The sequence below is a fragment of the Humulus lupulus genome, chromosome X, assembly GCF_963169125.1.
Source record: "Humulus lupulus chromosome X, drHumLupu1.1, whole genome shotgun sequence".
NCBI classification, from domain to species: Eukaryota; Viridiplantae; Streptophyta; class Magnoliopsida; order Rosales; family Cannabaceae; genus Humulus; species Humulus lupulus.
This window is the reverse complement of record NC_084802.1, coordinates 147,487,907-147,559,995: the sequence shown is the minus strand read 5'-3', so window position 1 is coordinate 147,559,995 and position 72,089 is coordinate 147,487,907. Positions and strand designations below refer to the sequence as shown.

Sequence of the window (72,089 nt, the reverse complement as noted above, 5' to 3'; positions counted from 1 at the left end):
CCTTTGTAAAAGTAACCAATGCAGAAACTTGGGAGCTTGGCAATGCCACGTGGAGTACTAAAACCACTCACGAGACTCTTGTTGGAATTTTAATAATTTGATGCTTCACTCAACGAAATCCCCCCAAGTACATACCCTTTAAATTTTTCCAGAAAAAAAAAACATTATAAATACAAAAAAAAAAATATAGAAAAATTATACGTTCTCATCATTTTGATCCAAAAAAATGGACCTATAACCAATTTTCATTCCATGTCAACGTTAAAAAACATATCAAAAGCTTTATTCTATAAATTTAAATAAGAAAAAGAAAGAACTAGTGTAACGACCCAAATTCGCTAATAAGGCTTAAGGGCCTTGATTAGTGTGCCAGGAGGGCAGGTTGGGATTTATGTGTGATTTTATGAATTAAATGCATGATTATGATTTAAAGCATGTTATTTGGCTATTTGTTTAACTGAGATGCATGGCTATGTTTACTAGTATGCATGTAGGCCCGGATCGTGTTCAAAGGGCATAATTGTAATTTTGGCCATGTTGGGCATAACTGTATTGATATGTGATAATTGTATTCTGTGAATTGTACCACGTGGGTGTGGTTGTTTTATTGTGATGCACGTGCCGAGACGGTCCTAGAGAGCTAGTTAACTCAAGAGTCACAACGGGATTTCTATACCCGGCTCGGGAGGAGCCTAGGGGTACCTCGGGATTTTATGGTTAAGTTGAGGTTTAGCGGGTAATGGTTATTGGAGATTTAGTAACCTGGGTAACCATTAGTTACTGCTGAGAGTAACAAGTTTTAGAAAGAAAATGGTAGAAATGAAATAGAAATGAAAGGACTTATGTGCCCTTGAGGTTTAAGTAGGAAAGGATAGGCAAGGAGGGGCAAAATGGTCATTTGGTTGGGAAATAGATAAATGGCAGCTGGGATTTGGGGGTATACGGTTTGGGGCATTTATGCCACTTGAGGCTTGATAGAAATTGAAGAGAAGAAAGAGAAGGAGAAAGAAGGTTAAGGCAAGAAGAAGAAGAGAAGGAGAAGTGGGAGTCTAGGAGGAGATCAAGGACTTTGTGTGGGTTCTTCATTTGAGGTAAGGTTTTTAGACTCATCTAAGTTTTGATTTCTGTTTTGATTGGTAAAATCTAGAGCTTAAGTTGTTTTTGTTGAGTTTTGAGTTAGTTGTTTGAGTTTTGGTTTGGGTGGCTGAAAATAGGAATCAAGGGGTGGATTCTTGGGTGTGTTGATGTTTTGATCTTGTATCTAGTGCCTATAGGTTGTTAAGTTGTTCATATGAAGCTTGGAATTGAGTTTTGGGGTTTAGATATTGGTCTAGGGTGATTTGGAGAGGTTGAAGCTCGGGAAAACGCGAAGGAAAAACCCAGAATTCTGGGTCTGCGAGGGCGTGCCGCGGCACGGGTTTTGCTTGCCGCGGCGGGGAGCCTCTGGTTTCTGGGTGCCGCGGCACAAGAAAGTTGTGCCGCGGCACAAGGCAAATTTCAGGATGGCATTTTTAGGCAATTTTAGGCCTTTGCTCCGGGGGTTCGGGGGATGTCTCCGGGGTGTTGTTTTAAGGTTTTGGAGGTCCCGAGAGTGCGGGATTGGTCCCGGGAAGTGGTTTTGGGTTGATTAGTATTGAGGGATGTTTCTTGTGTATTGTGACTAGGTTGTTGGTGAGGCTCGTGCTTGAGGACCGTGCTCGCGGCTTTAGTGCATCAGGAGGCTCGGAATTCAGGTAAGAAAACTATAACACCCGAGGTTAGGGCATGGCCCCAGATTGTATTATGTGCAAATGTTTAACCTTAAATGAATCATGATGTGTGTGAATGATTATTTCGAATGTACTATATGTGCGATTATGATGAAATGAACGGCAAGGGCCGAGTACGGCGTAGGCCGGGGCGGCCGTGGGCCGAGTACGGCGTAAGCCGGGGCGGCCGTGGGCCGAAAGTAACACCTAGCACATGGGATGCTATAGTCAGGGCGGGGCCCGGTGGAAACATGTGTTATGCTATATTCAGGGTGGGACCCAAGGGATACGTGAGTTATCCTCGCGGTGAGAACCGATACCCCAGGCTTCGGTAAGGCTCTGGGGCAGCTTGGCCGTGATTGCTTAGTCTAATGGTTGACTTGTTTATCTGTGGATTATCTGTTATGATAAACTGTATAAACTGCATATGTTATGTTCTGCATGAGTTTTCTTGCTGGGCTTCGGCTCACGGGTGCTCTGTGTTGCAGGTAGGGCAATGTCTGAGTCAACCAACCATGAGTACGGAGAGCGTGAAGCGACGCGTACATGTTTGGCCTGCCCGACTGCTTTGGTTGGGGGTTTATTTGAAAATGGCTGTAATAATCTATGATTTTTATGATTTATCAACTGTGAACTCATTTTTTTGATGTAAATAGTTTTCAAACCTTATTTTGGGATCCCAATGTTTAATATTAGGAGTTTTATTGAAACAACGCATTTTTCTAAGATTACAGCCTTAACTTTTAATTAGTCACACTTTCGTTTCAAAACCTCGGTTAGCGAGATCTTTGCACACTGTTTTGTCTTAAAACTCACTAAGTAACGGCTCTAAGGAAGTAGGGCGTTACAACTAGCTTAGAACTAGAAACTATAATTTCTTTATTTTTCAAGGCTTCTAATTGCCAAACTAATTGAAAAGGGAAGAAATATGGTCTAGGAAAACTGTCAGAGAATGAGAACGGACTTTGGTTTGGGGAGTTTTTTAGTGTTTGTGCTTTGAGATGAGGAAGATGGAAATCAAAAGTTAAATGGAGTATTCTTGTAGGGGTATTTATAAGGTAAATCTTTGGAAGTGCTTGACTTACTAGATTGGAAATTTTCTGATTGGAGGTCTAGGGTTTAACATGGTTTTAGTAGCAAAAAGTTGAAGGGGCATCCCCTGTCAGCTGTTCTAAAATATAGAATAACCTTCTATTAAATGATGACACATCGATAAGTACTCGACTGGATAGGTGGGCCCATTTTACAAGATGGAATTAGAAAAGCCTACACTGTGTTTGTCCTCAGAAACTCTAGATTTCCTGATACAAATAGAGGCTTAGGGGTGGGGGAATGTTGTACCTTGAAATTTGAGCTAAATATACATTTGCTCGGGGTACCTAATTTTAGCTCATAGATTCAAATAAAAGCAAAGATAGTGAATTATTGGCTTCTCAACAGTTAGTAATTTAAGAAGTATGTTTTGAGAAGCTACGACCTAAATTACAAACCAGACCCAGTACAACTCGAAAAAATGCAACACAACCCAACTCGATGATGTTACCTAGAAGATTATATTGAAGCTCTATAATACATGATTACGTAAATCCCATAAATTAAGGGATGCTTTTCATTTCGGTTATTCTAATCAAAACACAGAGATTGTAACACCCTGGATAGCCAATAACGTTACATTGTGTGTTTATAAAGGTGCAAGACTTGTTAATCAAGTCATTTAGTTAGAAACGTGTTACTTAAACTATAGTTGGACTAGGGTTAAAATATTTCGGTCACAAAAGTTTCACTTCTTATAATCAAACATCTTTACATGGGATCCCAAAAGTAACAACGTTGAAGGACAGTTTACAAAATTCCAAAAGCTATAAATAGCCATGGCCACTCTAATTGCAAAATATACATTTTAGGCTCTTCTCGTCCTGTACCATTCCTTGGCCGTGGCGGCCGATCATCTGACTATGTACATTCAGTCCCAAAGCTCTCCAACTAAGGACTGGTCCACTTTCTCCTTGCCTTTAACTGCACCACGTAGCACCTGTGAGCCAAGGCCCAGCAAGAAAACACAATAACAGAGCATAATCATCAATCAAACAATCAAATAACTCATACAGTATAATCATATACTAAACAATCCAAAACATTCACATATTCAGGTATTCAGCATACCAAGCTACTCAATTAACACTAATAACCAATTCACATATGATAGACAGGGTCCATGCCCTTAGGTCGCAACCCCAAATCATCCCACTGACTCCGGCCTGCTTAAATCGAGCTCAGTGATTATTAAGCTGTCCTCAGCTACCAGTGGCCGAGCCGTGCCATGTGCGCAAATATTGATTCCAGCACTCTTAGGTCGTCTATCATATGTCCCATGGCATAATACCATCTATGACATCGTACAGATAAAGGGAAACTCTTAGTCCCAACATAATCACATATTCAAGTGCAGTTTTCTTACCTTTGGATTTAGGTAGCTTTGATCAATGATGACAACCCTCAAGCATGATCCCTTCCGAGCCCTAGCGTACACCTAGTCATGGTCACAATTTAGAACCATTACCAAACTTCAATCCCAAAACCTATCATCGGGACCAATCCTGAGCCCTTGGGAGGCCCTAATTCCACCAAAGGGGGTGGTGGAATCAAACCCCGAGTCCCCGGGCAAAAACCCTAAGAAATAACCCAAAAATCCCCTTCTGGAAATAGGGTAGCGCTATAGTACCATAATGAGGGTGCTATAGCGCTACAAGTAGAGCCAAAAGCTCTGAAACAACAGGGCCTAGCTCTGTAGCACCCAATGACTAGCGCTACAGCGCTAGTCACAGCACAGCCAAACCCAGACTTTCTTCCTTCCATTTTCCCCGAGTGAAACCTCTCCAAAACTCATCTAAACCTCAACCATATGCAAAAACAAGCCTACCAACATCTATAACACATCCCATTTCTCCCATCCATATGAAAATCAACCACATGCACCCCAAGATAAAGAATTCACCGTGATTGAGCTTTAAGCTCAACACTCAGAAGAACAACATAAATTCAGGACTTTGAAGCTAGAACTTCTTACCTTTGATGGACGATTTTGACCTAAGTTATCTTCCACACCTTCTTAGCTTTCACTCCTCAAAACCACATGCTTAATTCCCTAGAATTCCCATCAAAACTCAGCTTAGAACAACCATTTCAATACCAAAAACAAGAACTAAAAAACACTTTGAAACTTACCTCAAATGGACTGAATTACTCTTGCTAACTCCTCAAGCCAAATCAAGGGGCCAAGTGTGATGTCTTAGCCTCAAGTTCCTCAGAATTTCCGCCTTAAATTCCAGCAAAAAGGGTGAGAGAAACCTAAACCGTGAGAGAGAAAGCAAGACTTTTGTTTTTCCTTCTTTCCTTTTCTTTTCCTTTTGTCTCTTTCCTTCCATCAGACTTCTAAAGTTTTCTAGACAATCTACTAAAGCAATAAAGCAAAAGTAATACTTATCTCTGACTTTTAAAAAAAATGACCAATTTTCCCTCCCATAATTCCTAAACCTTTAAATCAATCTAGGGGCATTTTGGTCATTTGCTCCCAATTCCCCCTACTTCCTCGAATGTCTCTAATAGTTACCGCTTACTTTCCGACACCTAAGTAATCAGAAATTATATTTCTCAATATCAAATAGACTCCAATATATTTCCTAAATTCTCAGAAACACCCCCAGGCTCGCCTTGAGCCGGGTATAAATTCCCACCGTGACTTTTTTGCTAGACCGCTCACTAGGATCGCCTTGAGTCACAAGCTGCAAAGATATCCACATAATAATGTGGTCTGAACAATTAACACAAATATTTACATTTATGCCCTCAACAGGCCAAAATTACGAATATGCCCTTATAACCTAATCAGGGCCTACATGCATACTAGTACACATAGTCATTCTTCACATATATCCAAATAATCATATAAACAAGCTTTTAATCATTTAAATCACATATAATCCAGTTATGCCCTCCCGACACACTAATCAAGGCCCTTAAGCCTTATTATTAAATTTGGGTCGTTATAGAGATACTGGGAGATATCATACATTAAATGAAGAATTTTACCAATATTTGCATTTATTATGTAATAATATGTAATATGTAATTTTATTTTTTAATTTTGGAAAACCATACATGCAATCATCTGTATAAAAACAGAGCGGGATTGTCTTATTGTAAAGGATTAGGGAAAATATAGACTGAGTCTCTGGTGAGATTGTTTTCTGGCTTTAAACTAAGAGAATATCATAGACTCGTGGACTAGGTGGATTTTAACGACTAAATTACCTAAAAATATAGTGTAATCATCCATTTTTTTTTACATATATTCTTAATTGTAGAGAAAAAGTACCTAATCCTCTTCTTAAATTAAGTCGACGAAATTTTGTGTCAACATAGTGGTCCTGGGGGACCAGATAGTACATTGCTACACCGTAAGTGCGGTGGCACAGGTAGTAGTGGTGCAGAAGGTCGTGGTGTCAGCTCAGGTACATGGTCAAAGGATGGAAGGTGGTAATGGTGTTGTCCTTAGTCTTTGTACTAATTTATATCATCACTACTTGTCTAATACGGATGTCAGGGATGTGGTAATGGAGGTTCCACGAGGTACAATTCTAGTACTGCAACTACTTGTTTGGCGTGGATGTATTGTTCATACTCTGTGAACCTCAAGCCCTCATTTGTCTTCCTTTGGGCTGGTTTTCCCTTTTTACTCGTACCTCTCCACACTTATCAAACCTAATGCATGGCTTTCTTTTGGGGAGCCTATTATGAACAAGAAATTGTGTTTTAGCGAGACTCTTAAAAGAGCCATCACAAGATGTTAAGAGAGGTGTGCCTCACAAGTGGCATATGGGTTTTGTAACACGCCATGGCCTCATCAGCGAGGTAGACATCACAAAGGGGTTATTTCTGAGGTATTGGGTGAAGTTTCTTGGCCTTGTGTAAGAGAAATGTAGAACAAGCATCTTACGAGAAGGGCAATAGAAGCAGGCACCTATCGAGATGGGCGCATGGGATAGGTGTCGTCCGAGAAGGGCACGAGGAGTAAGTGCCTCGAGAGATGGGCGCTTTGAGTAGGCACTTCAGGAGATGGTCGCACGGAGCAAGTGCCTCGCAAGATGGGCAAGCAAGACAGGCACCTCGTGAGATGGGCACATGGGACATGCGCCTCATGAGATGGGCGTGTGGGATAGGCACCTCACAAGAGATGCACGCGAGGCAGGTTATTCACGAGATGGATGCACGAGGGAGGTGCCTCGTGACAGGGATCGACAAGGCAGGCGCCTCGCGTGAGGGATGCGGGAGGCATGCATCTCGTGAGAGGGATGCTTGAGGCAGGTGCCTCTTGAGAAGGGATTGCAGAACATGCACTTGAGGGCCTCACGACACGACTTCACACCTCGGCCTCGCGACGTGACTAGGATATCACAACATCACCCTTTAGGGCCTCACAAAATGGGAGAGTTTCTTAGACTATAGTCTTATGAGACCCATAGGCGCGAACCTGATGGAATTACTAAGTGACCTTTACCCACTTATTTCAACAAAGGATAATGATAATTTTCCTTGGTGGATTTTCGGCATCCACAAAGGCCTTGGGGTCGAGATACGCTAGAGGCTCACTTGGCATAGACAAAAAGACACGCACGAAACATGGTGTCGCATGATTATCTACGAGCTTTGGACACGATTTGTACTCTTTAATTGGTGTTGAATTTTGGCATCCACACTTGCCCCAAGCCTAGGAGAAGGCCTTTAGGCATTCTTGCAAACTCTTTGTGTGCCATCTTTATGACATGCAAGGTACAAGTTGGTTTTCAGTTTGTGAGATATGGAAAAGCATACTTCACAAGTGGCAATCCTCAAAATAGCTTTCAAGTTTAATTAATGAGAATAACTCCTTGGTATAGATCATACGGGTATCATTGGTGTATAAAACATTGGGTCGCATGAAGGAGCTTGATGTACACTTCCTGGAGGGGCCCAAGAAGTATCTTCTAGCCAACGTGAAACCTTGTGTGGTTTGTGTGCATAGTGAAGGGTGCTTTACCAATTCATTCTTGTGGTGCTTTAGTCTTGTTGGCTTCTTCTTCATTATTAGAGCAGCAGGTCAAATCAATCTTGAGGTGTACCAATACTTTCTTTTTGATTGATACCCTTGAAGTATAAATGATGTTGAATCTTTACAGATTCATCGACCATTCTAACAATCTCCCTATTGTTTAGGGCCCGCAGAGGGCTTTCCATAGGGGTATTCGGTGAGTTCTTGACAGAGTGGCATGAAATAATGGCCTCAATTTTTGAGAGGTTGTTCTAGGTTCAATGGCTAACTTCTCCATTTTGTGGTAGCAGCTTCCAACGTCTATAAGGAGCTTGCTAATATAATATCCTAGTTATCGGTGCTTCTTTTACCCATTCACCAGGGCTGCCAATTAGGTGTGTTCGAATATGACCAACTAGATTTACAACTCTTCCCAATTCTTTGTCTTGGCTGGAAGCTGTGCTTGTTTGAGGTTTTCCCTCCGCACTGTGAAGGCTTTTTGGCATTGTCCATTCCTAACAAACCATTTTTCCCTTTTAGGAAGTTGAATAAATGGAGGAACTTATCTCTGAACCACATGATGAACTAATACGGGGCTGCTACCCTTCCGTTTATGTGAGAAACATGTCAATGTACCTCATACTTGGAGGCTGCTCTTTATGTCCAAGATTCATATTTGACAGCAATCTTTCCAACATGGGACATGAAGTGTGTGGAAGTGTGCTGAACAACTATGTGTATATGTGTACGAACGATATGCATGGGTTCTTGGCGTAAGGGTCTCATGTGTTGGGGTGATGAGAAGTCCTTAAGACAATACCCGTATGAGAAGCATTTTACTATGGAGTCTCTTATCATTCTATTCCTAGGTAGGTTCTTGATGTTTATCTCCCCTAACTATCTCGCGAGGTGTGCTCTCAAGGTGTGGCCACGCACAATGACCTTTTGAGGTGAGGTCTTGCAACATGACCTTTAGGGGATTACCAAGGTAAAATCGAGCTTCGACCTATAGGAAAGAGGCCTTGTATGTTCTCATGTAGAACCTTAGCATAAGCCCCTTGCATAGAGGTTCCACGTAATGTATCTCTCATGTAGATGTCTCTTGCAATGTTCCTCTTGCACGGGGTATCTCCCGCGACATAGGTCTCAAAGCATGTGAGTCTTGTGATGTGATCACCACACCAATCAAAATAGGGTCTCGCGTAGGAGCCTCACATGGCCGAACTCAAGAAGCGTTGCGAGACACGACCTTGTATACGGGTGCTTCAAAAAAAATTCTTACATAGAAGGAGGTTTTTCTCGAAGTGCGTGGTTTCATAGGGGGTGACCCTCGTGCGAGGAGATAGTTTTGAGATAGTTTTTTTTTTTTTTTTGTATTACCACTTGCTTCCCCCCCCCCCCCCCCCCCCCCCTCACCCCAGTCTAGAAGGAGACTTTTAAGTGTTCTGACTATGGTGTTGTGGGCTATTTTTTAAACCATGTATAAGGGAAGTGTTAAACCTTTTCCCTTTCTCTCATTGGTATTAGACCCTGAGAAGCCCACTTTTTTCTTCAATTTGGGCCTTTGAGAAGTCAAATTTTTTTTTTAGTATGCGACTTTGAGAAGCCATTTTTTTTTATGAGGAATTTGGGCAAGTCCTCTTGGACATAGTGCCTATAGTCTTATTGGTGCACCCTAACTATTTTTGTAAAGTCATGTTAACCCTTTGTGTCTTTGCCATCCTTTTATAATTTTTGCGCGCTCGTTTCATTTTATTTTGAGAATCATTCTTCTCGTTGTTTGGCAAGTAATATTTTTGCAAGCATCTTCTTTGAGACCTCTTTGGGCTACTAGACTCAAGTCCATCTTGACTTATATTAACTACCGTTCTTGGAATTCCCATTTTATTTTTTTATGAGACAAGGGCTATGAGTGTAATGTCCTGCGTTTTCGAGTACCTTTAAATGACTCGGGTCGGGATTGTTTTTTCCGAGTTAAGAATATTATTTTAAATAATACTATATTTGTTTGGAATTTATTTCCATGAGTTATTGCTGGCCAAATTATGAATTTTGTGATTAAAACTCAAGATAAGACTTTTGGTCTTAGACCGACACAAAAACCCTAATCGGGTAAAAATCTTGGAAAATAAAATGAAAAACTATGGAAAATATATTTTGGGCATAAAATACATTCATAAAAATGAAGTTTGGTCAAAAATAATAAACTTAAGAGAAAATGGAAATTTTAGGGCATTTGTGTTAAATGCTAAATTTTACAGAATTGGGGAATTTTATTCCATGAATGGACCTTAGGTTAAATTTTATTGTGTGATTAATTAAATTAAATGTGAGAGACATTTAATTTAATTATTATGTTTTTAGTTTATTTATTTTTAAATATAAAAACTTTATTATGAGTGAAAAAGGTTATAGAAAGTCAATTTGGATTTTTCTTCTTAGGAAATATTTATTAACCATTATAAAATATATATATATATAACATAAATAAAATAAAGGATGGCCGACCATCTGAGGGAAAATATTGAGTAGACCAAATTATTTTAGTTTTAATCCCCATTTTAAATTTAGGGTTAATAGGCAACAAATGGATGGTAAAAAAAAACACTTAAGTGTTTTAAGATACTTAAGAGTTGTCTAAACTCTTCTAACCCTTCCCAAAACCGAGCCCCTCTCTCTCACAATCACTCTCATCTTGTTTGAAAATTCTCTCTCAATTTTTCTCTCCATTTTCAACCTCAAGATCACTAAGAAGGCTTGGAAGTTTAAGCTCTTGTCTAGGAAGGGTTTCCCTAAGGGAAATATTCAAAAAACTAGACTTTTGTAAAGTTTTAACCATAGATGTTGTTGGGGGAGTTGGTTAAGGTTTTGAAAAAGTTTTGAAGGATCCAAAGCTAGTAGAAACATCCAAACCTAAAGCAAGAACGACAATAGGTAAAAAGTTTAGTTTTTATGGTTGTTATTGTATGGTTTTTATTTTTAAGCATTATTTTGTATAGTTAATGCTTAAAGTTTCTTATTGGTGATGTAATAAGGCTATGGGAGTTGCTTTATAATTTTTATGATGCTTGTGTGTTGATTTTTGAAAATAGGGACCAAAATCCCTAAGGGTTTTGTTGAAAACCCTAAAACAAAAATACAAGTTTTGAGCTGTGAATTCCAAGGAGTCAAGCATCTACTGTATATGGATTTTGTAAAACTAAATTGTACTATGATCTTGTTGAGATTGAGTACATAAAATTTAGCTTTTGAAACACTGAAAAGTGTTTAGAAATGAGTGCGTTATGCTATTTCAATGTTTAGGTAAAAAACTGTTTTTTCGTATTCTTAATTTTGGGACAAAGTTTGGAGAGCCACTGTATAGGTCAAATGAACCCTGTTTTTTCTAAACATTGGTGGAAATATTATTGGAATAACCTAGTATTCCACTGTAAAGTTGGTAACAAAATACTGAAAGGTTTGAAATTTATTAAGTGCCAAAGTTTAGAAAAAAATAAGGACTTGAAAATAAGGTAATTTTGACCTCATTGTTTGGAAAATATTTTCACCAATAAAAAATGCTCTTTTTTACCGAAGATTTTACAAAGACCTAAATGGCATACCAAAAATAGAATTGGGAAATTTTGGTAACAATTGGGTAAGTAAATTTCATGTTATGACCTAACAAATTATGTAGTTAAAATGTGAAAAATGAGGTTTTTACACTTGGTGTAAAAATGGGATTTCGGAACTTAAGGTAAAAATTAAAATTTTTCTTCTTGCAAGAAAAAAACTTGGTAAGTCTTGAAAACATTTTTTTAACCTAAAATACCACTTTGAGATTAGTCAAAATTATTTTTATTAAAGAATTTTTATTCTTTCTAAAACTAAAAGATTTAATTTATTAATAAGTTAATAAATTAAAATAGGGTTTAAAACCTATATTTTCGTAAAATAATTAAGTAAATTATTTTTCTAGTAAGTGAACTTGATTAATTTACTTCAGAAAATTAACTAGTCAAGAGAAGAAATTTTTTTACGGTTTTCCTAATTAAGTTAAAATTAGGTTATTTCCTTAAACCGATTTCTAAGATAAAGCCTTATGAAAAATAAAAAGAAAATTAAGAGATTACTTTTCTGAAAAATAATTAAGGAATTTAATTAGTATTTTATGGATATAATACCGGCTAAAGTCTTCTATATACTTAGCTGACTTATTGAAAGTACGTGTTAATAGCGATACTTTTAAAGAATAAGATTTTTAGTGGATTGTGGGAAAATACTATTGCGATACCCGAGCCTAGGTATCAAGAACATAGGATAGGTCTTCTCGAGACTTAGGGTTTAGTCTCAAATTTTTTAGTATGAATTTCTTTAATGGGTTTAAAACCAAATAAGGATCATTAATCCTTACTAATGATTTTTAAAAAGACCAAACTGCTCAAAATAATAATAATGAATTATGAAGTGCTGTAATTAATCTGAGTATACTATATGGGTAATTACACTATTGGCTAAGCATAACTAGATTATACACTGGAGGGTGAAATCTTGCTGAGCGCTAGAGTCTACCTTGTGAATGTACATGTGGACCGACCTTTTAGGAAGCCGTTTTATTTTTGGAAAATTTTGTGTTATTTTCACAAACTAGGCTCACTATACTCTTCATAAAGTATGGCCATACGAGTATTAAAAAGTTTCTTTTTATAAGGACTTTTGAGACATTTTGTTAAATGAAAACATTTATATTTTCCACATTATTGAGTCTTGAAAATCCAGGACGTTACAGTTGGTATCAGAGCTCGAGTTAAGACGGTTCTATAGACAACCAACATGTACATTTCACAAAGATAGACGTTACTGTCTCTTTCTTTAGTGTGTTGTTTCCTTTTTCTTACCTAAATTTTATAAATTGTAGGTTAGTAAAAAAATTGCTGGCGAACCAGAGGCGATGGATCACATCATAGTCGACCCCCCTATGGTGTATGACCACTAGCAGAGAGTCTAGATCTACCGTGCCTTCACCAGCATAGCGCCTGTCGTACTCAATGGAGAGGATCATTCTGACAAAGTCTGGGCATGGACTTACTCGCTACACACCATTTTCGAGGACATCGGTACACCACGTAGGTTTAGGGTAGGATTGGTAAGTTCATACCTAAGAGGCACAACTTTTCTTTGGTACTAGGAGATGCACTCAAGGCCATCCACTCCATACTGGACTACCTTCGTAATATTAATTGAGATGACCATTAGACCTCTGGGTAGGAGGTCAAGGTGGCATATAGACTTCCGCGAGCTCTTTGCTACGCAGTAAGCCCAGGCTTATGCGGTAGAGGAAGCACAATGACGAGTAGCAACCCACCCAGTTGTAATAGAGGCCCCAGTTGTAGCTGAGAACCTGCCAATGGATGAAGTGGCTGATGACAAACTCGGCGACAGGGAAATTTCTTATGAAGAGCCGATGGACCAGACTGAGGAAGATCCTGAAGAGGATCCTGAGGGAGATCCTCAGGAGGATCCTGAGGAGGGCTCGGATATGGCCACCGACAACGACACAGAGTAGGTGCTAGGGGCTACATAAGTGTTAGAAACCCACCTACCTTGTATATAATTATGAAAATAATTAACTGGTCTAGCAGGGATATACGACCGTTTTTTTAGGGATAATTTTGTAAATACCTTGGACTGGCTGACCCAAACTTAAAACGTTGTTGTATATGGTATAAGTTATGAAATAAACTTGCTAACTTTTGTTAAAAATTATTGTGTAACGCCCTGGTTACTCCAAGACCGTTACTGTGAACTTTGAACCGTGCTTAACTTGCTAATTGAGTTACTTGGTTATAAACGTGGATGTAGTTGTTATTAATATGTTAAGGTGAAAACCAATCAAAAAGGAAAGGATATATTTTATTTAAAACATAAAACTGTTCATGGGCCCATAAAACGTTTACAAGTTATTTACAATCCAAAATGGTCATTGCAGTATAAAATTTACAACCCGCCGACCTAAGCGGCAAAAATAGGGTTAACCCCCTAATTCCTCTGAGAAACTCCTTGGCTGTTGTGGTCAAGCAGCCGCATATGTATACATCACCACCTAAGCTCTCCACTCAAGGCTGGGTGAGCTTTTCTTTCCCTTTACCTACACCACATAGCACCCATGAGGCAAAGCCCAATAAGAAAAATCATTATTGCATGTAAATAATATCAAATGATGATCATGATAATCATACAGGGCTTATAGCCTTGAATAGATGAGTGAATATCACTTTGAGGTTCTATTTAACCATGATGGGGATTTTTGCCCTAATCAGATGAGTGACTGACGAGCAAATCACTAACGTAAACCAGATGAGTGACTGATGAGTGAGTCACTAAAGGCTCAGCACCCATAGCAATATGACGAAGCAGTCACTTGGGGCTTCTGGCCCTAGCTCTAAGTGACTAGCCATAGGCTAGACAAGCGCTTTTTTTTTTCATTGAACTTGAGGTCGGTCTGGCATTAATGCTCAAAATGAGTCATTCAATGCAAATGTTGATTTGATCTAATCTTTTTCGGCTTGCATTAAACATGCTAAGACCGTTCGTGACTTATTAGTCAATACCATGTGACAGTGCTTAGTACTACTGCCGAGCTTGACTAGTGAGTCCCAGCTTCACAGTTAATACCGACACCATTGCAAATTCTGACTAATTAGTCAGTGCCACAAGGGAGTAAGATTTGCTAAGCATTTGATATGCAATCAATGTCTACATTTAAACACTCAACATTCCTCATGAATAACCATGCATGTCACATATGGGGTGATGTTTTCTTACCTCTGGTTGGAGCGAGAAATAGTAAAAGAATGACCCTGGAGAATGATCGACCTTTTGATTCCTTCGAGGTTACCTAGTCATAACCAATTATAACCTCCATTAATGCAAATCAACAATAAAAAGGGTCTTCACCTAAACCTCACTCCCGGGACCCCGAATTGTGCCCAAACGGTGAGTAGATTTGATCCCGAGCCTTAGGAATTGTAACCCTGAGCCAAAGACCCTTAAAAATGCCCAAAACAGGAATTTGGAAAAGCTGGGTAGCCCTATAGCGCTACCCCCCCCCCCCCCCCTTAGCGCCCCAGTCCTCTAAGCATAATAGAATCACACTGGCTAGTGCAGTAGCGCCCCCTTGTGGGCGCTGTAGCGCTACAACCAGGGAGAAATGCCCTGGTTCTTCCCCCCTTCGACACCACCATTTCCAACCTGAAACAAAAGCTTCCAAACCTCATTTGAAGTCCCAAATGAACCCAAGAACCATCTACACATGTCATAGGCATCATAAACCAAGTAACCATAGCCAAAAACTCCCATCAATTCCCTTTAACCAACCTAGAAATCCAAGCTGAAATCCAAAACAAAAACAAAGCAAAGCTAGAGTTTTAATGGCTAGAAACTTACCTTAAGCTCAATTTAAGATCTTCTTCAATGGTGGAACACAATCCTAAGCCCTCAAGATCCACTTCCCTAGCTTGAATCCTCAAAAGAAGCTCAAAAATCCAAAGGAAAAAATGAAGAGAAAATGAGGAGGAAAGATGTACGGGAGAGAAACTTTGATACTCTATTTTTATCAAGCTTCTACAGCCTTCAATGGCTTAAATATAACTTAAGTTGAAAAGACCTTTTTGCCCCTAGGTCATTTAAAGTCTTCTGAAGACTCCCAAGAGTAAAACCGTCCTTTCTCGCCTATTTCGTTAATCATAATTAACACCCGCCAATTCTCGTTATTCTCAAAATTCTCAAATACCAATAAGTCATATCACGTTATCCTTTAATTACCGACAATGCTCTAATCATCAAATTACCCCGAGACTCACCCCGGCCCCGAACTTAATCCCATTATGACCAAACCGCTAACCTGCACTCAAAGATCGTCTCATGCCGAATGGCTCGAACAAATCCACATTATTATGTGGCCTCCACAATAGTTCACCAACATGCATACAAATAAACAATTATGCCCTCAACGGGCCAAATTTCCAAAACGCCCATATGATGAAATTTGGACCAATACAAAGACATTTAACATCATATAATAATATAATTCACATAAACATATGCATAATCATTTAATGGCATAATAAAGCAATTATGGCCCTCCCGGCCTACTTATCCAACCATTAAAGCGCATTCGAGATTTTGGGGCATTACATGTTGATTGCTTGTTGCGCTTGATATGTTTGGCATGCTTAATAAGGCTAATTAACTATCTATGTGGATATTAACTTCTCATCCTTATCCACTTAGGAGCTTTTTGATTTGAAATCAAACAAAATGGCAAGGACAAGAGCTCAAAGAGGAAGGGGTGTTGCTGGCCGAGGCAAGGCCGCGCCTGCTGATAGAGCTCAGAACGCGCCTGCCGCTAGAGCTCCAAACTAAGCAGCTAGAGTTCGCGAGATAGCCGAGCAGATAAATAATCTACAAAGGCTAGTGGAGACGCAAGGAGCCCAAATTGAAAGAGGGCAAAAGAGATAGGAGGACATTGATGCCCTCCAAACTAAAAGTTTTAACACCCTTTGGGGATGGATCCCCTTGCCACCCAATAATGCTCAGAACAATGAAATACCACCTGAAAACAATGAAGAACAGAACCCTGGCCCGTAGGTTGTCATTGAACAACCGGTCCTACCAGTAGAAGAACCAAGAGCTGCCCGAGTGAAACCTATATCAGAAAGGTTCTGCAACCAATATCCACCTATATTCAAGTGGATCAGTGACCCATCAATTGTAGAGGAATGGATTAGTATTTTGGAAAGGGCCTTCGACTTCATTGGAACTACCGAGAGAGAGAAGGTAGTTTGTGCGACCTATATGCTGAGAAAAGATGCTCGCATATGGTGGGATGCAGCCAAGAAAGGGCATAATGTTGCCGAGATGGAATGTCTAGAGTTCTTGACTTTGTTCAATGGCAAGTACTTTAGTAAGGCAGTGATCAAGCACAAAGTGAATGAGTTCACTAATCTGAAGCAGGGAACGTCGAGCGTGTAGGACTACGTTCGAATGTTTGATAAGCTATCTAGGTTAGTGAAGAACCAGGTGAAAGCTGAAGAGAATAAGACCTAGAGTTTTATGAAGGGCCTGCGCAGAGACATTGCCAGGTGTTTAGACACTGGTAGAACTAGCCCGGAGACGTATGCCAAAGCTTTGGAACAGGCTCTTCACCAAGAGTCTTTGGCCGTGTCAGATAGGCTAAAACCACAGAAGAACGAAGACAGGAGGTACAATCCCAACAACCCAAGACAGTGTCAGGCCAATCAGAAAGGTCCAAGGGGAAAGTTCAACCCGAGGTTCGGCCTGAACTCGGGGTAAACAAACAATCAACGAGGCACAAGGCCGATTTTTGGGGCAAAGAACAAAAGAAAAGGGGGACCTCCCAATCAGGCAATGGCTAGTACCAACAAATAGCCGAGACATGAGTTGCGTCACACCGCGGGCTGAGATTACTTCAGCTCACGTGTTAGGACCCCTGGCCTTTGTTGTTTATCATGTTCAAAGAATTTTATGTCATCCACTAAAAACTCCGTTGTTCTTATTCGATAGGCGAGCTGATGGCACCCAAGAAAGGCGCATCCAAGAAGAACGTAGCTGGCTCGTCATCCCAGCAATCTCGCAAGGGAAAAGAGGTCGTGGTCGCTCCTGATGCCTTTTTCGAGGCCGAAAGGATTGTCTCCAACATAATGACCTAAGGAAGGGCCAACAAGATCTTGCTGTCCCATAACATCGAGGTTGGGACGGGGGCTCTCATCCCCCGACCTCCCTACGAGGGGGAGCGGAGCTTTGCACCACTCCAGGACGATTTCGCAGCCTGGAGTGATGAACACTTAAATGTTGGGGCCTTTCTCCCCCTCAACTTGTACTTCGCAGACTTCCTCAATTATGTGAGGTTGGTACCATTTCAACTTCCCCCGAACTCCTATCGTCTACTGGTCGGGTTGAGGTATCTCTTCCTGAAGCAGATGTGGGAGGTCTCCACCCCTGCGGATATCCTTTATTTCTTTTGCCTCAAGGATAGCTTGGATCAATGGGGACGAGGCAACGGGTTCTACTATCTGACCCGCTTCCTAAATTCACCTTAAGTCATCGAACTGGCCAGCCAGCCATCCTAACGACTTCAAAGATCAGTTCTTTATGTCGAATGGGTTTCGCAATTGCTAATACCATTACTTCAACCGTCCTCGTAAGTTTCCTTTATATTCTCAGCTCGCAAAATTATTATTATATTTTATTCTTAGATTTTTTGCGTGTATATTGATTGGAGCATCATCGTGCAGCCATTTTTGCGAGGATGGCCAAATCAGAGACCGTTGGTGGTCAATATGATACCCTGGTGGGGCTTCATCCCAGTGAGAAGGACTACCGCCAAATCATGTAAGTTAATCTCTGCAGGCCAGACTCTGGCCTTGAGGAGGACGCGGGCTACTTACACAGTAGTTTGCGAGCTGGCGCCCATCCCCGATGGAGGTACCGCAGTCGACGACGGCGGTGAGCAGGAAGAAGAGCCCGAGGTGCCACGTGTGCGAACGAGGCGAGCTCCAGAGATCGCTCGGGAACCTGATGTAGAACGAGCTCCATTGGGGGCAACAGCCGATCCCTCAGACCAAGGTAACCCATACCTTTTTCAGAACCTAGGCAGGGCTGGCACAGACCTTAGGCAGGTTAGGTTTAACCCTAACCAGCTCATACATCGTCACCAAAACAACCCTGACCGTAATATAGCCTTGCTCCAGTGCGTAGATCAATTAGTACTATGTCATGACATGGGCCGTCCTAGGGGCGTGGTAGTAGTAGACAACACCTTGCCTTTTATGTTGGCCTTCTTCGAGGAGTATGGGACAATCCTTAGGTCGTGGCCCTCTTTTCTTGAGGGTATAGTTGCTCAAGGACTTAGATAATACGTAGAGGAGTTCAGTCCTGAGGTAGAGCCTGACCTGGAACCTCCCCTAATCAAAGAAGTGGTTGACTTATACTCTCCTTCCCCTATAGCAGTTCCGAGGCCAGAGGTCATGGAAATAGACTCCTCCTCTAGTTCGGAGTGTAGGAGTTTTTGTTACTTTGTACGTATTTTCTTCGTAAACTAATGAACGTATATGCATACTTAGCGCATTTCCCATTCTTTTTCAGGTGAGGAGATGGCACAGCGAGGGGAACCTGACATCCGCTTGATGTTTCAAGAAAGGAGATCCAGTGAGGGTCCCCTTATTCAGAAACTTCGGCCCGCTTCAAAGGAAACGCCCCCCTCGGCCGTGACTGCTTCCAAATCCCCGAATAAAGGGAAAGGCTCGGGCTCGGGAGCTCTGCCTGCTGCAGCCCCGGAGAAGAGGGGTTCAACTGCACCTTCTCCTCGCTATCCCCTGACTCCTACTCGGGACTAGGTAGCACCGGTTGGTCCCCCAGCTCCAGTAATCCCTACCGCCATTGTTCGCATCCCCGTCAACGCCCAGGATCTGGAGAAAATTCCAGACACTTTTCGGGGGACCGTCTACGAGACGGCGAACTATGCGGTGGAGCATTTCTATATGGCAAAGCCCAACGACTTGAGGGCGATCGAGAAGAGGACCCCAGAGAACGTCATGGAATCTGCCCTGGGGATGAACCTCACAGTAAGCATTTTTCCTGACCTCACTTTTACTATTTTTCCCTTGTATTTGCCTAACTGTTTCTTTGCCTTTTCCAGGCGGTCTTGGCTCAACATCGCAGCATATCTCGAGCAAGGGCTAGGAATGATGAACTCAAGGCCAAGCTCCAGACTGCTCAGGCCTCCCTGACTACGGCCCAAGCTGCTCTCGCCGCCTCTCAATAAAGCAAAGAAAGTGCCAAGGCTGCTTTGGTGGCGGCCCAAGTGGGTGAACAGGCGGCAAAGGCTTCCTTAACCACGGCTCAAGAAGGTGAGCAGGCAGCAAAGGCTGCCTCGGCAACCCTTCAGGTCGAGCTCGAGGGGGCCAAGGCCAAATAGCTGGAGGTCGAGGTGGCTATTCAGGAGGAGAAGAAGGCATCGACATCCTCCATGGAGAGCATGCTGTACCACTGCTAGGCCTTCAATTAGGACGACAACTTCTCCTTCATGGCCTCCGAAGTGTGGGGGCACTACCTCGAGAAGTTCAAGGCTCGGCTACAACAAGAGCTGCAGTATGAGACCGGGGAGGCCTCTATCGTTGGCGAGTAGGAGATCGAGGAGGTGACGTCCTCAGAGTAGCCTAGAGGGTCTTAGATTTTTTTTGCCACTTTTTTATGTTGTATATTTTTCTTTTGTGAACGTTAAGCATGAGGTTTTTCTCCTCGAGACAATTTATATATATTATTTTTAGTTATCTAAGTTTTATTTATTCCTTGATCTCTTTCTTATGCCTTATGATGTGCACATTTAATGCCTTAGGAAATGACCCTTAGGTCGAGATCGATATTCTTGGTCGTAACCAAAAAAGACGATTTATATCTGACCTGTTAAGTATCAGGCCCTGGACCCGATTGTATCCGGGGTTATTTAAATAAAAACCTAGTTCGCATTTGTTTTAATGATACTTCGCTTTTTCTTTAGAGAAAAACTTTGTTAATCAATTTAACCAACTTCAAAGTTTCGGAACCTGGTCGTGTCCAGGATATTTAATTAAAAACTTAGTTCGCGTTAGTTTTTTTGACACCACGTGCTTTTTAGAAAAACACTGGTTAATCAATTTAACCAACTTCTATGTTTCGGAACCTGGTCGTGTCCAGGATATTTAATTAAAAACTTAGTTCACGTTAGTTTTATTAACACCTCGCGTTTTTTAGAAAAACATTGTTAATCAATTTAACCAACTTCTAAGTTTCAGAACCTAGTTGTGTCAAGGATATTTAATTAAAAACTTAGTTCGCGTTAGTTTTTTTGACACTGGTTAATCAATTTAACCAACTTCTAAGTTTTGGAACCTGGTCCTTGGGTTGTCTGTCCCCCAAGTAATCAGGAAGTGGACTTTCTGGGTTACTTTGAAGTAACATGCAGATGAAACCGTACAAAGATACAAATATACCATAAACATTTTTTTTTATATATTTCTAAAATTAAATGGCTTTTATATTCGAGCCTTATATAGACAGGTGGTTTGATCACTCATAATACTTTTTCAAAGGCATAGCATTCTAGGTCCGTTGTACCGTTTCTCCACTAAGTCGGGCCAATTTAAAAGTACCTTCCTGTATGATTTCCACTATCTGATAGGGCCCTTCCCAGCTCGGTCCTAAGGCGCCATCTTTGGGGTCCTTGCCTGCTAAAAATACCCTTCGGAGTACCAGGTCTCCTAAACCAAAGACACACTTTTTGACCTTTGTATTATAATAACGAGTGATATTTTGTTGATAATGCGTGAGCCGTAGCTGTGAATCTTCTCGTTTCTCATCAATTAGGACGAGGGACGGCCTATGTGTGGCTACCTTTGTTTCAACAGGGAGGACGACCTCACTTCCAAAAGTTAAGGAGAAAGGGGTATGCCCCATCGAAGTTCGGTGGGAGGTCCGGTAAGCCCACAGTACCTGCGGGAGCAGCTCGGGCCATACTCCCTTGGCCTTGTCCAACCTCTTCTTAAGGTTTTCTTTGAGGGTTTCATTTACAGCCTCGACCTGTCCGTTGGCCTGCAGGTAGGCCACCGAGGATAACATTTTGATTACGCCGTGTCTTTCACAAAATTAAGTGAAGAGATTGCTACTGAACTGCGTCCAATTGTCTGACACAATCTTTCTTGGCATTCTGAATCGGAAAACAATGTTCTTGACCATGAAGTCGAGGACTCTTTTTGCGGTGATTATAGCCAGGGGCTCTGCCTCCACCCATTTTGTAAAATAATCGATGGCCACAACTGCATAGCGTACTCCTCCCTTCCCCGTGGGCAGGTGTAACGACCCAAATTTACTAATAAGACTTAAGGGTCTTGTTTAGCATGCCGGGAGGGCATAACTAGATTATATGTGATTTAAATGATTAAAAGCATGTTTATATGACTATTTGGATATCTGTGATGCACGACTATGTGTATTAGAATGCATGTAGCCTCTGATTAGGTTAGAAGGGCATATTCGTAATTTTGGTCAGTTGAGGGCATAAATGTATATGTCTGTGATAAATTATTGAGACCACATTATTATGTGGATATATTTGTAGCTTGTGACTCGAGGCGATCCTAGTGAGCGGTTTAGCAAAAAAGTCACGGCGGGGATTTATACCCGACTCGAGGTGAGCTTTGGGATATTTATGAGAATTTAGGAAGTATATGGGAGATTATTTGATATTGAGGAATATAATTGGTGATTATTTAGGTGTTGGGAGGTAAGCGGTAAATATTAGAGACACTCGAGGAATTAGCGGGAATTAGGAGTAGTGACTAAAATGCCCTTAGGATGTTTAAAAGCTTAGTTTTAATTGGGAGGGAAGTTTGGTCTTTTGGTATTTAGAGTTAGAGATAAGTGTTGTTTTTGGCTTTATTGCCTTAGTGGAATATGTAGAAAGCTTTAGATGTCTGAAGAAAATAAAGGAAAGAAGGAAAAAGAAATAGAAGTCTCTTATCTCTCACGGTTTGGGATTCCTTCTTCAATTCATGGGGCCTTTTGGAGCTAAAATTCAGAGGAGCTTTAGGCTAAGGCCTTGCACTTGGGACTTTGATCAAGTTTGAGAGTTCAGTAGGGATTCGGCATCCAAATGAGGTAAGTTTCTAGGTTCTTCTCTTGTGTTTCTGGTTTTGGCTGAGATGGTTTTCAAAACTTGAGTTTTGGATGGAATCAAGGGGGATAAGCTTGTAGAAGTGAAGGGCTTGAGGCTAAAAGGACACTAGGGATAATCTAGATTACGAGTCTCCATTGAAGGTATGAAATTCTAGCTCTGAAGTCTTGAAGTTTCTGGTTTTTTCTGTTGTGTTTTTGAGCTATAAGCTCAACTATGGTGATTTCTTTATTTTTGGGTGCATGTGATTGAGTTTTTTATGGTTGGGTCATATGGGGTGAGATATAGATGTTGGTAGGCTTGTTTTGGAGTTTGGTTGAGGTTTGGAAGGATTTTGGAGGGGTTTGGCTCAAGGAAGTTCGAAGAGGTGAAACCAGGGTGTTGTCTGGCTGTGACTAGCACTGTAGCGCTAGCCTTAGGGCGCTACAATGCTAGGCTTGGATGCTTGGGAATTTTTGGCTCTATTTGTAGCACTGTAGTGCCCACTTTAGGGCGCTGTAGTGCTACCCTGTTCCCAGAAGGGGATTTTTGGGTTATTTCCTACGGTTTTTGCCCGGGGGCTCGGGGTTTGATTCCACCAACCTGTTTGGTGGAATTAGGGATTCCCGAGGTCTCGGGATTAGTCTTGAGGTTAGGTTTTTGGGATTGAAGTTTGGTGATGATTCTGATCTATGGCTGTGACTAGGTGTACGCTAGGGCTCAGAAGGGATCGTGCTTGAGGGGTGTCATCATTGATCAAAGCTACCGGAAACCAAAGCTAAGAAAACTGCACCCGGTTATGTGATTGTGTTGGGACTAAGAGCTCCCTATATATGTACGATGTCATAGATGTTATTATGCCATGGGACATGTGATAAATGGCCTAAGAGTGCCGAAATCAATATTTGCGCACAGGCTCGACCACTGGTAGCTGAGGACAGCTTAATATTCTCTGAGCTCAGTTTAAACGGGCCAGAGTCAGTGGGGTAAATAGAGGGTGCGGCCTAAGGGTGTCGACCCTGTTTATTATGTGAATAGGTTATAAATGTTTAATGATGAGTTTGGTATGCTGAATATCTAATTATATGAACATTATGGATTGTTGAGTATATGGCTATGCATTATGAGTTGCTTGATTGCTGATTTGCAAATTGATTGCTTAATGATTATGCTCTGTTATCTGGTTTCTTGTTGGGCCTTGGCTCATGGGTGCTACGTGGTGCAGGTAAAGGCAAGGGCAAAGTGGACTAGTCCTGAGATGGAAAGCTTTGAGCTGAATGCACATAGCCAGCTGATCGGCCGCCACAGCTGAGGTGTAGTACAGGACGGGAAAAGCCTAAATGTCTGTTTGCCCTTAGAGTGGCTAGTAGCTGTACTTTTATCCTAAAATTTTGTAAACTTTCTTTTAATGTTATTACTTTTTGGATCCCATGTAAAAATGTTTGATTATAAGAAATGTAGCTTTTGTGGCCAAAATCTTTTAACCCTAGTTCAACTACAGTTTTGGTAACACATTTCTAACTAAATGACTTGATTAGCAAGTCTTGCACCTTTACAAACACACAGTGTAATGGTCTTGGCTATCCAGGGCGTTACAGTTGGGCTCCAATTAAATCGATTCCCCATACCGCGAATGGCCAGGGGGATGATATCATTTTTAACTCGATTGGAGGAGCTCAAGCGATGGTGGCAAACCGCTGGCACGTATCACAATTTTAGACATAGTAGATGGAGTCCTTTGATAACATGGGCCAAAAATACCCCTGCTGTAATATTTTCAAGGCCAGGTTTTGCCCTCGAGCGTGATCCCCACTGAAGCCTTCATGCACCTCCTGCAAAATAGTTTTGGCTTCCTCTGGTAGAACACACTGTAGTTGAGGAAAGGAGTGGCCACATCAATACAGTGTCCCCTCTATGATTGTGTACCTAGGAGCTCAATAGAGTACTCTCCTCGCATTTTTCTGCTCACCAGGAAATTTTCCTGTCGTAAGATACTCTATTATGGGAGTCATCAGGTCGGTATGATATCAACTATCTCGACCTACATCGCACTTTCTGCCACGCTCAGACTTTCTACGAATTCAACTGGTACTATGCTCAGAGTCTCGGCTTCTTTGGAGGTAGCGAGTCTAGCCAGAGCGTTGGCATTGGTGTTCTGCTCGCGAGGGATCTGCTCGACTAGGCTATACTCAAACTCTGATAGCTCATTCTTGACCTTGGCCAGGTAAGCTGCCATGTAGGCCCTTCGTGCTTGATATTCCCCAAAAGAATTGGTTTACCACAAGCTGGTAATCGCTGTAGTAGTGGACGACCCTGGCCTGCAACTCCTTTGCCACTCTAAGCCCGGCCAATAGGGATTCGTATTTGGCTTAATTGTTGGATGCCACGAACCCGAACCGCAGCGTGAACTGGAAATGATGCCCTTCCGGGGATATTAGGATGATCCCAGCTCCGGACCTGTTCTCATTAGACGACCCGTCTACGAAGATTCTCCATAATTCCTGCACTAGTTCTCTCAAGGGCTATTCCTGGAATCCAGTGCATTCAGCCATGAAATTAGCCAAGGCTTGGCTCTTTATCGTAGTTCGGGGTATATACAGTATCTCGAACTTGCTAAGCTCGACCGACCATTTCAACAAACGTCCCGATGTCTCAGGTTTCTGCAGCACCTACCATAAAGGATGATCGGTCATGACGTGGATTGAATGGGATTAGAAATATGGCCTAAGCTTCTTGGAAGCCATAATAAAGCAGAACGCCATCTTTTCCATTAGAGGATACTGAGATTCTGCTCTAAGAAGTCTTTTGCTCATATAATATACTGGCTTTTGAACTCGGTCCTCCTCCCAGACCAACACGGTGCTGGTCGCATTTTCGGCATGGCTAAATAGAGAAAAATTGGCTCTCCTGCCGTTGGTTTAGATAACACTCAGGACTCGGCCAAATGTGTCTTCAGGTCGATGAAAGCCTGCTCGCACTCCTCAATCCACTCAAACTTTTTGTTCCCCCAAAGCAGGTTGTAGAATGGCAAACACTTATCGATGGATTTAGAAATAAACCGATTGAGGGCCGCCACCCTTCCTATCAGACTCTGGACATCTTTATGCGACCTGGGCGAAGGTATCTCTAGCAGCGATCTGATTTTGTCTAAGTTCGCCTCTATCCCCCAGGTGTTGACTATGAATCCAACGAATTTTCCCGACGCCACTCCGAAAGTACATTTCTGGGGGTTTAGCCTCAAATTATACTTCCTTAGAATTCCAAAACATTCCTTCAGATTGGAGACATGGTTATCGGCAGTCTTTGACTTGACTAGCATATCATCAACATACACTTCCATGTTTTTTCTGATCTGATCAGAGAACATTCTGTTGACCAACCTCTGGTAGGTCGCCCTAGCATTTTTTAGCTCGAAGGGCATGCCTTTATAGTAGTACACGTTGGTTTGAGTCATGAAGCTATTATGTTCCTGGTCCGTGAGGTTCATGGCAATCTAGTTATATCCCTGCGGTGGTATCCACAAACTAGTCAATCCTTGGCAAAGGGAAGCAATTCTTGGGGCAGGCTTTATTTAGATCGGAGAAATCGTTGAAGGTCTGCCATTTTCCATTTGGCTTTAGGACCACGACAGGATTGGCGACCCAGATCGGATACTTAACCTCACGGATAAAGTCGCACTTCAAAATCCTAGCTACTTCTTCCTCCAGTGCCTCAGCTCGGGTCGTACCCATACGCCTTTGTTTCTGGGATTTCGCAGGCATGCTTTTGTCCAAATTTAGCGTATGCATGATGACACTCGGGATGATTCCTATCATGTCTTCATGGGACCATGCGAAAACGTCTAGATTCTCTTGTAAAAAAGTTACCATCTCTGCCTTTCTTTCAGTGTCAGCATTTTTCCCGAGCTTAACGACCCTCGAAGCATCTTTGGGATCAATGTTTACTTCTTCGAGGTCTTCAATAGCCTGGAGCTCGGATCTATCTTCACCCATTTGAGGATCAATATCCTCACTTGGGGTGGCTCCCCTACAACTGATTGGCTGAGGTTCTTCCATCCCAGGATTATATCTGACTTCCTGGGGTTCCTTTCCTCGATCCTGTACGACCATCGTCTGCTACCCGGGTTGTGATTTTCCCTTCATGGAAATACTATAGCATTCCCTAGCAGCGAGTTGATCGGCTCGGACAGTACATATTCCCGTGGATGAAGGGAACTTTATCACGAGGTGGCGGATGGAAGTTATAGCTTCGAATGCCATCAGCATGGGCCTACCCAAGATTGTGTTGTATGCAGTCGAACAATCCACGACCACAAATTTGAGCAGCTTAGAAACAGTTTGTGGTCCTTCACCTAGGGTTATCACCAACTCGATCATTCCGATAGCTGTCGAACCTTCTCCGAAAAACCCGTACAACATCATGGAGGTTGCCTTTAGTTCGGGCACAGACAATCCCATTTTCTCCAATGTGGACCTAAATTGCAGGTTCACAGAGCTCCTGTTGTCGACCAAGGTCCGCCTAACTCTCCTATTGGCAAGCTGGACGGTTATGACTAGAGGGCCATTATGTGGGAACTGGACATGACTAGCGTCTTCTTCAGTAAAACTAATCGGTTGTTTCTCCAATCGTTGCTGTTTAGACAAAAACTGCTGGGGGACAAACTCAACTCCATTGTGAGACCTCAGCTCATTGACATACCTCTTCTGAGCATTTTTGCTCGTGCCTGCCAGATGAGGGCCTCTAGAGATGGTGCTTATTTCCCCTCCTATTATCAGAGGAGGGGTGTCCTGATTCACCTTGGCTCCGGTCTGATTTGCGGGGGCTTCTAGAGCTGATTGAATGTTTTGCCCAGTGGCCTGATTACGAGTGACTCTATTCTAGGCATACTGAGCTAGGGGCCCGGCCCTGATGAGCATCTCGATCTCATCTTTCAAATGCCTGGAATCATCAGTGTTGTGACCGATGTCATTGTGGAATTGACAAAATTTTGAAGGGTCTCTCATCCCCTTTGATTTTTTAGAGGCTCCGGCTTCTTCCACGGAAGGCGGGCATAGTTCGCCAAGAAGATGCGCTCCTTGGTATCTGTAAGATCGGCGTAAGTCATGTAGATTGGTTTGAATTTCTCCATGGGCTTGTTTTCTTTGAACCATTCTGGCCGCCTTCGCCATTTCCCTTCCACTTCCTTCCTCCCCCGTCGTTATTCTGGGTAACGATTTGAGTCGTAGCTTCCATGTTCGTTACCTCTCCAATGGGCTGGGCAGGGACTTTGCTGGTTCCTGAGACCGAAGCCCGTGCCTCTTCTAGGTTGATCCATCTTTGAGCCTTGTTCAGGAACTCGTCCACTGTGTTGACGCCTTTTCTCTGGATCTCTTTCCACAGGTCGCCTCTAACAAGAATTCCTGTTCTCATCGCCATAAGCCTAGAGCTTTCATCTGCATCTCTAGCTCGCACATCGATGTTGGCAAACCTACTCAAGTAAGCTTTCAGAGGCTCTCTAGGTTGCTGCTTTACCTTTGCCAGGGAGTCTTCCTTTATCCGAGCTGCTTAAGAAGCCTGGAATGCCCTCTTGAATTCAAGGGAGAAGCTTTTCCACGAGCTGATAGAATGCTTCTTGTATTGTTTGAACCATTGCCTGGCCGGTCTGACTAGAGTGCAAGAGAATACTAAGAATCTTAACTCGGGGACGATGTTATGGGCCATCATTAGGGTATTGAACATCCCCAAGGGGTCGGACGGATCTCCATCTCCGTCGAATTTTGATAAATGGGGCATCCTGAAACCTTGTGGGTATGGTGTTGCTGCGATGTTGCGGGCAAAAAGCTAGAGCTCGTCCCCTGAGTCATACTCATCTTTTTCCTTTTCTGATAGAAGTCTTTTCACCAGTTCCTCCATCTAGGCCAGCCTCTTGAGGGTTGGGTCCTTGGTTCCCTAGGCTGTTCAACAGCTCCCATTCAATCGTACGCATTTGACGGGTTATTGTCCCTCCAAGTTCGAGCTTGGTTTGGTGGGGCATTCCCGTTGATGCATACTTCTAAAGGACTTCCCTCATGGTGAGTGCCGCTGACTCCATCGAGAGGCGGATTGGTCCTTTGTGAGTTTAGGCGATCTCGCAGATCGGTGAGTGGGTTAACCCGAGGGTTTTGAGCTGAACTCAGCTGATTCCTTCGATCTGTGCTGGTCCTACTGCTTCGACGATCCTCCATCCCATAACTTCCATTAGAGAAGCTCAGATCTTGCGGTCGAGGATGAGGATCTGGATCATTCCCACCTGCTCCTGGGACATGAGCAGGGGCAGCAGGAGGAGGATTCCTCCTGCTGTTTCCGTAGACAGGGATGTCTCGAGTAGAATGAGGTGGGGACAAATGCCTGATTGGCGATGGAGGGTGTCTGAGTGGTGAAGCAATTCTTGTTCCATTAGGTTAGATCAAACTAGCCCGCGGTTGCTCTGCTCCACCATTTCTGGTTCCCTGTGCATGGTGATTTGATCGCGGTATAAGGAAGTCAGTCAGGAGACACTGTCTTTGCGAGTTTGTCCTTGACCGTCTGCATGGGTTGCCATGGGCATTCGACGATGGCATTGAACTCGGAGTCGAGGTTCTGACCGATCGACTGACTCGTTGGTGATCCCTGGGAAAGCCACCAAATGGGGTTTCTCGTGATTGGGCGACACGGGAGTAGAACTTGGAGTTGAGGTTCTAACCGATCGACTTGGCCTGGGTCGACTATCCCGACGAGACTTATAAGTCACACCTTGCCTCTTTCCGACGTTAACGTCGGTTGCAACAGGGGGTAGCCGAGCCAAGACTTCCTCGATTTGCTTATTTTCCTTAGCTAGATGGATCCTCAATTGCATGTTCTCCATCTCTACCGCAATCAAGTAGTTCGGATTCGGTGGTAGAGGTGCTAAACTTCTGGTGTCTTCGTGGCCCATCAGTTGTTTTCCCGATCGCTGCTGGATCTCCGGGCCTTGTTCTTCAGAAACAGTGGTATGGTGAGCCTCCTGCCCACCATGCTGATCTGTTTCGTTACCGTGCCTTGAACGAGTGACCACCATGACGAACTTTTTCCGGAATCTTTTTCAATGGCACTAATTCGCAGCTCTCAATGAAAGCACCAAACTGTTGATGCAGTTTTTTGCCAACAGTGTAGTATGAAGATTAGCTGGAATAAATTAGTGTTTAAGGGTAAACCATAAGGAGAATAATCATTCTTCAAGCTACTTAGAATGATATAGTGAGAGCACTCATTCCTTTTTATGTGGTTCGGAGGTTAAAATCCCCCTAGTCTACGAGTCAATATTATTACTGTATGTCACTCTATTTTGACAGAATATTTGCATTACCCAGAGAAAACCCAACCCCTTTTCCATCCAAGGTCTTGGTATTTATAGGAGAATGATCCCTTGGTAAGTGTTGGGGTCATCCGTGATCCCTTGATTCGCCACATCATCTCTGTGAAAGTAATGATTAACATTTACAATTTATATTGAATTGTGGCCTAATCATTAGGTAAAATGGATCATGGATCGCATGGTCTAAATCAGGGGTGTGATGTCTAATCATGCACGTTTATCTTCCGTTTCTAGGAATTCGGGAGTAAATAGACACGTGATGTCTGTTTTTGCACGTCAACTTTATAAAGATCCTGGGGTACGTCAAACCTCTGGCGCACCACAAGCTAGCGTAACGTCAGCTCGTGCCTTTTGATGCTATACTCCACAAATGGTTCCAGGCAGTATGTTGCTTTGAACTCATCAGCTCGAGCTATTTTTCTAGGGAATTGTGCTAAATTACCCTGGATGAAAAGTGAACACGAGGAACATTGATTATAGCATTTTGCTAGCCAGTTGTACCCGAGCTGCTTAAAAAGATACGTGATGATTTTCAGGGCGTACAACTCTGGCACAAATTCGTCCCCATTGTACATCTTCAGCTCCTCGATATACCTTTTATGGTTTGCACTGCTCATTCATGTCAAATGGGGCCCATCAGCGATAGTGGCTATTTTTCTTCCTTCAATAAGAGGAGGGATAACCTGATTCCCTAGAGCTGGTTCAGGGTTGCCCTAGCTTGCCAGAGATGGTTGTGAGTTCTAGCCCACTAGTTGACTAGGAGGTACCTTGCTTTCGAGCGAATTGTGTTAACGGTACAGCTTGGATGAGTCTCTCGATCTCATCTTTCATTTGACATCAATCGTCGGTGTTGTGATCAATATCATTATGATATCGACAGAATTTAGCTCTTTGCCCTTTGATGCTTCATGGGCTCAGTCTTTTTCCATAGAATGTGAGTATCCGTTAAATCTATATAGGCATTGTACATGGAGGCATATTTATCCCCATTCATATTTTTCTTGGAACCGTTCTGGTTGCCCTCACCATTCCTTTTCAATTTATTACCCTAGGAATGGTTATTATGGTAGCGGGCTGAGCCATAACTACAGCATCTATTACCACTCCAATGGGTTGAACGGGGGTCTGGCTAGTTCCTGCAATAGTAGACTCTACCGCTTCCAAATTTATCCATTCTTGAGCTCAAGCCAAGAACTCATCTACACTCTTCACCCTTCTTTGGTGTTCTTTCCACAAATTTCCTCATGTGGTAATTCCCGTTCTCATAGCCATGAGCGTAGAGATAATATCAACGTCTCTAGCTCGGGCTGCTGCATTTTGAATCGGTTGAGATATCCCTTTAGGGATTCACTGAGCAACTGCTTGATGTTAACGAATGAATCAACCTCTACTCGGGTCTTTTTTGAAACATGAAACTATCTCTTTAACTTGGAAGACAATTTTATCCACGAGGTGATTGAATTCTTTTTATATTTATTGAAATTGAATAGGATACACCAAAGGTCAAAATTTAAATTGTAGGCCATCATCAATGTGTGAAGGTCCCAAGGTGATTCGACAGATCAGTGGCTCCATCATATGTTGGCATGGTCAACATCCTAAAGCCAATAGGATACAAAGCTGCCACGATATTGGGAGGAAACTACTGTGGTCGACTCTGCTCCTCCATTAAGGCTAGCCACTTGACGGTTTGATCCTTGGTCTCTAGCTTATTTAGGAGCTGATTATCACCTCCTATCCTGTTGTATGAATTAGATGGGTCATTATCCCTTTATGCTTGAGTTCGGTTTGGTGGGACATTCCCATTGTCATGTACTATAGATGGATCTCCCTTGGCTTTAGTGTAACTCAAATCATCGTGGCAAGTTGGGTGTAACGACCCAAAATCGCTAATAAGGCTTAAGGGCCTTGATTAGTGTGCCTGGAGGGCATAATGGAATTTATGTGTGATTTTATGAGTTTAATGCATGGTTATGATTTAAAGCATGTTATATGACTAATTGAACATTGAGATGCATGACTACGTGGTTAGTATGCATGTTAGGTGAAATAATTATGCATGTGGACCCCGTTTGCATGATAGGGGTAAATTGGTAATTTTAGCCCGCTGAGGGCATATATGTGATAATTGTAATCCGTGATTTGTACCACGCGAGTGTGGTGTTATTGTTGTGATGCACGTCCCGAGACGGTCCTAGAGAGCTAGTTAACTTAAGAGTCACAACGGGATTTCTATACCCGGCTCGGGAGGAGCCTAGGGGTACTTTGGGAATTTTATGGTTAAGATTGAGATTTAGCGGGTAATGGTTATTGGTGATTGTGTAACCTGGGTAACCATTAGTTACTTCTGTGAGTAACAAGTTCTAGATAGAAAATGGTAGAAATGAAATAGAAGTAAAAGGACTTAAGTGCCCTTGAGGTTTAGTTGGGAAAGGATAGGCAAGGAGGGGTAAAATGGTCATTTGGCTGGGAATTTGATATATCGCAGCTGGGTTATATGGGGTACACGGTTTGGGGCTTAGTCATTTTGGTGGTTTTGTTTAAAATTAAGAAAGGAAAAGCTAGAAGGAGACCTAGGGCAAGAAGAAGGAGAAGAAGAAGAAGAGGAGTGATGGAGCTGAAATTTGAAGACTTAGGAGATGGATCAAGGAAGCATAGGGTTGGATTCTTCATTCAAGGTATGGATTCTAAGTAATTTAAGGCTTGTTTTTGTTATGGGTTAAGGAATTTGAGCATGGTTTAAGTTTGAACTTTGAGTTTTATTTTTCTGAAATTGAAATCAAGGATGTGGATTTTGGGGATTTGATTGTGTGTTTGGATTTCTTTGATGATGTTTATGGGTGGATGACTGGTCTATTTGAAGTTTGGAATTGGTTTTGGGGTTTGGGTATTGGTTTGGTATGATTTGGGAAGGTTTTAGCTCGGAGAAAATGCAGAGGAAAAACCCAGAATTCTGGGTCTGCGAAGGCGTGCCGCGGCACTGTTTATGCGTGCCGCGGCACAGTTTTTGCGTGCCGCGGCGTGGAGCCCCTGTCTTGCTGGGTGCCGCGGCACAAGGCCAATTTCAGGATGTCATTTTTGGCAATTTTAGGCCTTTGCTCCAGGGGTTCGGGGATGTCTCCGGGGTATTGTTTTAGGGATTTGGGAGTCCCGAGAGTGTGGGATTGGTCCCAGGAAGCAGTTTTTGATTTGATTAGTATTGAGGGATGTTTATTGTGTGTTGTGACTAGGTTGTTGGTGAGGCTCGTGCTAGAGGACCGTGCTCGCGGCTTTAGTGCATCAGGAGGCTCGGAATACAGGTAAGAAAACTATAACACCCGTAGGATGGGGCGTGGGCCCATAGTATGATTGCGGGGCACGGCCCTATATTTCATGTTGCATGATGAGATGATTGCCGGGCATGGCCCTATATTGCATCACATGTTAGGGTGCAGATTTAAATAAATTGGCATATGTTTGAATGTTGCTTGATTTATGCTATATATGTTTGTAATGAAATGAACGGCAAGGGCCAAGTACGGCGTAGGCCGGGTACGACAGCGGAGCCGGAAGTAACACTTAGCACATGGGATGCTTATAGTCAGGGCAGGGCCCGGGGGATACATGTGGTATCCCTACGGTGAGGACCGAAACCCCAGGCTTTGGTAAGGCTTCTGGGGCGGCATGGCCGTGTTTGCTTAGTCTAATGGTTGACTTATATATATGTGGATTATCTGTTATGATAAATTGTATAAATGCATATGTTATGTTCTGCATGAGTTTTCTTGCTGGGCTTCGACTCACAGGTGCTCTATGTTGCAGGTAAGGGCAATGACTGAGTCAACCAACCATGATTACGGAGAGCGTGACGCGACGCGTACATGTTTGGCCTGCCCGACTGCTTTGGTTGGGGGTTTATTTTAGAACTGATCAACTGTAAACTTATCTCAAGATGTAAATAGCTTTCAAACTTTATTTTGGGATCCCAAATGTTTATTACTTGAAGTATTTATTGAAACAACGCATTTTTAAAGATTACAGCCTTAACTTTTAATTAGTCACACTTTCGTTTCAAAACCTCGGTTAGCGAGTTAATTGCACTATTTTGTCTTAAAACTCACTTAGTAACGGCTGTAAGGAAGTAGGGCGTTACATTGGGTGTCCTCCTTGTTAGTTTAGATGATCATGCAGGTCAGAATGTGGGTCGGACCGAAGGCTTTATGCAGAGTTGAAATGATTCCTCGAGTCGCTTTCATGCCTGCCTCCATGCTGACTCTCTATCCAGTAGCTTCCACTCGCGAAGCTTACGACTGGTGGTTGGGATCAAGGAACTGGATTATTAGCACATGACCATGGGATATAAACATCTTCTGAGGGGAGAGGATTTCTCTTGCTATTCACTCAAACTGAAGTATTCCCTTGAAGGCGAGATGGCGTTGGATGTCGAATCGGTGATGGATGATGCCTTATAGGGCTGTGCAGAAATTTTTACAACCCACCCAACCCGAATAATCCGCCCAAACCAACCCGAAAAAACCGCCAAAAAATGCAACCCTAATAAACCGACCAAAATTTAAATCGCCCAATTGTTTCATTGGGCGGGTTGAAAATATAACCCAACCCGCCCAATTAAGCATTATATATATATTTAATTAAATTTATATTTAAAAAAAATAAAACCCTACTGAACCATATTATTAACTTTGTCTCTGTCTACCTCTTTTCTTTTCTTTTTTTCCCGTTTCTTTTCTTTCCTCTGGTGCCGTCGCAGAGCTCCATCTCTTTCTCTCCTCTCTCTCTCGACTTTCTCTCAACATTGCAGAGCCTCCCTCCGGCGTTCCTTCTGTTCTTCAGTTCAAGCCTCCGGCGTGACGGCGTGACAGCATTCCTTCTCTTCAGTTCAAGCCTCGCTCCACGCAACAACATCAAATAGGTATTAAGAGTGAGGTTATCTTAAACTTCCGTTGTATTCCACCCTTGATCTCAATTTGGAAAATCAGTTTTGGTTTTGTTATATTATATTATTTTACCTGTTTAGAATTTCCATAACTTGCTTTGCGGTGTATATATATATACACACAAATTTCTTGAATCAACTTTTTCGGATTCACTCAAATATCACAATTAATCCTGCTGTGTTGTTTTTATTATATAACTACACTTCTTTCTAAGCCCAAACACGAAGGGGTGTTAATAGAAACAAATAGAAACCATATACTAAACACAATACCCTTATAAAAAATATTACTCACTTGCAAAGTGATGGTTTGGCCTCTGGTGATGAGATGATCGACAGTCCATTTCAGAGCATATTGGCTGCTTTTGTCCTTGTCAATTGCCACTGCCACAATCTCTTCTTTCTTCTCTGTAACACCTCTTGTCATATTATGTATTAATTTCCAAAAGAGAGAAAATTAGCTTATATATAATATATATATATATATTCTTTTGTTAGTGAACAAGATATTTAGAAACCCAAAATATAATGATCAGAAAGAAAAAAGTCAGTTATATTCTGGGTTTCTTCTTGTTCTGGTTTTTTAGTTTTCAAATTAATATATATTGGTCAAGAGCAGCAATTATAAATATGAATTATGGTGTGTTAAGAGATAAAAACAGTCTCATTTTTCTCTCTAAGAGAGTTTGTTAGTAGTTGTTGTTATTATTGTTTTGGTAAAAATTAACAAAAGAAGAATTAAGAGATAAACAACTGAAACTAATCTCTTCCTAATCATCTGCTCTGCCTCTGAGATTTAATCCCACATTAGTAGAAGCCAGTTAATATTTACCTAATTATAAATTATAATAATAATTATTATTATGTTTTTTTTAATTTAATTTTCTCTTCTTTTTGATCCATAATTAGATAATTATATGATTTCAAACTCAATATCTTTACTGTGTAGAACCACACTTCACACACACACGGATGAATGTTGTTCATTCTTTTTCCTTTGTTGTTTTTGTCTTTTTGGCAGTACTTATTTGAGCAGTACTCAATATCTGATTTTTTTTATTGTTTGCATTTTTATTTGGTTTTCTCTTTTCATCTCACCTTGTGTTGTGTTATGTTTATCATATACATTTAGATTAGAATGTGTATGATATTTTTTTTTGCAGAAAATTACATATGGAAATTGAAGATGAAAATGTTGATGATTTGGTGAAAGAATGGATTAAATATGTAGAGACTGAAGAGGGGGCTGCTGAAATCGAACGACCACAAAAAAGGAAGAGGAAAGGGAAAAAACATCAACTATTTGGGAACATTTTACTATGGTTAAGAAAAAAGTAAAAGGTAAAAATAATAAAGAGGAAAAAGAAGAGGATAGAGCAGAGTGCAACTATTGTGGAGCTGATTATGCAGCTGATAGTAAGTATTGTGGGACTAGTACATTGTGAAGTCATGTTGAGAAAAAGTGCAGGAAGTGTCCATTTATTGATTGGGTAGAGCAGAATAAGAAACAAACGATGATAAATCAATTTACAAAGAAGACTCCTGATTCTGAAGTTAACTCAAGTGAGACTACCACAATGAAGTTTAGTTAGAATAAAGTGAGAGAATTGATTAGCAAGTACTTCATTATTAATGAGCTTCCCTTTAGGCATAATGAAGGGAAAGGGTTTCGCTTGCTTGTTACTCATTTCTTTCCAAAATTTGACTTTCCTTCAAGATTTACAATTGCTCGTGATATCTACCAGTTGTTTTTGGAGGAAAAGAAAAAATTGAGAAATGAATTTGTCAATCATAGGTTGTCTTTAACTACTGATTGTTGGACTTCCATACAAAATATTAGTTACACGTGCCTAACTGCTGATTGGATTGATGACAATTGGAAGATGCAAAAAAGGATTATTAGTTTCATTCAGGTTCCTAGCCATAAAGGTGACATGGTTGCAAAAGAACTGATCAGTTGCCTCAATCATTGGGGGATTACTCAACTTTTCTCTATCACTGTTGACAATGCCTCTTCAAATGATGTAGCTTTGAGAAAAGTCAAGGAATATTTGTCTGAAAAACCAAATGCTTTAGTTTTGGGTTGAGAGATGTTTCATATGCGGTGTTATGCACATATTCTGAACTTGGTTGTTAGTGATGGTTTAAAAGAAATGAGTTATGCCATTTCTAGCATAAGGAATGCAGTTAGGTATGTGAGATCTTCACCAGCTAGGTTGAAGAGGTTCAAAGAAGCATGTAAAGATGTAAATGTTGAATCGAAAGCTTTATTATGTTTAGATGTGGTGACAAGGTGGAACTCCACCTACATGATGCTAGAGGCTGCATTGAAGTTTAAGAAAGCTTTTAGGAATTTGGAAGGGATGCAAATTACACAAAGTATTTTGAAGAAGAAAGAGTAAATGGAGAAAAAGTTGATGGCCCACAAGACAATACTGATTGGACTAATGCAGAAGTATTTGTTAAGTTTCTCAAGGCATTTTATGAACTTACATTGAAGTTCAGTGGGGCATTGTATGTCACATCAAACCTTTTCTTCTAAGAGATTCTTGAAGTTCAAGTTGAGCTGAATGATATGAAGAGTAGTATAGATGAGTTGATGAGTAAAATGGCAGGGAGCATGCAGTTGAAGTTTGACAAGTATTGGGGCAATGTTGAGAAGATTAATTTGTTGCAATATATTGCCTCTATTTTGGATCCAAGATTCAAATTGGATGTTGTTCATAACGGTTTCAGGTATCTCTATGATCCCATTCTAGCTGAAAAAATGATAAAGAAAGTTGAGAATATGATGACTACCTTGTATGCATTTTATAAGGGCACTGTTATGACACCTAGTTCCTCTAATGATCAACAAGCAAGTCAAAGTGTCACTTCCAATGCAAGTGGAAGTTCTAGTAGCTTGTCATTTCTTATTAAGCGAAGGTTTATTTCGAGTGAAGTAACCAGCAATGATTTGGATGATTATTATGCAGATTGAAAGGAAAAGTTAGTTGAGGATACTAATTTTGACATTCTAGATTGGTGGCAAAGGAATGGAAACAAGTATCCTATTGTCTCTCATATTGCAAGAGATGTTCTGGCTGTTCAAATGTCTACTGTTGCCTCTGAATCAACTTTTTCAACTGGAGGACGGATTCTCGATCCATTTAGAAGCTCTTTGTCTCCAAAGATGGTCGAGGCTTTAATTTGCTCAAAGAATTGGTTGACTTGTGAATATGATGCTCCTATTGTGTTGAGACAATACATGGACGAAATCGAAGGTTTGGTGACATCCGAGCAAGTTGAGTCAGGTATGTTAATGTTATATTTATCGTTTTGCTTAGTTCTTATTCTTAACTAAATTTAATAAATATTAGTTTCTAATATGTTTTAATTTTATTTTTATATTAGAGGAATCGTGTATTATAAACATAGGAACTGAGACTACTACCGCTACTCCTAGTACTTTATGAGCCCTTTGATGGAGGAATCATGAGATGATTATTGGATACTTGGATTGGTATTATCTTTTTATATTTGTATTTGAACTTTGAAGTTTTAACGTGGTTGTATGATTTGTGATGTTTCATGGTTGGACTATTTTTTTTTTTGAATTTTGGACTAAGTGTGTAATGTTTTACGGTGGTTGATTTAATTGTATTTGGACTTTGGTTTGTAATTGGACTTTGGACTATATTAATTTTCTTTTTCATTTTAATGATATATGTTTGTTACTTTGTTTAATGCTTTTAATGTTGATGCAATTATTAATATATTGCCAATTAATATATAAGAATTTTTTTCAAATAAATATATAAATTAACTAAGTTTTGTTTTATTTTTTTACTATAAATTTAAAATATTGTTTTAAGTTTAAAAAGATAAACTTCACACAATTAGTATTAGTATTTAAAAGAAAAAAATTACAAAAAATAAAAAATAAAAAAATTCGGTTTGGGCGGTCCCGACCAACCCGCCCAACTCGCCCCAAAAAATCCCATTTCGGTTTGGGCGGGTTAACCCGACCAACCCGCCCAAATTATTGGACGGGTTAAAAAAAAATTTCTTAATTGGGCAAGTTACGGGTCATTTTTGCTAACCCGATTATGACATTGGACAGGTAAAAATGCCTTGTAACCCGACCAACCCGCCCAATGCTTACCCCTAATGCCTTATCGATGAAGCTATCCTTGTTTCATCGGGATGCACTAGATTACCTTGTCCTTGGTCTACTGCAATTTCTCAAGTTGGAGGCAGTGCAGATTTATTTCTCCTTGCCAGAGTTATTGGCCAAGGCACAGATGGATTTGCTGGGACATCTCTTCTCCTTGAGCTAGCTTATGCTAACCCTGTCTGGCCAGGTTGATTCCTGGGAGCGTGAGTTGAATTATTATTCCTGTGAAGATTGGCAGGTAGAGCATTACACATAGTCCATATAGAAGGTACGGAACACTGGGTCGCAGTTCGGAAGGAACATATGGCATTAGGTCGATGATTCCTGTGGGTATTGGTGGGTTGAGTATTTCGCGAAGTCCCTTCAGAAGGTACGGAACTTGGATTTACAGTTCTAACAGAGTGACTAATATTGCGTCGATTATTCCTTTGGCATCTATGGGACCAATGTTGCCTCCTTCTTACATTAGCATTGGTTGCAGGGGAGGTAATCGAGCCAAAATCTCCTCAATCTTCTTGTTAGCCTTGGCAAGATAGTTCCTTAACTGGACATTTTCCATCTCGATGGCTACCAGGTACCCAGGATGGGGATTTTGTTGGCATGAGGCTGAGCTCCCAGCATCGTCTTACTCCACATGTTGTTTTCCAAGATGCGTTGTGCGGATATGCCTTCTCTAGTTGGGATGGCCACATGGTGAGCCTCCTGATCATCAGGTTGCTCTGTCTCGTTGTTGCGTATAGATCCAGTGACCACCATAGTGTTTTGCATGCAGAAAATCAATCTCTTTAACAGCCCATTCCCCTTGTATTTATAGGAGATTCTCATGGAAAGTTTTGGGTAACCATACATTAATATGGTAATTGACCATTTTGGATAACTTCCCATTTACATAAATATATGATTGCCTATTAAATTGATATCTATTCTATTGGGTAAAAAATGCATAGTAAAATCCTTTATGAGGCGTATGAAGAATATGCGAGACTTTTGGGATCCTTTGTTGTGCATGAGGAGTAGGCTTCCGCAAGCTAAACCCTTCCTTCGAGTTGGATGTCGTAGGATTAATCTAAACTAGCACGAGTCATGTTCAGAGCGTCAGGAAGGCGATCCGGGTGACACGTATCTCAAACTAAGTTGTTGGCGCAAGAAGCGATCGAGAGACTATCTGGTTGTCGGAAGCTGTCAAGTTTGACTCGAGCTACTCATTCAAAGTCAGTGTCTTACATTCTTCATACGCGTGGGTGCTAGCTTTACCCCATGCTGAGTAGTTCAGCTCGTATTTTGGAGTACAACACTTGGCCTTACAAGAGAGGAGTGCGGAACAAGCGTCTCGCAAGATGGGCAAGGGGAGCAAGCGCCTCTTGAGGTGGGCGCGCGAGACAGGCATCTCGCGAGATGGGCTCGTAGACCAGGTGCCTCACGAGATGGGCGTACAAGACAGGCACCTCACGAGATGGGGGCACGGAGATGGTGCTTTGTGAGATGGGCATGCAGGAGTTGTTCCTCACAAGAGATGCATGCGTGGCAGGCGCCTCGCGAGAGGTATGCGCAAGGCACCTGAAGAGAGGGATGCGCGAGGCAGGCGCCTCACCAAAGGGGCGTGCAGAAGAAGAACTACAAGGCCTCACGGCATGGCCTCACACCAAGGCCTCGCGACACGCCTGGTATCTCGCGGCATCACCCTTCAGGGCCTCACGACATGGAAGTATTTCCTAGACTATGTTCTTGTGAGACCGATAGGCATAAACTCAATGGAATGACTAAGTGACCCTCAGCCATTTATTTCAACAATGGATAGTGATATTTTTCCTTGGTGGATTTTCAGCATCAACAAAGGCCTTGGGGTCGAGATACGAAAGAGGCTCACTTTGTGTAGACACAAAGACCCTTGTGAAACATGGTGTCGCGTGATTATCTAGGAGCTTTGGACATGAGTTGTGATCTTTCATTGGTGTGAAATTTTGGCATCCACACCATTATATGTATTAAGCCCCATCAGAATTCACATCACTTAAAAATATCATTTTTAAATATATATTTATATAAAAGTTAATGATTAGTTAATAACATATCATAACAGAATAAATATATACATATTTATTTTTGGAAATTGCATTTGAAATTTATAGTACTAGCAAGTTGTTGACACGATTTTTCGATAGCAGTGGATTAAGAAATTTGATAATAGAGATATTAGGCTTTCCTACAAAACTGTGAATAGACAAATGAACAATATCATAAACACTTATACTTTACCGTGCTTCGGTGGTTAAAATCCACCTAGTCCACGAGGCAATGTTAATAATCTTGTTAAGGCTCTGGGTGAGATTGTTTCTTACAATTTCAATAGAGATTTTGTCTATCAAGAAGCAACTGCATTTTCTATCCATTCCCTTGATATTTATAAAGGATTTTTCTGGACAGCTTTGGGTAACCACGTACATAAATATGGTATATAATAAATCGGAATAATCTCCCATTTACATAGGGATATGTTTGCCTATGGACTTTACATCTGTTATCTCGGGTAATAAATGTGTAATGAAATTTGGGCAATAATGAGTGTATAAGGAAACTCTGTGTCTTTTGCGATCCCTCACTATGTTTCATGATCAAGCCACCATGAGTTGAACACTTCCTTTGAGCTGGATGTCAAAGAGCTAACCTAACCTAACATGTGCCAAGTTTAGTCTAGAAGGCGATCTAGCCATCAGGCATCTCGAACTAGGTTGTTGGCGCATGAGGCAATCTGGACAACATCTGGTTAACGTACTGTCGAGTTTGACTCATGCTGCTCACACCAGAGTTAGTTACATGTTCTACATGTACACTTTATCCATGCGCTTATCTGCTAGTTGTGCATTGTGCTGAGTGATTCAGTTCGTATTTATTTTGGGGTACAACATTTGCCCCCAAAGCTCCTAATCGTGCATGATGTCACCTCTGACACGCACAATAGGGTCTTTTAGGCTTCTGTTATGTGAAATCATGCTCACCCAGTACTCGAGTGCTAAACACGTGTCAGCCTATAATAGGTGCATGTTCGGGTTTCAAGTATTGTGACAATTGTCCTGTCAACTTTTTGCCACCATAGAGATTTAATCAAGTGGCCCAGATTGGTTCTTGAAGTTTACGTATAAATAGGAGAAACAGACCTGAACTTCACAACCTTTGTATTCAAAAAATTTCTCTTTCCTTCTTAGAGCAGATTCAGAAACCTTTGGCATTCTCTCATTCTCCTGAAGCTTTCAGGTTACTATCTTTGGAGCTGTCATCACTTCCCTTTATCGAACATCTACTCTGTAAGTATTTCTATATCTGGTTTAAATTTCCCATCTTATTTTTCAATAAGTAATACGAAACTTTCTGTTATAGTTTCTTACCTTGGGCATGTTCAAGTTTAATAGGGGTTTTTGTTAGGCCAAAACAATAGTACTAGGTCTAATTAGAAATTATATGTGCATAGAAAATGGGTAATCTTCTTGGTTTTGAAATAGGATCGTCTATGTATGTGTAGAAATTTGACGATTTTTAGGTTCATTTCTAGGTAGCTTAAGCGTTACGATTCCCCAAGTGGTTTTGTATTTAATCGCATTCAAAAAAAGTATTTGGTCTAACACGCGAATCCTGAAGTATCAAGGGATTTCATGAGTTTACAGTGTGTGGTTACTGAATGCTCATGGATACACATGTTGTTGCTAGGAGATATCTTAGGTTATGTGTTTCTTAGTTCAAGTAAATCAAATTCAAACCTTGGGGTCATCGTACCTTTCTCACCTCTAATAGGCCGCTTTATCGCCAACCGAGCTAGATTATGGCCCTTAAGAAGAAATTAGTTACAAGCTCCTCCTCCTAAAGCAAGAGTAAGGGCAAGCAGATTGGCTCTGAGACCCTTATTCCCCACTTTTGCCCGGTAGTGGATAAGGGCATCGTTGTTGACCCGAACGCCTTTGTTGATGCAGAGCGCACTGAATCTTGGATAAGGACTTAGTGCAAGGTAAATAAAATTTTTCTAAGACAAGGGATCGAATTGGGGTTTGAGGGCCTTCTTGCCCGAACTCCATTGGAAGGAGAGCGGAGCTGCACTCTACTTCAGGATGACTTCTTGACTTGGAGTGACAAGCTTCTAAAGGCAGATGCCTTTCTCCCTTTGGACCATTATTTCATGGGTTTTCTGAACAAAATTGAACTGGCGCCATTCCAACTTCCCCCTAATTCACATCGGCTCTTGGTTGGGCTGAAATATTTATATTTGAAGCACGAGTGGGAGGTCCCCACCCTGCTGACACCATGTATTTCTTCTATCTCAAAGGCAACCACAAATATAAGGGGTGAGGTGATGACTTCTACTACCTCACCAGATTCCCCAGTACGGCCTCCGTCATTGACCTCCCTAGCCTCCCAAATTACTACAAGGATCAATTCTTCATGTCAAACGTGTTTAAGAATTGGACCCATCGATATTTCAACCATCCTCGTAAGTTTCTTTGCTCTTTGAATTTTTACTTGAATTCATTTTTCATCAAGTTTGAACATATTCTTATTGAGTTGTTACTTTGTGCAGCTATATATAATAGAACGGGGCATTCAAAGACCCTTGGTGGTCAATATGAGACGATGCCTCGTATTCCAGCTAATGAGAAGGAGTTCTGGATGGTAGTTAATGATGCTACCATGGTGGCCTACAAACTAATCCCAAAAGATCAAACACTGGCCATCAAACCTCGAGGTCCTCCTCCCGAGCTCCCTCCTCCTCAAGAAGTCATCCCTGCCATTGAAGACACTAAAGAGGAAGAAGAGATCACGCAGCTAGTGTGCAAAAGAAAGGTCCCTAAAGATGAACAACATCCTAACCAAGACTGAGCTGAATCAGGGGCAGCAGCCGGCACTTCCAGCCAAGCTAACCCATATAGAGAATTAAACCGAGCCACTTCCAATTTTAGGCTAGTTCGATTCAACCCACGTCAGCTCGTGAGTTGACATTCGGTTAATCAAAACCTGAACGTAACCCTCCTCCAATGTATGGATCACTTGATTGTACGCTACGACCATAGCTATCCCTAGTGTACCATAGTGCTAGATAACACCCTTCACTTTAGATAACCATTTTTTAGGAGTACGGTACAAATCTTTTGTACTGGCCTTTCCTCCATCAGGGTGTTTTTTCACCAGGTATTAAGCAATCCACGCATGAATATAGTTTGGATGAAGAGCCTGAACCCAATAGGACCCAAAACATAATAATATATTAGAGTCCTCCCCCCCTCTTCTGATAGTTCGAGAGCTAGAGGTTTTACCCAATCCGGTTTGTAACCCAGAGTCGACCATAGTAGTTTCCTCCTCTAGCTTGGATGCTAGGGTTCTTGCTATATTATTTTCCTTGTATTACCCTAACAAATCATTTCTTGGATCTGAATTTTTAGCTCGTCCTTTTGTAGGGGAGGACATGGACCTAAAGGGCCCCTTCAAATTAGATGGGGCCAGAACTGGGCCTGTATTCAAGAAAGCAAGAATATCAAAGAATTGTGCCCCTAGATCCCAAGGTGCCACCAAATCTCCTATAAAGGAAAACGGTACTAGCTCTGCTCAGAAACAACAACAGCAAACACAACCACCAGCTCCGGTAACTACAGTTACCATTCATGAGGGTCCTCCTCCCCGTCCTCATGATGAACCTGTTCCGGTTCCCCAACTTATTCAGGGCAAAGCCCCAGCTCTGGATCTCCCAGTCAAGGCACTCAAGGTTAAAAGGATTCCAAAAGTGCTTTGAATACCCCTCCATGATGTGGTGAACCACATGGTGGGTCATGCCAACCAAGCGAACGTCAAGGACTTGAGGGCCATAGAGGAGCGTTCCCCAGGGGATGTCCTGGAGTCAGCCTTGGGAATGAAACTGACTGTGAGTTACCTTCTTTCCTCCTATAGTATTTCCCTATTTTTTTTTTACTTTAGCAAGCAAATCATGTCATGTGCCTTTCTTTTTTAGTTTGCTTCAGCTCAAATCTGTGGCATCGCTCAGTTCTAAGCTCAAAGAGAGAGCTCAAGGCCGACCTGGCAGCATCCCAGGAGAACGAGCGAATAGCCAATGACCAAGTTGTTAAGATGAGCCAGTGACGAGATCATCTGCAGGTCGAGGTTGATAGCCTCAACAAGAAACTTGAAGAGGCCGATGTGCTAAAAGGTCGAGGCCAAAGCCAAGGAAGTTGCCAAGAAGGCGGGGCAGGATGCTAAACATAAGAAGCCGGATGTTGAAGAAGCCATGAATGCCCTGGAGGAGATGCTTTATCGATGTTTGGCATGCATCCAGAAAAGGGATTTCTCCTTTCTAGATGTGGAGTTTGGGGACGTTATCTTGCCATGTTCTAGAGCCGACTCTCGCAAGAGCCCTTCAAGACTGTAGATGCTTCAAGAATGGCTGAGGGGGATGGCGATGAGGTGTCATCACATGGGCAAGTTACCAGAGCTCAATGATATTTTAGGGCACCTTCATTTCAATTTTTTTTCTTATTTCAAATTTTTTATATCCCTTGTAACTATGCTTTCAAAAGCTAAAACAATCGCCTTAAGGCTTAGTTCAAGGTTATTTCTCCTCGGGATATTCATATACTTGTTTTAGTATATTTTCGTTACCTTATGATCTATTTTTGTTCCCCTTAATCTATTGTATTGCTATGAATATGAATTTCGAATTCTTGCCCTCACAAAAATAGGGGTTATCTCTAGATCGAGGTAGGTTTTTGATGGCTTAACCAATCAATTATGGCCGATATCTTTGTTATACCCAGGAATTTTCCCACTTAATAGCATTATACTTGTTAGGAATCAGGTCTCGAGCGTGGTAGTGTCCAGGATTTTGTCTGCTTAACAACATTATACCTATTAGCAATCAGGTCTCAGACCTGGTTATGTCCATGAGTTTTTCTGCTTAACAACATTATCCATGTTATGAATGAGGTCTCAGACCTTGTTATGTCTAGGATTTTGTCTGCTTAACAACATTATACATGTTAGGAATCAGGTCTCGGACCTGGTTTTATCCAAGAGTTCATATTTGAAATTTCTTTAAAAATTTAATCTAGCTATAAAAAGTCATTGAACATTCAATTTTCCAAATTGTAAGTTTAAAAATTTATATTTAATCACACTAAATATTATTAAACTCATCGAGGGTGAGGGTTATATGCCCACCAAGCGATCAGAATTTATGAATATTCTAAGTCGCTTTTACAAAATAAGTACATGATACATTGCGAGAATAAGATAAACACGAAGCCATCCCGTGTCATTTAAATATAATAGCTTTTATAAACAACCCTTAAATAGAAAGATACTAAAAACATCAAAAACTATCAAAACTGTCTTATTACTGATAATATTTTTTTAGATGTAGAGCATTTCAGGTCCATGGCACCAACTCTCCACTTAGCGGAGCTAGTTTGAATGTTCCTTCACTTAAAATCTCCAAGATTTGGTATGGTCCTTCACAATTCAGCCCCAATACACCATCTTTAGGATCCTTACTCGCCAAAAACACTCTTCGAAGCACCAAGTCACCCAGCTCGAGTCTACGTCCTTTTACCTTTGAGTTAAAGTAATGAGTAATTCTCTGGTTATAATGGGCGAGCTGTAATTGTGACTCTTCAGCTTTTCTTCGATTAGATCCAGGGATGTGTTGAGCAATTCGTGGTTTCGATTTTTTTCGAAGGTTTTTTGTCTATGTGTCATCATTAGCACTTCAATGGGGAACATAGCCTCACTTCGAAAGGTTAAAGAGAAAGGAGTGTGCCCCATGGAAGTCCCATAGGCCCAAAGTACTTATGGCAGTTGCTTGCGCCATAATCCCTTGGCTTCATCTAGTCGCTTTTTTAAGCTCACCTTTATGGTTTTATTTACGACCTTCATGTATCTCTTTTAGGATGGTATGTGCTTGTTCGGGTAGAACACACCGCAAGAGGGGTAAAGAATGCCCTCGTTGGTATAGAATTCCCTCAACCATAACATACTGTGGGACTTGATATAACAATTTTCTTGTGTCATTTTGGTCTTCTGGTAGTTTACCGGTTGTGAGGTATTCCACTATGGTTGTTATCCAGGTGAATTTTCTGTTAGTCACTCTGACCTCAACCAGTTCTTTCATTATCCTTGGTTGTTCTAAGAAATCCATTGGGACTACGTTTAGTGTATCTGCCTCTTTGGTGGTGGCAAGTCGAGCTAAAGCATTAGCGTTGGAGTTCTACTCGTGGGGTACATGCTCAATGGAGCAGAACTCAAACTTAGACAACTCATCTTTAACCTTAGCAAGACAAGCAACCATTTTGATACCTCAAGTTTGATACTCCCCTAATATTTGATTAGCCATGGAACGCCCTTGATAACCAAGACCATTACACTGTATGTTTAAAATAGTGTAAGACTTGCTAATCAAATCATTTGAATAAATATGTGATCCTAAAGTCATAATCAAGTTAGGGTTAAAACATTTTGGTCATAAACGGACAATTTTCATTAAAATAAATATTTAGCACATGGGATCCCAAAAACAGGGTTTAAAGGACAAATTTACAAACTTCCAAAACAGTTATATACAATCAAAGGCCACTCTAATGGAAAAATACACGTTTTAGGTCTCTGTCCTTGTGCCGTCCCTCGACCGTGGCGGACGAGCAGCTGACAATGTACACCTCGACCCCAAAGCTCTCGAACTCATGGTTGATCCGTCTTACCCTTGCCTTTAACTGCACCACGTAGCACCCGTGAGCTGAGACCCAGCAAGAAAACCATAATAGCATAACATAATCAATAATGATAATCAAATAATTCACAAGACAAGTAATCAGATATTCAATGAGCCATAGCATCAAGCTAACAACAATAACCATTTATATTCAAATTTTATCTCAATCAATACACAAAACTCAGGGTCGATGCCCTTAGGCTGTACCCTCTATTTAACCCACTGACTTCGGCTCGCTTAGGTGGAGTCCAATGTTTATCTGGCTGACCCCAGCTCATAGTGGCTGAGCCGCATCCTGTGCCCAAATTATCAGCCTCAGCTCTCTTAGTCCGTTTATTTTATGCTCACATGGCACATCACAAACATACAACATTTGTATTCAAATATAGGGAATCTCAGTCCCAACACAGCCACACATGGGTGTAGTTTTCTTACCTTTAATTCAAAACGGAGAAAAATGAAATTGTTCTGAGAACGATCCTCAGCCCCGAGCATTGGCGATAAATCTAGTCACTGTATCCAATGGGTAATTGTTAACTTCCAATCCAAATAAACACTTAGAAGACTAAAACTATCCTCGGAGACCTCAAATTCTACTAAACCGGTTAGTAGAAATTTTCCCGAGCACCTAGGTTCGAACCCCCCTGAGCCTTACCAATTCTAGAAACAATTCTAAGGCTAAAATCCCCACGCGGGTCACGACTTGGCTTAGTGGGTTGTGACTTGCCCCCAAGTCAGAGAGAAATTACCTAAGCCAAAGGGGAGGTGGGCCACGACTTGGCCTAGTGGGTCGCGGTGCGCTCCCAAATCAGAGAGCAACCCAGGCCAAAATGGCCACACGCATCGTGGCGCCCCAGGGCTGGGTTGCGACACGCCCCCTTCAAGCCCAGAAAATCTGGATTTTTCACATGCTTCTCCTAGCCAAGAACCTCAAGACCTTAACCCTGAATTTTACCTAAACAAACCTCTCGAATTTAACATCAAGCTAGTTACGAATTGAAGACCTTAATTCACCTGTTTAAACATAAAACTACCACAATACAGACTGAAGTTTCTATCCCAAATCAGTGACAATTCATCATTGAATTACTCAACTTAAATCCCATTCTAATAAACTAGATTCTTTAGCAAAATCCAGGTTATGAACTTACCACTATTATGGTTGAATTCCAACAAGTTCTAGATAAAAATTCCAGCTTGAGTCCCCCCTAAGCTTACTGCCCCTTTTTCTCCTTCCTTAACTTCAGAGCAAATTGAGAGAGAGTGAGAGAGGGAGTAAACTGTGAAAGAGAGAGATGAGAGTGTTTGAGAGTTCTACTTCTTTCTGCCTTAGCCCTAGGTGATTCCTAAGTATATCCTTTTGTTTCTAGGCAAAAGACCTTATTGCCCTTCTAAATCAACTAGCCATCAAGTTGTCCCTAGGGGTAAAATGGTCCATTCCCTCCAGTTCCCGCTAATTCCTCAAATGTTCCTAATATTTACCCATTAATCCCGTCATCCAATTAATAACCAATTATTTATTCAATATCTAATAATTCCTCAATTATTCTCTAAATTCCCAAAAATATCCCTAGGCCCCTCCCGAGCCAGGTATTAATCCCCACTGTGACTATTTTGCTAATCCACTCACTAGGACAATCTTCAGCCATACGCTGCAAATATATTTACATAATAATGTGGTCTCAATGATTCATCACGTATAATCACATCTATGCCCTCAACGGGCTTAAATTACAAATATGCCCTTATAAACTATAAAAGGCCCACATGCATATCTAATACTCACAAACATTCATGTCACATAGTTATATAATCATATAAATCATGCATGCCACACAATCATGCATCTAAACATTTAAATCTCACATATACCAATTATGCCCTCTTGGCACGCTAATCAAGGCCCTTAAGCCTTATTAGTGATTTTGGGTTGTTACAAGCCACGAGCTGGGAATCACTATAACATTGGATCGCCATTTCTTTAAGTTCTTTTTCCACCTATATTCCTGCCAATAGATCTTCGTAGTTTTTTTCATTGTTAAATTCCTTGAACCCGAACCTTAGGGATGTATGGAATCGATATCCCCAGGTGAGATCAGAATTATCCCAACTCCAGATATGTTCTCGTTAGATGATCCATCAACAAAGAGGTTCCAAAACTCCTGAATTGGTTTTGTCATTGGCTTGTCCTGAAAACCCGTACATTTGGCCACAAAGTCACGAGCATTTAACACTCGATGTTTGTGCATGGAATGTACAATATCTTAAACTGACTAAGTTCGATGTCTCACTTAAGCAAATGTCTTGATGTTTCAGGCTTTTGCAAGATCTGTCTTAATGGTTGATCAGTCCAGACGTTGATGGTGTGGGATTGGAAATACAGCTTGAGTTTTCTCAAGGCCAAGATCAAGCAGAACATGTGTTTTTCTATTAGAGGATATAGGGATTTCGCTCCCAGAAGTCTTTTACCCACGTAGTACACTTGTTTCTGCGCTCGATTATCCTCTTAAAGTAATAAGGCGTTGATAGCATTTTCTATCACAGCTAAGTATAAGAGAAAATATTCACCAACTATTAGTTTTGAAAATATGGGGGGGTTTGGCCAGGTGAGTTTTCAGATCATAAAGTGCCTTCTCTCATTCTTCGGTCCACTCAAACTTTTGTTTCCTCTGAGCAAGTTGTAAAATGGGAGACACTTGTCAGTTGATTTTTAAACGAAACGGTTTAGGGCCGCTACTCTCCCTATTAGGCTCTGTAATTCTTTACACAACCTGGGCGAGTGCATTTCTAACAATGACCTAATCTTCTTTAGGTTCACCTCTATTCCCCTTTTGTTGAAAATGAAGCCCATAAATTTTCCCGACAAAACCCCAAAGGTGCACTTCTAGGGATTTAGCTTCATGTCATATTTCCTTAGCATGCCAAAAAATTGTTCCTAGTCGGATACATGGTTATTGACAGTCACTGACTTAACGAGCATATCATTGACATACACTTACAGTCGTTGGTACGTTGCCCCAGCATTCTTCAGCCATAACCTTGTAGCAATATACGCTATGCTCAGTCATGAAGCTAGTGAGCTCTTGGACTGCAGGGTCCATCACGATCTAGTTATATCCAGAATATGCGTCTATGAAAGACATGAGCTCGTGACTGATTGTTGGGTCTACCAAATGATCGATTAGAGGTAGTGGAAAACAATCCTTAGGAAAGGCCATATTGAGGTCGGAGAAGTCAATGCAAGTTCTCCATTTCCCATTGGGTTTTGGGACCAAAACACGGTTAGCAACCCAGGTAGGATATTTTGCTTCCTCGATGAATCAACACTTAAGTAGGTGAGCAACTTCTTCTTCTAAAAGTTCTGATCGCTCTTTCCCCCAAAAGGCTTTGTTTTTGTGCCTTTCTAAGTACATTCCTTTCCAAATTTAGAGTATGGATGATTACATTTGATTTGATTCTCACCATATCTTCATGTGACTAGGAGAAGACGTCTAGGTTATTTCTCAAAAACTCGACCAGCTCCTTCCTTTTAGTTCCAAGATTTTTTCCAACTTTTACTACCCTTGAAGGTGCTTCTGGGTCCATGCTGATTTCCTCGAGCTCTTCCAATGATTGGATTTCAGAATTCTCTTCACCTAATCTTGGATCAATGTCATCTTTTTGTATGACCTCGTTACTTCCTTCTTGAGGCTTCTCCGCCATATGGGAAATTTTCATTACCCGAAGCTCCTCTCCTCCCTAAATAGTGACCATTGCTTGCTATCCAGGTTGTGATTTTCCCTTCATGGCAATGCTATAGCATTCTCTGGTAGCGAGCTAGTCTCCTCTCACAGTACATACATCGGAGGTTGAGGGGAACTTCATCGCTAGGCGTCGGATCAAGGTGATAGCCTCAAAAGTCATCAGCACGAGTTGTCACAAAATCGCAATGTATGCGGCTGGACAATCGTTTACAACAGAATCGAGTATTTTAGAAACAGTTCGCATATCATCCCCTAGCATAGATACAAGTCAGGTCATCCCTATTGCTGTCGTTCCTTCTCTTGAGAATCCTTATAGGGTCATTGAGGTTGCCTTGAGATCAGTTATGGACAATCCCATATTTTCTTGGGTGGACCTGAATAGCAAGTTTACCGAGTTCCATTCTCAACCAATATCCTCTGTACCCTTCGATTGGCGAGCAGAACAGTTAGCACCAATCGATCATTATGTGGGAACTGAACGTGCTAGTGTCCACTTCCGTGAAAATGATTGGTTATTTCTCCAACCGTTGTTGCTTTGGTAAACTTTGCTCCAGAATAAAGTCAGTACCGTTGTGGGTTTTTAGCTCCTATATGTATCTTTTTTGGGCTCCATTACTTGTGCTAGCCAAATTGGGTCCTCTGGCAATAGTTGTTACATCCCCTCCTACTATTGGAGGGGAAGACTTGGTTCCTCTGGTCTGTCTGAGCCCGAGGTTGGGTAATTGGGAAGTACTCAATTTCAGGCATTACTCTGTTGGTTGTCCAGCTTGGATGAGTGTTTCGATCTTGCCTTTTAGTTGTCGACAATCATCAGTATTATGGCCAAAGTCGTTGTGATATTGGCAGAACTTAGCAGGGTCTCTCGCCAAGAAAATATGCTCTTGTGTATCAGTAAGGTTGGTATAGGTGGTGTAGATGGGCTTGAACTTTTCTCCGAGCCTGTTCTTTTTGGATCCATTCTGGTTGCCCTCACTAGTCCCCTTTTGCTTATTGTTCCTCGCCTTGTTATTTTGGGTAATAGGTTGAACCGTAGCTACAACATCTGCCACCGCTCCAGCAGGTTGAACATGGGTCTGGCTGGTTCTTGTAACAACAGATCGCGCCTCCTTCAGATTTATCCATTCTCGAGCCCAAGCTAGGAATTCATCTACACTCTTTAATCCTTTTTACTGGAGTTCTTGCGTATTTTCCATGACCTTGGAGCTATCATCAACATCCCTAGCTTGTGCTCCTGCTTTGGTGAACATGTTTAGATATGCTTTCAAGGACTCACCAGGTTGTTGTTTTATGCTAGCCAGCAAATCAACCTCAATGCGAGTTTCCTTCGAAGCTCAAAACTATCTCTTAAATTCGGAAGACAATTTCTTCCACGAGGAGATTGAATGTCTTTTGTACTTGTTGAAACCCAATCTTTCGAGTCTGGTCAGAGTTGTGTGGGAACAAGATTCATCTTAAGTCGAACCTGACATTGTGGGCCATCATTAATGTATTGATCATCTCGAGATGGTTGAATGGGTCAATGTTTCAATCATATGTGGGCATGGTCGGCATCCTAAAGCCAATAGGATACAAAGCTGTAGCATCCCAAATTTACTAATAAGGCTTAGGGCCTTGATTATTGTGCCTAGAGGACAATAAGTGATTTATTATTATTATATGTGAATTTGATGAGTATGTGATTAGAAATGTATGTTTAGGAGAATTAAATATGCATGTGGGCCCCGTCTGGTTATTAGGGGCATGTTTGTAATTTTAGCCCGGTGAGAGCATAAATGTGATAAATGTGGTAAATGTGATTTACTTGTGATATATCTGTGTAGTGCGGTCCAAGACAGTCATTGGGAGCTATCATCCAGAAAGTGACAACGGGGTCGAAAATCTGACTCGGGACGAGTCGAGGGGTAATTCAGGTATTAGATGTTTTATGGGCTTATCAGGTTATGGAAACAAATATTTGGAGATATATTTGAGGTTAGAATGTTTAAGAAGGAATATTGGGGATAATTATCCTTAAGCACTAATTTATTCCAGCTAATTTTCGTAATACACTGTTGGCAAAAAATCGCGTCAACAATTTGGTGCTTTCATTGAGAGTTGTAAATTAGTGCCATTGAAAAAGATTCAGGAGAAAGCTCATCATGGTGGTCACTCATTCAAGGCATGGTAACGAAACAGATCAGCATGGTGGGCAGGAGGCTCACCATACCGCTATTTTCGACGAGCAAAACCCGGAGATAAAGCAGCGGTCAAGAAAGCAACCGATGGGCCACGACAACACCTGAAGTTTAGCACCTCTACCGCTGAATCCGAACCCAGATTACTTGACTGCGGTAGAGATGGAGAACATGTATTTGAGGAGCCATCTAGCCAAGGGAAATAAACAAATCGAGGAAGTCTTGGCTCGGCTACCCCCTCTTGCAACCGACGTTAACGTCGGAAAGAGGCAAGGTGAGACTCGTAAGTCTCATCGGGATAGTCGACCCAGGCCAAGTCGATCGGTTAGAACCTCAACTCCAAGTTCTACTCCCGTTTACCCAGTCACCAAGAAACCCCGTTTGGTGGCTTTCCCAAGAATCACCAACGAGTCAGCCGGTCGGTCGAACCCGACTCCGAGTTTAATGCCACTGTCGAATGCCCATGGCAACCCATGCAGAAATCAAGGACAAACTGACAAAGACGGCATATGCCGACAAACTTCCCTATACCATAATCAGATCGCCATGCACAGGGAACCGGAAATAGAGTAGTGCAACTGTGGGCTAGTTTGGTCCGACCTAATGGGACAAGAATTGCTTCACCAATCAAATACCCTCTGTAGCTGATAAGGCATCTATCCCCACCTCGTTATGCTCGAGACGTTTCTGCCTACGGAATCAGCAGGAGGAATCCTCCTCTCGGTGCCCCTACTCATGTCCCGCGAGCACGTGGGAATGCTCCAGATCCTCATCCTCGACCGCAAAGTCTGAGCTTCACTAATTGGACATAGGATCATCGAAGTGGTAGGACCAGCACAGATTTAAGGAATCAACTGAGTTCAGCTCAAAACCCTCGGGCTGATCCACATACCGATCTTCAAGATCTCTTAAACTCATGAAGGACCAACCCGGCTCGCGATGGATTCAGCGACACTCACCACGAGGGAAGTCCTTCCAAAGTACGTGATAACGGGAATGCCCCACCAAACCCAGCTCGAACTTGGAGGGACAACAACCCGTCAAATGCGTACGGTCGAACGGGAACTGTTGATATGCCCCAGGGAACCAAGGATCCAACCCTCGAAAGGCTAGCTAGATGGAGGAAATGATGAAAGGACTTCTATCAGAAAAGGAAAAAGATGAGTACGACTCAGGGGATGAGCTCGAGCTTTTTGCCCCCAACATCGCAGCAACACCATACCCACCAGGTTTCAGGATGCCCCATTTATCAAAATTCAACGACGATGGAGATTCCTCCGACCATTTGGGGATGTTCAATACCCTAATGATGGCCCATAACATCGGACCCGAGTTAAGTTGCTTAGTATTCCCTTCGACTCTGGTCGGACCGGCCATGCAATGGTTCAAGCAATACAAGAAGCATTCTATCAGCTCATGGAAGAGCTTCTCCGCTGACTTCAAGAGGCCATTCCGAGCTTCTCAAGCAGCTCGGATAAAGGCAGACTCCCTGGCAAACGTAAAGCAGTAGCCCGGAGAGCCTCTGAAAGCTTACCTGAGTAGGTTTGCCAACATCGCTACGCGAGCTAGACACACGGATGAAAGCTCTAGGATTATGGCGATGAGAAAAGGAATCCCTGTCGGAGGCGACCTGTGGAATGAGATCAAGAGAAAGGGCGTCAACACAGTGGATAAGTTCCTAAACAAGGCTCAGAGGTGGATCAACCTGGAAGAGGCACGAGCTTCGGTTGCAGGAACCAGCCAAGTCCCTGCCCAGCCCATTGGAGAGGTAACGGACGTGGCAGCCACGAATCAAACCATTATCCAGAATAACCACAGGGGAGGAAACAAGAGGAAGGGAAGTGGCAAGGGTAGCCAGAATGGTTCGAAGAAGAATAAACTCATGGAGAAGTTCAAACCAATCTACACAACTTACGCCGACCTCACAGATACCAGAGAGCACATCTTCTTGGAAAATTATGCCCGCCTTCTGTGGAAGAAGCCGGAGCCTCTAAAAAATCAAAGGGTGAAGAGAGACCGTTCAAAAAAATTTTGATTGCACAGTGACATTGGTCACAACACCGATGACTGCAGGCATTTGAAGGATGAGATCGAGACCCTCATCCGGGCCAGGCCCCTGGCTCAGTACGCCTGGAATCGAGCCACTCCTAATCAGCCCACTGGGCAAAACATTAAATCAGCTCTGGAAGCCCCCGAAAGTCAATCCGGAGCCCAGGTTAGTCAGGACACCCCTCCTCCGATAATACGAGGTGAAATAACCACCATCTCTAGATGCCCTCATTTGGAAGGCACGAGCAGAAATGCCCAGAAGAGGTATGTCAATGAGCTGAGATCTCACAATGAAGTTGAGTTCGTCCTAGAGCAGCATTTGTCTAAATAGCAACAATTGGAGAAAGAACCGATCAGTTTTATTGAAGAAGACGCTAGTCATGTCCAGTTCCCGCATAACGACCCTCTAGTCATAACTGTCCAGCTCGCCAATTGGAGAGTTAGGCGGACCTTGGTCGATAACCGGAGTTTTGTGGACTTGCTATTTAGGTCTACATTGGAGAAAATGGGATTGTCTGTGGCTGAACTATAGGCAACCTCCGTGATGTTGTATGGGTTTTCTGAAGAAGGTTCGACAGCTATCAGAACGAACGAGTTGGTGATAACCCTGGGTGAGGGACCACGAAATGTTTCCAAGCTACTCGAGTTTGTGGTCGTGGATTGTCCGACCGCATACAATGCAATCTTGGGAAGGCCCACGCTGATGGCATTCGAAGCCATAACTTCCGTCCGCCACCTCGTGATAAAATTCCCTTCATCCATGGGAACATGTACTATCCGAGGAGATCAGCTCGCTGCTATGGAATGCTATAGCATTTCCATGAAGGGAAAATTACAACCTGGGCAGCAGACTATGGCCATGCAGGATCGAGGAGATGAATCCCAGGGAGTTGCAGAGGAACTGCCCTGAGTGAGGATATTGATCCCTGAATGGGTGAGGATAGATCCGAGCTTCAGGCTATTGAAGACCTCGAAAAAGTAAATATTGATCCCAAAGATGCTTCGAGGGTCGTTAAGCTCGGGAAAAATCTTGACGCTGAAAGAAAGGTAGAGTTGGTCACCTTTTTACAAGATAATCTAGATGTTTTCGCTTGATTCCATGAAGACATGATAGGAATCAGCTCGAGTGTCATCATGAAACCACTAAATTTGGACAAAAGCATGCCTACGAAATCCCAGAAACAGAGGCGTCTGGGTACGACCCGAGCTGAAGTACTGGAAGAAGAAGTAGCTAGGCTTTTGAAATGCAGCTTTATCCACGAGGCTAAGTATCCAATCTGGGTCACCAATCCTGTCCTAGTCCAAAAGCCAAATGGAAAATGGCAGACCTACATCGATTTCTCCGATCAAAACAAAGCATGCCCCAAGGATTGCTTCCCCTTGCCAAGGATTGACTAGTTCGTGGACGCCACCGCAAGGCATGAGCTCATGTCCTTCATGGATGCGTACTCTGGATATAACCAGATCTCCATGAACCCTGCGGACCCACAGCATACCAGCTTCATGACTCCAACCATTGTGTACTGTTATAAAGTCATGCTCTTCAGGCTGAAAAACATCGGGGCGACCTACCAAAGGTTGGTCAACAGAATGTTTGCTGATCAAATCAGGAAAAACATGGAAGTTATGGTGATGATATGTTGGACATGTCAAAGACTGTCGATAACCATGTCTCCGATCTGAAGGAATGTTTTGGAATTCTAAGGAAGTATAGTATGAGGCTGAACCCCGAGAAATGTACTTTCGGAGTGGCATCGGGAAAATTTCTGGGATTCATAGTCAACATCAGGGGGATAGAGGCGAACCCTGATAAAATCAGATCCCTGCTAGAGATGCCTTCGCCCGGGTTGCATAAAAATGTCCAGAGTCTAACAGGAAGGGTGGCGACCCTCAATCGGTTTGTTACTAAATCCACCGACAAATGTCTGCCATTCTACAACCTGCTTCGGGGGAACAAAAAGTTCGAATGGACTTAGGAGTGCAAGCAAGATTTCATCGACCTGAAGACACATTTGTCCAAGCCACCAGTGTTACCAAAACCAACGGCAGGAGAGCCCTTTTTTCTCTATTTAGCCGTGACGGAGAATGCGACCAGCGCCGTGTTGGTCAGGGTGGAGGATAGAGCTCAAAAGCCAGTATATTATATAAGCAAAAGACTTCTCGGAGTAGAATCTTGGTATCCCCTAATGGAAAAGATGGCGTTCTGCTTTATTACGGCTTCCAGCAAGCTTAGGCCATATTTCCAATCCCACTTAATCCACGTCATGACCGATCAACCTTTAAGGCAGGTGCTGCAGAAACCCGAAACATCAGGACGACTATTGAAATGGGGAATCGAGCTCAGCCAGTTCGAGATACTGTATATACCCTGAACTATGATCAAAAGCCAAGCCTTGGCTGATTTCATGGTTGAATGCACTAGATTCCAGGAAGAGCCCTTGAGAGAACCAGTGTTGGAATTATGGAGAATCTTCGTAGATGGGTCATCTAATGAGAACGGGTCCGGAGCTGGGATCATCTTAATATCCCCTGAAGGGCATCATTTCCACTCCGCTCTGCGGTTTGGGTTCGTGGCGTCCAACAACAAAGCCGAATACGAAGCCCTATTGTCTTGGCTTAGAGTGGCGAAGGAGTTGAAAGCCAGGGTCGTCCACTGCTATAGCGATTCCCAGCTCGTAGTAAACCATGTGTCTGGGGAATATCAAGCTCGAGGGGCCCAAATGGCGGCTTACCTGGCCAAGGTCAAGAAGAAGCTATCCGAGTTTGAGTATAGCCTAGTCGAGCAGATCACTCACGAACAGAACGCCAATGCCGACGCTCTGGCTAGACTTGCTACCTCCAAAGAAGCCGAGACTCTGAGCAAAGTTCCAGTGGAATTCTTGGAAAGCCCGAGCATTGCGGAAAGTGCGATGGAGGTCGAGATGATCAATACCAGACCGACCTGGATCACTCCTATAATAGAATATCTTACGACAGGGAAATTGCCTGAGGAACGAAAAGACACGAGGAGAATACTCTATCAAGTATACAGTCATAGACAAAACGCTGTACCGACGTGGTCATTCCTTGCCCCTTCTACGGTGTGTTCTGCCAGAGGAAGCCAAAACTAGTTTGCAGGAGGTGCATGAAGGCTTCTGTGGGGATCACGCTAGGGGGGAAAATCTGGCCTTAAAAATATTAAGGCAGGGGTACTTTACGCTAGTGTGATAAGTTCCAGCGGTTTGCCACCATCACCCGAGCTTCTCCAGTCGAGCTAAAAATGATATCATCCCCCTAGCCATTCACGGTATGGGGGATCAATTTAATTGGAGCGCTGCCCATGGGGAAGGGAGGAGTTCGCTGCGCAGTAGTGGCCATAGACTATTTTACAAAGTTGGCGGAAGCATTGCCCCTGGCGAAAATCACCGCAAAAAGAGTCCTCGACTTCGTGGTCAAGAATGTTGTTTGCCGGTTCGAACTGGCAAGAAAGATTGTATCAGACAATGGGACACAGTTCAATATCGACCTCTTCATCGAATTTTGTGAGCGACACGGTATAATCAAAAGCTTCTCCTCAGTGGCCTACCCACAGGACAACTGGCAGGTCGAGGCTGTGAATAAAACTCTCAAAGAAAGCCTTAAGAAGAGGTTGGACGAGGCCAAGGGAGTATGAGCCGAGCAGCTCCTGGAGGTGCTGTGGGAATACTGGACCTCCCAACGAACTTCCAAGGGGCACACCCCTATCTCCCAAAATTTTGGAAGTGAGGCCGTCCTCCTTGTCGAAACAAAGATAGCCACGCATAAGCTCCGGACCTTTAGCCCGGAGCTGAACGATGAACTACTCAGCGCGTCCCTCGACCTTATTGATGAAAAACGAGAAGATTCAAAGCTATAGCTTGCGCATTATGAACAAAAAATCACTCATTACTTTAATTCAAAGGTCAAGAAGCGTGTCTTTGGTTTAGGCAAGGACCCCAAAGACGGTGCCTTAGGTCCAAGTTGGGAAGGGCCCTATTAGATAGTGGAGATCATACAGAAGGGTACTTTTAAATTTGCCCGACTTAATGGAGTAACGGTGCCACAGATCTGGAATGCTATACATTTGAAAAAGTACTATCAATGATCATATCACTTGTCTATGTAAGGCTCAGATATAAAAGCCATTTAATTTTAGAAATATAAAATAAATTATGGTATATTTGTATCTTTGTATGGTTTCATCTACTTATTAGTTTAAAGTAACCCAGAAAGTCCACTTCCTGATTACTTGAGGGGCAGATAGCCCGAGAACTAGGTTCCCAAACTTAGAAAAAGCGAGGTGTCGATAAAACTAATGCGAACTAGGTTTTTAATTAAAAACCCCGGATTCAATCGGGTCCAGGGCCTGATACTTAACAGGTAGGATATAAATCGTCATTTTTGGTTACGGCAAGAAGAAAAATATATATCTCGACCTAAGGGTCATTTCCTAAAGCTTTAAAAGTGCACGTCATGAAGCATGAGAAAGAAATCAAAGAATAAATAAAACTTAAATACTTAAATTATAGATAAATTGTGTCGAGGAGAATAACCTCGTGCTTAACGTTTACAAAAAAAATAAATGTATAGCGTAAGTGAAGGCAAATAAAATCTCTAAGACTCTCCATGCTGCTCTGAGGATGTCACCTCCTCGATCTCCTGCTCGCCAGCGACAGAGGCCTCCCCAGTCTCAGACTGCAGCTCTTGTTGAAGCCGAGCCTTGAACTTCTCGAGGTAGTGCCCCCACACTTCGGAGGCCATAGAGGAGAGGTTTCCGCCCTGATTGAAGGCCCAGCAGTGGTACAGCATGCTCTCCATGAAGGATGTCGATGCCTTCTTTTCCTCCTGAATAGCTGCCTTGACCTCCAGTTTTTTGGCTCTGGCCCCCTCGAGCTCGGCCTGAAGGGAAACCAAGGTAGCCTTTGCCACATGCTCACCCTCTTGAGTTGTAGTTAAGGCAACCTTTGCCACCTGTTCGCTTGCTTGGACCGCTGCCAAAGCAGCCTTGGCTTTCTGTTCGCTTTGTTGAGAGGCGGCGAGAGCAGCTTGGGCTGCAGTCAGGGCAGCCTGAGCAGTTTGGAGCTCAGCATTTAGTTCATCATTCCTGGCCCTAGCCCAAGATATGCTGCGATTTTGAGCCAAGGCCGCCTGCAAAAAGCAAGGAAACAGTTAGGCACATACCAGGGAAAAATAATAAAAGTCAGGTCAGGGAAAATGCTTACTGTGAGGTTCATTCCCAGGATTGATTTCATAACATTCTCCGGGCTCCTCTCCTCGATCGCCCTCAGGTCGTTGGGCTTGGCCTTATAAAAGTGCTCCACCGCGTAGTTGTCCATCTCGTAGACAGTCCCCCAGAAAGTGTCTGGAATTTGTTCCAGGTCATAGATGTTGACGGGGATGCGAACAATGGCGGCGGGGACTACCAGAGTTGGGGGACCAGCTGGCGCTACCGGATCCCGAGTAGAGGCTGGGGGAAAGCAAGGAGGGGGTGCATCTGGACCCCTCTTCTCCGAGGCTACGGCGGGCAGAGCTCCCGAGCCCGAGCCTTTACCCTTGGCCGGGGATTTGGAAGCAGTCGCGGCCGAGGGCGGCGTTTTCTTTGCCATGGGCCAAAGTTTCTTGACGAGGGGACCCTCACTGGATCTCCCTTCTTGGAACATCAAGCAGATGTCAGGTTCCCCTCGATGTGCCATCTGCTTGCCTGAAAAAGAATGGGAAATGCGTTAAATATGCATATACGTTCATTAGTTTACAAAGAAAATACGTACAAAGTAACAAAAAATCCTACCCTTCAAGCTAGACGAAGAGTCTATTTCCACGACCTTCGACCTTAGAATTTCTATAGGGGAAGGAGAGTCTAAGTCAACCACTTCTTGGATTAGGGGAGGCTCTGGGTCAGGCACTACCTCAGGACTATACTCCTCTATGTATTGCCTAAGTCCAGGAGCAACAACACCTTGGAGAAGGGATGGCCACGTCCTAAGATTGGTTCCATACTCTTCAAAGAAGGCCAACCTAAAGGACAAGGTATTATCTACTACTACAGTCCACCTAGGATGGCCCATGTCATGACGAAGAACTCAATGATCTACACACTAGAACAAGGTTATGTTACGGTCCGGGTCATTAGGATGACGGTGCACGAGCTGGTTTGGATTAAACCTGACTAGCCTAAGGTCAGCAACAACCCTATCTAAATCCCTAAAGGGATATGGGTCACCTTGGCTAGAGGGGCCGGCGGCTGCCCCCCAACGTAGCTCGGCCAGCAATGGGGTCCTGGACAGCCTCAGGAGATCGCCTCTTTTGTACGAGGGGTATCTCATCCTCTTCTAGCTCATCACTGTCGATGGCCTCAGCGTTCCTTTTAGGAATGTGCGGGAGCTCGCGAATTATAGGAACGTTGGCCCGCGTTCTTCTGAATAGGATGGGAGCTGGTTAACAACCCCTAGATAACCTAGAGACCAAAGACCCAACCCTCGAACGACTGGCCTTGATGGAGGAGAAAATGAATAAGTTCTTATATGGAAATGGGATTGATGATTGTGACTTCGGTGAGGAGCTCGAACCTTTCGCTCTGAACATCGCAGCAGTTGTGTATCCTATTGGCTTCAAGATATCGAACATGCCTTCATTTGATGGAAACACAGATCCATTCGACCACCTCGAGATTTTCAATACGTTGATGATGGCCCATAATGTCGAATTTGACCTAAGGTGTATACTGTTCCCCACGACTCTAATCAGACCTGCCAGATAGTGGTTCAAGAAATTCAAAAAACATTCGATAAGCTCTTGGAAGAAGCTGTCTTCCGAGTTTAGGAAAGCGTTCCTAGCTTCAAACGCAACTCGCATAGAGGCCGACTAATTGGCAACCATAAAACAGCAACCCCGTGAGTCCTTGAAAGAATATCTGAGCAAATTCACCAACATGAGCTAGAGACGCTGAAGATGGCTCCAAGCTCATGGCGATGAGAACAGGAATTCTGGTGGGAGGTGATCTATAGTAGGAGCACCAGCCAAAAGGGGTTAAAAGTGTAGATGAGTTCTTGGCCCGAGCTCAGGTGTGGATAAACATGGAAGAGGCATGATCTTCATTCGTAAGAACCAGCCAGGCCCCTATCCAAACAGCTGGACCGGTGACAGGTGTTGCAGCTACGGCTCATCCTGTTACAAAGAATATCCAAGTGGGAAACAATAAAAGGAAAGGAAATGGAGAGGGCAACCAGAACGGCATGAAGAAGAACAAGTCCAGGGAAAATTCAAGCTTGTTTATGGCACCTACATTGACCTAATGGATACACGGGAACATATCTTCCTGGCAAACTCTAATCGCCTTCCGTGGAAGAAATCATAATCTTTATGGCATCAGAGTGCAAAGAGAAATCCCTCAAATTTTTGTCGATACCACAATGACATCGGTTGTAATACCGATGATTGCCGACAGTTGAAGGATGAGATTGAGACTCTCATTCGGGTTGGATCGTTAGCCCTGTACACCCGAAATCGAGTTGCTCCCAATCTATCTGTTGGGCAGAATTCTCGTAAGCTCTGGAAACTCCGACAGGTCAGCTGAGGACTCAGATGGATCCGATGAATCAGAACCAATTCGTCCCTCCCCCAATAGTAGGAGGAGATATAACTACTATTGTCGGAGGACCTCATTTGGCGGGCACGAGCAACAGAGCCCAAAAGAGGTATATATTGAAGCTAGAAACTTATAACAGTAAGAAATTGATCGCAGAGCAACGATTATCAATACAACAACTGTTGGAAAACACAAGCAAACATTTTCACGGAGGAGGACGCTAGCCATGTTCAATTCCCACATAATAACTCGCTGGTGGTAACCGTGCAGCTCACTAATCGAAGGGTATGGAGGATATTGGTAAATACTGGAAGTTTAGTAAATGTGCTTTTCAAATCCACCCTAGAAAGGATGGGATTATCTGTGACCGATCTAAAGGTGATCTCAATGACGCTTTACGGATTTTCAAGTGAAGGGACAACAGCCATAGGGACAATCGGACTGGTGGTTACACTAGGGGATGATGCACGAGCTATTACTAAAATACTTGAGTTCATTGTAATCGATTTTTTTATCGCGTATAACATGATTCTGGGATGAACCACACTGATGGTTTTTGAAGCTATCACCTCGATCCGACATCTGGCGATGAAGTTCTCTTCAGCCTCGGGGATTTGCACAGTACGTGGAGACTAGCTCACTGCCCGGAAATGCTATCATGTAGCCATGAAGGTAAAGTCACAACCTGGGCAGCAGGCAATGATCATAGACGAAGGAGGTGAGGAGTCCTAAGTGATGGAGGTTACCCATGGGACGGAAGAACCTTGAGAAGGGGATAACGAGCTCACCTAGCAAGACGACATTGACTCGTAAATAGGTGAAGATAGATCTGAGCTCAAAGTAGTAGAGGAGCTTGAGGAAATCAGTATCGACCTAGAAATACCTTCAAAAGTTGTAAAAGTTGGGAAAAATCTTAGAGCTGAAAGGAAGGAGGAGTTAGTCGAATTCTTGAGGAAGAACTTAGACGTCTTTGCCTAGTCGCATGAAGATATGGTGGAAATTAGTCCGAGTATAATAATGCATACTTTAAACTTAGACAAGAACATGCATGCAAAGTCCCAAAAACGAAGGCTTTTGGGGGAGGTATGGTCTGAAGCATTGGAAGAAGAAGTAGCTCGCCCACTTAAATATGGACTTATCGGAGAAGTAAAATACTCGATCTGGGTTGCTAACCCCGTTCTAGTCTCAAAGCCAAATGGGAAGTGGAGAACTTGCATTGATTTTTCTGATCTCAACAAAGCTTGTTCTAAGGACTATTTCCAATTACCAAGAATTGATCAGATGGCAGACTCCACAGCCGGTCATGAGCTCATGTCTTTCATGGACGCGTATTCTTGATATAAGTAGATCGCGATGAACCCTGCAGACCAAGACCATGCCAGCTTCATGACTGAGCATAACGTATACTGCTACAAAGTTATGCCATTCAGGCTGAATAATGCTGGTCTACATACCAACGACTAGTAAACAAAATGTTGACTAACCAGATTGGGAGAAACAATGAGGTGTATATCGACGATATGCTCATTAAATCAAAGACTACCAGTAACCATGTATTTGACATGGAAGAATTTTTTAGCATACAAAGGAAATGTGACATGAAGTTGAATCCCTAGAAATGCACTTTTGGAGTTACTGAGACAGGGATATTTTTGGCCCACGATGAGAAAGGACTTGATCTCATATGTGCATAAATGTGACAAATTCCAACGTTTCGCCATAGTTTCCTGAGCTGCTCCCATCGAGCTTACCATGAACTCATCCCCTTGGTCATTTGCAGTATGAGGAATTGACTTGATTGGTTCTTTGCCGACAGAAAAAGGAGGTGTTCGTTATACTGTTGTCTCCATCGATTACTTCACGAAGTGGTTAGAGGCCAAACCTCTGGCGACCATCACCTCAAAAAGAGTACTGAATTTTATTGTAAAAAATATCATATGTTAATTTGGGTTATTGAAAATGGAGGTTACCTTATTTCGAAACAATCCTTGTCTCGTTCATTTAGCCTAAACCGAACCCTATTTAAACTCAGACGTGGTCAGAACATGAAACGATATTGAACAAAGAATGTTTTTCGAAATAAAAAAAAAATCACTGGAAAATAAAGAAATGAAAGATTCAAACCAGATGAAGAAATACTTAAAGTTTATACGTTTGTTCGAAGAAAATATGTGGATGCGTCCACATTCAGAATTTTGAAAGCTTTTGAGAGACTGAAGGGAGATCCAGAATTTTGGGAGAAGTTTGAGAGGAAAAGGGAATTTTTTTTCTGAAAGGAAAGTTTTTGAATGCAAAGTTTGTAAGGTTCAGGTCTGATCTCTCTATTTATACATAAACTTTGGGAATTAATTCGACCATCTGATTGGGTTAGCTCAAGATCCAAAGGCAAATATTAAATGACCCGTGCGGTGGCAAAAGGTTGAAAGGACAGTTAACACAGTCCTCAAAACCCAAATGGACGCCACGTGTCCAACACTCGAGTAGTAGGCAGGCATGATTTCACATGACTGAAGCCTAGAATCCCCACTGTGTGTGTGGGAAAGTGATGACATCAAGCACGAGCAAGAGCTTGGTGGCCAAAATCAAGCCTAAAATCACTCAGCTTGGGGTACATTTGCAGATGAATATATGGAAAAGTAGACAAGTGGAACATCTAGCTAATAATAATGTGAGCAGCTTGAGTTGGGACTTGGCAATACGACCTTCAGGTGATAATCAGGCCACCTATTGGGATAATGGTCCAGTTCGGGACATATAGTGGCCAGATCCCCCTTTGAGCACTCCGAAGTTAATCCAAACTAAGGTTCGGATAATCATTGATCACCAGCTCGATGAGGATATTTAGCTCGTGAACATCTGGTCAGAACGTATACGGAAGGATCTCGAGAGACTTAAAGGTACTTTATACGCTCATTAATGCCCAGGTTGTATTCCACATTTATCATTTATTATCTGAGATAGTAGGAGTATATTTTGTTATGCAATTGTATCCCAATGTAAATGGGAATTATATGTGTTAAATGTATACCCTATTTATGCACACAGTTACCTAAGCTTGTCCAGGAAATTCCAATATAAATATCAGGGTTAATGGACAGGGAAGGGGACAGCCTTTTTGTATTACTCAAGCTCTGCAAAAATTGTAGGAGAGGAGCAATAATATTGTCTTATGGACTAGGTGGATTTTAACCACTGAACCCAGTCAAAGTTTGTGTTCATGAAAGGGTTCTTATAAGTTCATTACGGTTTGCAAATAATCACTAATATCCTTATTAGATTTCTAAATATATTGTTGGTGAAAAACCGCGTCAACACACCCAAACCCCACAACACAGAAATCACAAGGCCTACACAGTCTATCAATCACTCTACTAGAAACTAAAAACTGTGTAGCACCAAAATCAATTAATAGAGTGTAAGTAGAGCTAGCTCTAGAAATCTGACCTGTCACTACTGAGGAATAAGCCTCAGCCTCTGACTGGGTCAGTGTGAACACTCAGGCTGGGTCAAATTGTCCCCCTTCTTCAGTTCCTCTATCTTCAATTGCACACAGTCTCTCTTAAAATGTACCACTACCCTCAAAGGAAGCATGCCTTAGTTGGACATTCTCCAAAATGGCACCTCCTGCACCTGACACATACTAGATAACTTCTCGAAGTCTCATTTCTGCTATGGAGGCCGCCTTAAGCACCCTGTCCCATTCTATGTGGACCGAGAGTAATAAAAGTGTCTGGGGTCTTCCTTTTCTGGTCACTAGGGCCTCCACCCATACCAGATCCAACAAATGGAGGCACCACCCTCCTGACATCACGCCTAACGTTGCTCTCATGCCAAATTTTTTCCTTCGCAACCTCAACTGTAAGGGCTTTCTCAACAAATTGATCATATGTAGTGACTCCAAGCACTGAAGTGATCCTGACATCCAATGCTATCATGGGATTTAATCCCCGAACAAATATCTCTCTTCTAACAGCATCAGTTAGTACCAAATTAGAGGCAGACTTAGCTAACCTATCGAACCTCATGGCATACTGAGTCATAGTCATGTTGCCCTGAACCAATCTAATAAACTCATCTGCCTTCGTAGTTTGAACTGCATCGTTGTAATAATTCTCATTGAACATATCCCGGAACTCATTCAATTAAATATAGTGACATTCTGTATCTGAGATACAACCTCTCACTAGATGTGGGCATCATCACATAACATGTATGTGGCACAGGCCAACCTATCATTACCCACCATCCTCGTGAATTCCAGGATTTAGGTAATCAAGCTTATCCCCCCTTCAGTCTCCAATGGATCTAGACATCCCTCAAATGACGAAGGGTGTTGTGTCCAAAACCTCTTATAAAGTGGTTCCCACCTGTTCTCAATTTTTGGTTGTCTCAGAATTGGTACCACAATAGGAGGCAGGGCCAATGCAGCGTTCCAAGATGGAACCTACTGTCTCAATAGTCAAATCTCATCCTCTTCCTCTGTACCCTCGCTAGCATATTAGCAAGCACTCGCTGCCAATCCTGAGGGGGAAGGTGGATGGTTTTTGTAACGCCCTGGTTACCCCAAAACCGTAATGGTGAACAGTGAACCAGAAATTTGACACGTTACCCGAGTCCTTTGGTTAAAAACGTGTTCTAAGTGTTATTAACAGGCTAAGGTGGAAAATCAATAAAAAGGGAAAAGATATGTTTTATTTAATACATAAAACTGTTCATGGGCCCACAACAACATTTACAAGTTATTTACAACTCAAAAAGGTCATTACTATTTCAAAATTACAAACCCACCGACCTAAGCGGCAAAAATAGGGTAGACCCCCTAGTTCCTCTGAGAACTCCTTGGCCGTGGTGGTCAAGCGGCCGCATATCTACACATCACCACCTAAGCTCTCCACTCAGGGTTGGGTGTGCTTTTCTTTCCCTTTACCTGCACCACATAGCACCCATGAGCCAAAGCCCAGCAAGAAAACACAGTATTGTATATAAACATTATCAAATGATTATCATTATAATCACACAGAGCTTATAACTCTTAAACAGATGAGTGAATATCACTTGAGGTTCTAGAAAACCATACTGAGTGACGGACAAGCAAGTCACTAATTTAAACAGAAGAGTGGCTGCTAGGTAAGCCACTAGCCTTAATTAGATGAAAGATTGATGGGTAAGTCTCTAACTTAACAGATGAGTGACTGATGGGTAACTCACACAAGCACTTATAATATTCATCGAACCTGAGGTCGGTCCGGCATTAATGCTCTTTGAGTCATCCAATGCAGATATCAATTAGATCTAATCATTATTTTCTTACGTTGAACATGGTAAGGCTGTCCTGACTTATGAATCAGCACTATGTGACCAGTGCCCAGTACCACTGCCAAACCTGACTAATGAGTCACAGCTTTACAGTTGATACTGACACCTATGCCAATTCTAACTTATGAGTCAGTACCATGCACAAGTGAGCAAGTTTTGCTAAGCATTCGATAATCAATCAATGTCCACATTTACACAATCAACATGCCTCAAGAATAATCATGCATGTCACATATGGGGTGCAGTTTTCTTACCTCTGATTCGAGCTAGAATGAATAGAAGAACGAGCCTTGAGAACGGTCTAGCTTTAAGTCCTTTAGCGGTCACCTAATCATAACCAAATATGGGACACCATCAATAAAATGATAATCAAGGGTTCCCAAACCAAGATCTAGCCTCCGGGACATCAATCCCCACCAATCCGGGTAGTTGGAACGATCCTGAGGCTTAAAACCATGTTCCCGGGGCCAAAACATTCAAACGGGCTCAACCCTACTCAAGGGCAGCGGCCCTGACACCTTGGGCCGCGGCCCCCAGCCACCACTAAAGCAAGGGCCATGGCTCCCAGCAAGCACAATTTCCCCCACCTGCTTCTTCAACCTAGGGTCGCGGCACCCCAAGAACAGGGTCGCAACGCCCAACCCAGAACACGCCTAAACTCGTTCTCCAACATCCCAAAGCCTCCAAAATCATGCCTAAACATTACCAAATCATCAAATCAAAGTTCCTAAGCTTCCCAATGCTCCAAAACCGTCAAAACCCATGGTTCAATCAAACCAAAAACTCAACAATTCACAAAAGCCAATCCAAAGCTTAGAAACTCTAAAAACTCAAAACTTTAAACTTAGATTACCTTCGATTGGGTTGTTTCTTGTCAAATCCTTCGATCAAGAAGCTTCTAATCTTTCCTAGGATCGCTATGCCTCGATCCTCGCTTGATTCCGACTTCTAGAACTCAAGACATCTTTAAAAATGCTTAGAATATTGAAAATGAGCTAACGGGGAAGAACGAGAGGTTTTCTAACGTACGTTCTATCTGACAAGCTACTTCAAGCTTAAGTAACCTTAAATAAAACCTAGTGCTCGGGGTCCCAAAAACACCCTCGGGGATATTATAGTCAAAACTTCCAGAATTTCATCCTGATCTCAATAACTCCTAATTTATCATCAAATAAACATTCTTTCTACCCAATAATTGACCCTGTTATGACAAAACCGCTAATCCATCATATAGGGCTGTCTCATGCTGAATAGCTCGAATATATCTCCATAATGATGGAATCTCATTCACAAATCACATTATGCACCCAAACACACAAATTTGCCCTCAATGGGCCAAATTATCAAAGCATCATAATATTCAAATGTGGACCCACATGCATGCATATAACATCATATTATAATATAATTCACATAAACATGCATATATTCATTTAATGGCATAATTAAACAGCTATGGCCCTCCCGGCCTACTAATCCAGCCACTAAACCGCATTAGGGATTTGGGGCATTACAACTATCCCCTCCTTACTGAAATTTCGTCCTCGAAATTTACCTAAACAGCTCAGGATACTAACTTCGCATTTCTGACTCCAGCTCCGGTCACTTCCTCGACCTTTTTGTTCCTCCACAATACCTTAACCAAAGGTATCATCTTATTCCTGAGGATCTTATCCTTTCTGTCAAGTATCAAAACTGGCTGCTCCTCAAAGGAGAGATCTGGCTCACGCTCCAGATCTTCATAACTCAAAACATGACTTACATCAGATACATACCTCCGAAGAGCTGAAACATGAAACACATTATGCACGGCCGACAACGCCGGAGGCAAAGACAATCTATAAGCCCCCTGACCAACCCTCTCCAGGATCTCAAATGGACCTACAAATCTAGGACTCATCTTGCCTTTCTTCCCAAACCTTCTCACCCCTTTCCATGGCGAGACCCTTAGGAAAACATAGTCTCCCACTTGGAACTCCACTTTCCTGCGCTTGGCATCTGCATAGCTCTTCTGTCTACTCTGAGAAGCGAGCATTCGAGCTCTAATCTTCTCAATGGCCTCACTGGTCCTCTGAACTGCCTCAGGACCCAAGTATCTCCTTTCACCTGTCTCATCCCAGTGAATGGGAGATCTGTGTTTCCTACCATACAGCATCTCATAAGGTGCAACTCCAATGGTAGACTGATAACTGTTATTGTAGGAGAGCCCTATCAAAGGTAGATACTTGCTCCAAGATCTACCAAAGTCCTGTACACGTGCTCTCAGCGTGTCTTCTAATATCTGGATCGTCCTCTCAGATTGCCCATCTGTCTGAGGATGATAAGCAGTACTGAACTTCAACTGTGTCCCCATGGCCTTCTGCAAACTCCCCCAAAACTTGGAAGTAAAAGTAGGGTCCCGATCTGACACGATCGACCTAGGTGCTCCATGGAGGCACACGATCCCTCTCACATAGAGATCTGCATACTGGTCAACTGTATATGTAGTCCTCACTGGCAGAAAGTGAGCTGACTTGGTGTAGCGATCCACTATCACCCAAATAGAATCATGCTGACCAACAGTCCTGGGTAAGCCCACCACAAAATCCATTGTGATGTCTTCCCACTTCCACTCTGGAATATCCAGAGGCTGTAATAACCCTACCAGCCTCTCATGCTCAGCCTTGACCTGCTGACATGTCAAGTACTTAGTCACATACTCAACTACATCTCTCTTCATCCCCGACCACCAATACAACGATCTCACATCCTGATACATCTTCGTGGTGCCTGGATGCAAAGAGTAAGGTATCGTATGAGATTCATCCAGAATCTCCCGCCTCAAAGTAGTGTCTAGCGGAACACATATCCGTCCCTTGTACCTTAACAAGCCTATTTCAGACACTGTATAATATCTGGATACTCCAGCCAGAATATCCTCTCTAATCTTGATCAGCTGTGGATCACTCAGCTGACCCTCCTTAATTGTATCTAACAGCGTAGACTGTAGCGTAATATTAGCCAACTGGCCTACCAGCAACTCTATACCAGCTCTAGTCATATCATCTGCTAACTCTCTGGCTATCAGCCTCATACCATAAATCTGTCCCAAACCCTTCCGGCTTAAAGCATCAGCTACCACGTTGGCTTTTCCTGGATGATACAAAATCTCACAGTCATAATCTTTTACTAACTCCAGCCAACGCCTTTGCCTCATATTCAAGTCTTTCTGGGTGAAGAAGTACTTCAGGCTCTTATGGTCTGTATAGATCTCACACTTCTCTCCATAGAGATAATGCCTCCATATCTTTAAATCAAATACCACAGCCGCCAACTCTAAATCATGAGTAGGATATCTCCTTTCATACTCCTTCAACTGACGAGAAACATAAGTAATTACCTTTTCTTATTGCATCAAAACACAGCCCAAACCCTGATGAGAAGCATCGCAATAAATCACAAACTTCTCCTGATCTGTCGGAAGGCTCAGAATCGGAGCTATAATCAACCTTTGCTTTAGTTCCTAGAAGTTGTTCTCACATTTATCTGACCACACAAATTTATG

At 42.4% G+C, this 72,089-nt stretch overlaps 1 protein-coding gene across 1 annotated transcript; it reads left to right on the top strand.

Annotated features, from left to right (window-relative positions):
• Positions 1–36,890: 36,890 nt before the first annotated feature.
• On the top strand, positions 36,891–43,810 carry LOC133806352 (zinc finger BED domain-containing protein RICESLEEPER 2-like). The gene is made up of 4 exons (XM_062244465.1): positions 36,891–37,170; positions 37,335–37,716; positions 37,825–38,084; positions 43,512–43,810. The coding sequence occupies exons 1-4, from the start codon at positions 36,891–36,893 to the stop codon at positions 43,808–43,810; spliced, it is 1,221 nt and encodes a 406-aa protein (XP_062100449.1).
• Positions 43,811–72,089: the final 28,279 nt, after the last annotated feature.

What these genes read in the sequence shown, in the direction of transcription:
- LOC133806352 (XM_062244465.1), top strand. Translation starts at nt 36,891, where the DNA reads ATGCGGTGTTATGCACATATTCTGAACTTGGTTGTTAGTGATGGTTTA. An exon ending in AGGGATGCAAATTACACAAA is followed by an intron (nt 37,171 to 37,334) that starts GTATTTTGAAGA and finishes TTTTCTTCTAAG; the next exon opens with AGATTCTTGAAGTTCAAGTT. An exon ending in TCATTTCTTATTAAGCGAAG is followed by an intron (nt 37,717 to 37,824) that starts GTTTATTTCGAG and finishes TTGGTGGCAAAG; the next exon opens with GAATGGAAACAAGTATCCTA.